This window comes from Puccinia triticina, chromosome 17A (assembly GCF_026914185.1).
Source record: "Puccinia triticina chromosome 17A, complete sequence".
Classification (NCBI taxonomy): Eukaryota; Fungi; Basidiomycota; class Pucciniomycetes; order Pucciniales; family Pucciniaceae; genus Puccinia; species Puccinia triticina.
Window position 1 is genome coordinate 2,209,843 of NC_070574.1, and position 71,362 is coordinate 2,281,204.

General features: G+C 46.9%; 7 protein-coding genes across 7 annotated transcripts; 4 read left to right on the top strand and 3 right to left on the bottom strand.

Moving 5' to 3' along the window:
- Positions 1-801: 801 nt before the first annotated feature.
- Positions 802-7,465, top strand: PtA15_17A184 (uncharacterized protein; the record flags this gene model as incomplete). Its single annotated transcript, XM_053164273.1, has 5 exons — positions 802-1,023; positions 3,648-3,704; positions 6,117-6,258; positions 6,336-6,740; positions 6,900-7,465. 5 exons carry the CDS (start codon positions 802-804, stop codon positions 7,463-7,465), a joined length of 1,392 nt encoding a protein of 463 aa, XP_053028257.1.
- Positions 7,466-16,122: 8,657 nt separating this feature from the next.
- Positions 16,123-16,539, bottom strand: PtA15_17A185 (uncharacterized protein; the record flags this gene model as incomplete). Its single annotated transcript, XM_053164274.1, has 3 exons — positions 16,123-16,164; positions 16,231-16,341; positions 16,429-16,539. The coding sequence occupies 3 exons, from the start codon at positions 16,537-16,539 to the stop codon at positions 16,123-16,125; spliced, it is 264 nt and encodes an 87-aa protein (XP_053028258.1).
- Positions 16,540-25,600: 9,061 nt separating this feature from the next.
- Positions 25,601-26,582, bottom strand: PtA15_17A186 (uncharacterized protein; the record flags this gene model as incomplete). The annotated part of the gene is made up of 4 exons (XM_053164275.1): positions 25,601-25,749; positions 25,842-25,970; positions 26,042-26,098; positions 26,171-26,582. 4 exons carry the CDS (start codon positions 26,580-26,582, stop codon positions 25,601-25,603), a joined length of 747 nt encoding a protein of 248 aa, XP_053028259.1.
- Positions 26,583-27,517: 935 nt separating this feature from the next.
- Positions 27,518-28,187, top strand: PtA15_17A187 (uncharacterized protein; the record flags this gene model as incomplete). The annotated part of the gene is made up of 3 exons (XM_053164276.1): positions 27,518-27,690; positions 27,786-27,904; positions 28,015-28,187. 3 exons carry the CDS (start codon positions 27,518-27,520, stop codon positions 28,185-28,187), a joined length of 465 nt encoding a protein of 154 aa, XP_053028260.1.
- An 830-nt stretch (positions 28,188-29,017) lies between these two features.
- On the top strand, positions 29,018-31,302 carry PtA15_17A188 (uncharacterized protein; the record flags this gene model as incomplete). The annotated part of the gene is made up of 6 exons (XM_053164277.1): positions 29,018-29,315; positions 29,390-29,472; positions 29,534-29,663; positions 29,765-29,940; positions 30,004-30,067; positions 30,155-31,302. The coding sequence occupies 6 exons, from the start codon at positions 29,018-29,020 to the stop codon at positions 31,300-31,302; spliced, it is 1,899 nt and encodes a 632-aa protein (XP_053028261.1).
- Positions 31,303-57,869: 26,567 nt separating this feature from the next.
- PtA15_17A189 (uncharacterized protein) lies at positions 57,870-59,346 on the bottom strand (the record flags this gene model as incomplete). Its single annotated transcript, XM_053164278.1, has 9 exons — positions 57,870-57,938; positions 58,022-58,064; positions 58,144-58,181; positions 58,267-58,372; positions 58,459-58,625; positions 58,713-58,770; positions 58,844-58,878; positions 58,987-59,086; positions 59,234-59,346. 9 exons carry the CDS (start codon positions 59,344-59,346, stop codon positions 57,870-57,872), a joined length of 729 nt encoding a protein of 242 aa, XP_053028262.1.
- Positions 59,347-63,311: 3,965 nt separating this feature from the next.
- On the top strand, positions 63,312-65,045 carry PtA15_17A190 (uncharacterized protein; the record flags this gene model as incomplete). Its single annotated transcript, XM_053164280.1, has 2 exons — positions 63,312-63,650; positions 63,717-65,045. 2 exons carry the CDS (start codon positions 63,312-63,314, stop codon positions 65,043-65,045), a joined length of 1,668 nt encoding a protein of 555 aa, XP_053028263.1.
- Between the last annotated feature and the right edge of the window lie 6,317 nt (positions 65,046-71,362).

The following is a 71,362-nucleotide window of genomic DNA, read 5'->3' on the forward strand; positions in this document are numbered from 1 at the left end:
CGATTGGCCATCCGCATGGGTGGGGATTAGCGAGTCCAAGGCCGTCAGAGGTTATGTGTTTAGGTGCCTATATGTTATGTGTTTGGCACCTAAACACATAAAGTTCATGCTAACAAGCATGATGCATATTCACTTTGGGATTAGTCCCAGGATTAGTGGGGTCTACATTTAGACCCCACTAGCTCCAAACGGAGCTCCGGGCTAAGTTGATCCCCGGTTGATCCAACCCGATGCGGGTGCGGGGTTGAACTAAGTGCCCTAATCCGGGCTAACTTAGCACCCGGTGCGGATGGTCTTAGATACTTACCTTCTACCCCGATCGCATTTAGTAAAACAATGGAACCACAAATCACCCCAGACCAAAAGGTAATTGATGTCTGTGAGGTACTCCGCAACCTACCCCACAAAATGACCCCGAAGCAGTTTATGCTTCACTACCTCACTTCACCAAATCCTCAATTGGCTTATCTGCGCCGATATTGGGCTCAACCAACAGGAATTGAGTCCACAATGGGATTTCTTCAGGAGCTGGGAGTGTTCATGAAAAGATCTCCTACAGGCAGGGAGGCTTGGAAGGAATTCATCCAAGGCAAGGTATGCTCATGTTTATCGCTGGTTATTAATCAAGTTTGGCTGCATTTATGAATATATCCTTGAATCCAGGCAATTGAAATTCTTTGTCATGAGGAGCCTCCCAGAGGAGCCTATCCTCAAGGGTCGTTCCAAAGCTCGACAACAGTTGAAGCAGATTTCTTCTCTTCTGAAGCCCGCAACCGTCAAGATGCAACACTCATGACCAACATGCCGTTCCTGACAAATGTTTTGATGGGGATGCATCCTGCACCGAACCGACAAAATCACCGGGGTAATGAGGAAGAAGAGGTGGCTCCGCCTGATGGCACAGGTCCCAACGCCGCCAGTGTCAACCCCGACGATTCCTCAGATGCCACTCATGTTCCTGATATTGTTGGATACGAGCCAAACCCCAACAGACATGATGCTGCCACTATGCGCTTCTGTAGGGTGAGCAATTTTGGATTTGGTCACCCTCAGCTACATCCTTCCTCAAGCTGACATCTCCCATTTAGATTGTCCTGACAGTATGCTCGATGATGGCATTTGCTGTCAACCGCCGGTGCAACTCATTGCAGCTCAACAATGCGGTGAGGCTCATGGCTTGTGGGATTTCGGAACGAGTGCAGGAGTACCTCAATCACGTGGGATTGAGTGCTTCCCGACGGTCAGCCTTGTCGGCTATGAGTTCCCTTGCAAGACAGGCCGCAGCTGACCTCAAAGTCGCCATGAGCCTCAACGAATCTGTACCGATTGCGCCGACTATATGCATCGACAACATTGACATGGAACAACGGGTCCATGAACCATTGGTCGGCCACAGGTCTCACACATTTAGAGGGACCTGGGGTTATGTGCATGTGCCACATCGCAAATTTCTCTTGTCGCTTGATCAGTCAGACTTGACCTTGCAGAGCTTCCAAGCTTCAATTGACATGGTCAAGTCCATGCCCATTGAACCTCGCATTTTCTTGCCGACACCCGTGGAGGATCAAGCCGACGCGATGGTTTGGAAATCGCAGATTGCAAAGGTTTTATTTGAGTACCTTGCAGTCCCTAAAGATCGAGCGACTGCGATCCCAATGTCCCCGCCGGTACTCGAGCAGATTGAACCCAAAAAACCAACACTCCACATGCTCAAGCTGATGAATGCATCAGACAACTCAGCCGAGGGCGTGGGGCAAGTCTTTAAGTTGATCATTGGCCAGTCCAGCCTTTCTGTTGAAGATTTCTTTAGCCGCCTTCAGCCAATGGATGGCGACCTCGGAACCGTCCAGAACTTCAACTGTCTGAAATCTCAAAGGTCACCTAGTGCGTATCCTCAGGACCAACTGAACAATGTTTACTTCCAGTTAGGGGCATCACATACCCTATGGAACATTGCCACTGGAATATTTGCGCATCACTTTGGGAATGTGAGTGACTCGAAGGACTGTGGGGCCTGGCAATATTTGCAGGCCTTGGGTTTCCCCGCCGAGAAAGCCATTCAAAAGAAAGACTTCACCTTGATGATTAATCAGATGGAAAAAGTCTTTGAGTCCATGCTGTATTATTGCTTACGGTTCGTACCACATGACTGCTCCTGATTGTTTGTCTGATGTAGTTTCTAACATTCAAAATCATATGTACTTACATTCGGACACATAGTGTGATCATGAAGACCAAACGCAAACAATTAGGTTCAGATCGACCGGTCATCCCAACCGACCAATGGAATGCAGTTGTCAATCAGTGCTACGATCAATATTGCTCAGCCCAAGCACGCAAAGATGCTGATGCCCGGGAGTGTCCCAAACTCCACAACATGCTGATCCAGCTACATGATTTCTCGTCTGTGGTGGAGGCCAAGAGATCTATGAAGGCAGGCGATGTTGGGAGGTTAATGATTGTTTGGAAGAAATGGTGTGTGATGTCTCAGTCCATCAGCAAAATAAGAAACTACTCGACGCACCTACCGCGAGCAGTAATGCTTCTCACTGGGGGCCTGAATCGGTCTCTAAGCAAGTATCTTCGCCACAACCTCCTCGTCACTCCCACCGGTCGCCCCAATCATTTTGTGCCCAAGGATTTCTGGTTAGAAATCCAGAACTACAGGCTGAAATATTTCCACAACAAGAGTGGGATTGGGACTCAGATAGAACGCCTGCAGGAAATCTTCTCGCCCAATATCCTCATTGTATGCTGGCAAACTATTTATCAAAACTATTATAATAGATAATCTAACTGATCTTGCATTTCTACCAGCTTCAAGAGATGTTGCACTCCCTGAATATTGAATGCGGCTCAAAGGTCATTTATCAGTCTCGGGAAAATCACCTCACCGAGAGATCCGTTGAGATGTTAATATTGATGGCCAACAATCGAGACATTTTGGATTGATTTCCAAAGAAAAAAGGGAAAAAAATAGACAAGAACCGTAACGCTTGCGTAGATGGAATGTCTAAATTTAAATCTATTATCCGGAGCAAAGATCCTCAGCTCAACCGCTTCAAGAAACACTTGAGCACAAGAATTGAGATGAATAATCATGATGGGGATCTTGATTCGGAAGACGACGGGGAAATATCGGATAACATGTAACTTCCTAAGGTATTGCTTGCTGCTCGCCCCTCCGCCATGATTGCCGCGATCTGAAGTTTTCTTTTCTCTTTCATATCCATCTCTAGCTTCCTTGCCGCCGTGTTTTCCGAAGAAATACGCCGCCGCTCTAGGGTTTCCGCTTGTTTTTTAGTTAGCTTCTTTGGTGCTGAAGTAGATGTTGATTCTTGTCTTGTTACCGACGGTTGGCCAAGATCTTGCTCTTGAACACTAGCTTTTACTCCTTGCAGCCTTGGCTTCTTGGCCCTGGTAGCCTGGCCCGTCTGAATTTCATCCCGAATCACTGCGTTGTAGATATTGATTCGCTCCATCAACCAATCCAACTGCCCGTCAAAGAATTCCCCGCCAATTATAATACGTAGTTCTTCTTTTGAATTGATTTGATGTAAGTAATCCCCAATTGCCTCGGCGTCAATCTTGCCAAAGCGGTCGCTTGCCTGGACCGTTGCTGAAGTGGGGAACCGCGAGTAGTAAAGTGCGGCAAATTCATCAACCAGTTCCCTCTGGAAAGCCTCCAGTGCGCCATTCTCAGCGTCAGGAACCTTCCTCTTTCTGAATATTGATTTCTTGACTGGGAGCTTTGACGTTGGATCTACTTCTCGAGAACTGTTGTACTGATTGCTCCAGAGATCATCAAAGTTGTGTATGTTTGCAAAGGGTAAGTTTCCCATGAGTCGAACTGCTGCTGGGCCATCACAGTTTGAACAGCAGTAGGGTTCAAACTGTTCTTTTTCCTCCCGTACCTTTTCAAGCAGACAATTCGGGTCATCGACTCGGAGGGGAATATATCCTAGCCTATAAACAATCAGATATGAGCCAATGAACACGGTATACTGCGGTAAGCTTTTTTGAAGATGTGTACATACAAGTTGTCAATCGAGAAAGCAATTCTCAAGCAAACAGGCGTTATTGCCAGGGCATCCATCCGGTCATCGTCCGACTGGGTGGTACCCTCTTTGAAATCGGCCACAGAGTTCTTCCCATTCCGACGGAACTTCTCAACAAACAGAATGGCCAGACCAGGCCTCCCATCACGACCACACCGTCCAACCATTTGAACTATCAAAGCTGGATCACCCCTCCCCATGTGGACCACCATCCGTACCCGCTTCCAGTTCTGCCCCAACCCCAGGGCCATTGTGCAAGAGACAATTGGGAACTTGCCAGTCGAGAAATCCTCCACACAATCAAGCTTATCTTGATCTCCGGTGCACGAGTGATATCGTCGAGCGCAACCACTTTTCGGATTTGATGATTCACTAGGAGTCTCACGGGCCATGCTAATAACATCCAACGCTGTTAAGGTCCGGTTGCGTGAGCCGCTGTAGACAAGAGAGGGCACCAGCTCTTCGTTTGTGACATCATTAGCTGAAGGGAAAACCTTGACAAGATCATGACAAGAAATCATAGAGTGTTCCATCGGAACACAGATAATTCGGATTTCTGGTCGTGTTAGCTCGCCACGTATAATATCAACGTTTGAGTCTTCCAGTTTGAGGCTCTTTTTGATGGCTTCGACAGCGATAGGGCGGCATGTAGCCGACAGCAGTAAAATCGGCTTGTCATTTCGAGACAGGAGATGGCCGCCAAGGAGCCCATACGACGGTCGAAAGATCCCAAAGTCCTCGAGGCGACTTAAAATTGTAGCTAGATGTCTTCCAGGTCGACTCTCAACAAGGCCCCATATGTATATCATGTGGGCTTCATCCACAACCACTAATCCGAGTCTGTTTTGAAATTCCGAGCTGAAGTATACTTCCTCCCACAGCTTACTATTCAGGAAGATTTCCGGGCTGAGATAGACAAATTGGTAGACACCTTTAGATATATCCTCGGCAGTTTGTTTGTTGAAGTTTAACTTGTTCAAGTTTATTGCCGTAAATCCAGCCTGCTGTTTTTTGTAGACCTGATTGTCACCTAGCGAATCCAAAGGGTTCAAGGTGAGGATGACTGATTTCTTCTTCAGAGGTATCATGCCGAAATAAATTTCGGCTATCCGTGATTTTCCGAATCCTGTGCCAGCAAGCACAAATGTGTTTCGGCCCGAGACTAAGTTGGCCACTGCATCGATCTGCAAGGGTTTTGCCGGTTGACCGTACTTTTTGAGAGCTAAATTGCCGATGTGGGCCTTCATATTTTGATCGTTCATTCCGAAAACCTTCTTATACACATTGATACCTGTTGGGGACCAAACTCGATCTGCAATGGAAGAGACTTGCTTTGGTTTTGCCTTGGGTAACATTTTCTATTCCAGTCGAGGCTCCGTTTCAGTATGGACCAGCCGGTTTTTGAGATGTGGAAGAGGCGGAGTGAAGCCTTAAATTCTCAATCTTGGCTGTTACTTCACAACATAACACCCTTACGGGTCCACAGACATTATGTGGTCTAGTTATATTGACAAATACATAAGGCCTGAAAATCCATACTGATTTCCGCCACGCATAAGCGTGGCAGAAAGCAATATGGCAAGTATGGAGTCCCCCAGGGACCAAGCTCCAGCTAAGATGCCTTGGCCACTTGAGCTCAGTCATCCAAATTAGAATGTGAGGAGAGGGGATTGTAGCCAGGATGTTCAGCTAACATGTCCCCTCAGGGCTGCAGCAGAGGTTGGATAATATCCTCTGTGTGGAGCGCTAAAGGCAATGATGGCATAAAAAGCCACAAAATCCCAGAACTCTCAGGCAAAAGGTACGACATAACTCATAAGCCTCTCCTACGGAGAGCCCTCCGGGCGGGGTCCCCCGGACCCTCCGTTCGAGAGGCTTAGTTAGGCTAGGGGAGTGGTGTGGTTCGTGTGAAGTGGATGGTTGCAGTGCAGATGACTTGAGTTGTCATGTTGTATGAGCGGCGTTCGGGGAGGTTCGGGGCTCGCTCGGGGTCAGGGCCAGAATCCTCGGCCCGCTGGCCCGGCCCAACCACCCCCCAGTTGACCACGACACTACCAGCCATACCAGCATCCATCCCAGAGCCACAAGCGGAGGCCTCGAGATCAGAACGCGTTCGGCGACGGCAGCGATAGCGAAGACGATCAGCCTCGGCACGGCGCTCCCGAAGAGGACGCTCCCCCTGAATTCAATGTCTACAAGGGTTCGTTTGCAAAGCGCCGGGTCCGATCACCGTACATCGCCCAAAGACTCGTCACAAGCTGCCTTGATATCTCGTAGATCTCAACAATACCGGGGTCAGATACACGACCCTCCTGCATGGAGCAGCAGATGAACCGAAGCTAGGTCGAGAAGAGTATGAAGAAGGCCATTCGAACCAATTTTCCAAGACCCAATCACCCATCCTCGACTCAGAAAAATCACCTCAGAACCGGGGCGCAGATTACTCGACTATCGCCGAGCCTCTTTCGGCCGCCCCGTCCCAATCAAGATTCCAGGTCGACCAGTCCGCTCTTGCTTCCCCCTCCAAACCTCAAGGGAAACTCTCACAGCTGAAAAACTCGAAGAATCGCTGGAGAATCGGGTCGATCGTTGCTTTCGTGGCCATTGCCTGGTCAGCACCATCAGGCCACATCCATGTCCCTCCCAAGCACTCAAAACAGCTCGAACTCACCCTGTACTGTGGTGCGAACGAACAAACACAGTTTGGGAGTCGTCGTCTTTTTCTTGATCCCACGACAGCCGTTCATATCTTTTGAAGCGCCACCAAGACTGAGCAAGAAGGAGGATAACCACCTGATCTTCAGCGCCTCCAAGCCGACCAATTTCTCCTTCGATGCCCAGCTCGACCTCTCCCTCCACGGCCGGCAGTCCTACCTGCCCACCCTGATCCGGGGCTTGGTGCCACGCCCGACTCGGTCCGGCTCGCCACTGGTCAACTCGATCACGAATTCACTGAGAGCACCAAGATGAAGAAACTGACGCCGTTGACACTCGATGTCTGTTTCAAATACGAGTATGTCTCCTCCTCCCACCCCTCTTCTCGACCCCTGCTCATTCTCGCCTCCTCTGACAAGATGCTCGTGTGTCTGACCACCAGAGCCAAGTTGCCGTCCGATACGCTCTGGCAAGCCTGTCGGAAAGCCTGCGGGAACATAGCCGAGTCCACCGTCAACGGCACCATCGCCCGGCCCTCAGTCCAGCTCTTCCTCCTCATCGAATTCAATGTCCTCGGAATGTTCAGCACCAGATATGATAGCACTCAGCTGACCAATGTGGGATGTCCTGCTAAACGCCCGCCTGGCGCCCCCTCCAATCTTTCCTCGCTAATCCCCCATCTCCTTTCGGTTCTCCCTTTCCTGCATCGTCCATTCCTCTCTCACGTCTACCTTTTCCTTTTGGTCCGTTGAATCATCACATCTCGTCACTTTCTCTTTGTATTATCATCTCTTAGGATCCTTTGTTTTTTCGCCAACCCCATGCGTGAATACCCCATTATTATTATTGTTATTCTTTTTTTTTGTAGATGTATATTAGTCACAAACCTTATCATTTAGGAACACTCGCCACTTTTTTTCCTTTGTTTACAGTAGAAAGAAAAACCAAAACCAATCTTGGATAAGTCATAACTGCTAATCAATGGATCTGATCATTATGTCGTCATAGAAAAATGATTGACTCTACCTATTGTTGTAGGTCGTCTTTTGCTAATTCTGATTGGTTCTCGAGTTGTATGTAATTTCCTCTTGACCCACTCATCCTCAAGTTACATATTTTCTTCAATCTGCCAACAAGCCCCACTTGTAATACCTTTTCCTCTCTTTAGGCCTTCTGAAAAAAGATAAAGTTTGTCAGGATTTTGATGTTGCCAATTTTCTACACGCATATGTACAGTGCCCAGATGAATATATGTAATGTTTTTGGAAAAAATAAGTGCATACTAGCTCAAAATATCCAAGTTTATTAAATCCACACAAATGTGGAAACTTAGATCTAAGTTTTGGCATGTTTTATTTCAAAACACCACAAAAATATCACGCACACAATAGACAAGTTGAAAGAATCCCCAGACACCTTAAATAGGCACCTTGGATTGACCCTCCAGCCGTGCCAAAGCAACAAGCAAAAAAGGGCCGGTTGTGAAGGACTCTGTGAGGAGCCGTCAAGGAGGGGCCTAATCAAGCAATTAGGGCGCCTCCAGGGAGGGGGTGGGACGAAACCAGGGGGACAGCGGACACGAACCTCACCCCCTTTAAATATCCAAACATCTGGCATCACATGCACCAGCCTTGCCTTGGTCCAGTGCCATGCCAACCGCATCCTTGCCAGTGCCATGCCCACTGAATCCGTGCCAACGCCCACCGTAGCCTCTCCAACTGAGGGTCCAAGGCCTCACCTCAAGCCCAAATGCCAGAATCTGCCTTGTGCAGGTCTTCCTCCTCACCCTCCCATCACCAATAAATACCCTCGACCAACCAACCCAGAATCCAAGAACTACCACAATGACCACCGCACAGCAACTCCTACTTCTCTTGGAGCATCAACAAACGCTACAGATCACCCACGAAGAACAACAAGCCAAACAAACAGCCTTCAGACGTACAATTAATTTTTTTTCTCAGGACGCCAATGACCAATGCGAGGAGGAAGAAACCGCCGCTTTTTTTGTGGCTCTTTCGTACCTTGGAACTCCTGCAAAATTCCGTCAATTGCGGACTTACTTAACCCAACCACATCTACCATCACTCCCCATTGTCAACAGTCCTTACTTGTGGGCTTCTCAAAATGACAGAGTTTTCATCACTACCCCATATACTTTGGGGTGAGCCACAGGGTACCCCAAAAACGGTGAAATCTGTGGTGTATACAGTGGCAACACCCCATCATACTGGGGTGCAAACCCCCAGTACTCCAATATGTCACCCTGTGAAAGGGGTGAGCCACTCAACACCCCAGATGTATCTGGGGTGCCGCACCCACTCGCCCGACTACACATGATCAGTCATCAAGGGCAGTGGCACCCCTCGATGACCATCACAGCCATCACAGACCGGTCATCAAGGGTGCTACTCCCCTCGATGACCGGCATAGATTGCTCATTGAGGGGAGTAGCACCTCCTCTCAATGACAACCAACACAGACCAATAATTGAGGGGGGTGCTACTCTCCTCGATGACTGGCACAGAATATTAGTCCTTGAGAGGAAAAGCACCTCCCATCAATGACCGGCACAGATCGGTCATTGAGGGGAGGAGCATCTCCCCTTGAAGGCCGGCACAGATTGGTCATCAAGGGGACTCGGGGAGGTGCGACTCCCCTCAATGACCGGTCTGTGCCGGTCATCAATGTGAGGTGCTATTCCTCTTGATGACCGGCACAATTGGTCATCAAGGGGAGTAGCACCCCTCGATGACCAACACAGACCGGCCATTGAGGTTGCTACTCCCCTTGATGACCGGCACAATTGTCCATCGAGGGGAGTGGCACCCTTGATGAACGATTGTGCCGGTCATCAAGGGGAGTAGCACCCTTGATGACGGTCTGTGTTGGTCATTGAGGGGAGGTGCTTGATTGTGCCAGTCATCAGGGGAGTAGCACCCTTGATGACCGGTCTCTGTTGGTCACCAAGGGGAGTAGCACCCTCAATGACCGGTCTGTGTTGGTCATCAAGGGGTGCTACTCCCCTCGATGACTGATGTGTGCAGGTCTAACAAGTCGGGCGGGTGGGTGGGGGAGTAACTCCCCTCAATGGGGTGCGCTACTGATGTACACCATTTCATTTGGTGTACATTACATTTCACCCCAAAAATTCAAGCAGTCTGGGGGTTTTAACACCTGCACCCCAATGTTTTTGGGGTAAGCAGGTCTGCACACCAATAAATTGGGGTACTCCAGAAGTGCACCCCAGTAATATTGGGGTGCATATGTGGGTACACCAAAATGTTGGTGTACATGAAGTAAATTTTTGGGGTGCATTTAGGCTGACCCTAAAAAAAAAAGAACCTGACAAAAATATGCTAAACCATGGTAAACTAATTTCAAATGAAAAAGGCCTTCTATGCATGTAGCACTTCAAGTATGATGTGCAATATCTTCAGGAAGTTCAACCAACCAAATTAGCAATGTGTGCAGGATGGTATCATGAGAGAGGTCAGGGGTCAATGTTTTTCCTTTTTTGAAAAAAAGTAGATTTGGAGACTTCTGATAACATCAATTGTTGAAGTAAAAAAAAAGAAAAAAAAATTGAGACCCCTCAGCCACCCTGGATTAATCCTAAAACTTGCAATGTCTTTTTTTCATGAAGAATTGAATGGTGTATGTAGAAATTTATGAATGTTATTGGGCAAAAAAAAAGATTCCTGTGGCTTGAAGCTAACACAGGGGGAAGGAGAGAGATTATAGAAGAGTGTTAAGGAGACATGGAACACAGACAAAGGTATCAAGAGGAATAAAAAAAATGATCAATATAAATTGATCAATATACGCTATATTGATCAATATACAACATTGCAAATTCATCCATCTTGGTTAAGGATGGCTATAGGGCGGGCCGCCCAAACCCGCGCGGGTTTGGGCCGGGCTCGGACACACATTTCAGGTAATAATTTAAAATCGGCCGGGCCTGTCCGACCTGTTTAGCAAACAGGCGGCTCGCGGGCGCCCGTGGGCCGCCCCCAGTCGGGGGACCGGTGTTCTCCAAAGCGGGACTGGCTGCCGCTGGCAGCTGAAATGCCACCTCAGCCAACTACCAACTAGCCATCAACAGTTGACCGGTGACCAACTCACCCCCACGGGCCACAATGGCAAAGAGAAAGACACGCGCACACCCTGGTTCGTCAAGGTTGTAATGCAACCTGAGTCTGACTGGTGAAATAGCGGGCGGCCCGCAGGCCGCCTGTGGGCTGCCCGCCCCCTGCCCATTTACTAAACGGGTTTGGGCCGGGCTGCGTTCTTGGCTGCACTGGCCCGGCCCGGCCTGTCCGCTAACTTCACGGGCTAGCGCGGGCTAGCGCGGGCCGGCCCTTGGACAGCCCGAGCCCGCCCAATAGCCATCCTTAATCTTGGTAGTGACTGAAGATGATGGATCTGCCAACTCAGAGTCAGAGGCAGAGGAGACACCATCAAAAGTCTCATCAGTCTTGAGCAACATCAATTTTGTAATTCACCAAATCACTTCCTCAGCCGCGAAGCAATTAGAGTTCAGCGTTTGGTCAAAGAAGCTTGATTATCTTGGCCCCTCTCTCATTGCCGGCCATGGCATTTGTTGGAATGTCAAGCGGCAGAGCAGGGACCACGCTTACCAGGGCCAAAAAATCATCAATCAATTGATCAACAATGAGAAAGACCAAATCCAGCGCCATGGCGGCAAGGATTTCTTTAACAAGGTGCAGATCAGTCGTGACAACTGGGATAATGTCAAAAGATTGAATGATATACTTGTGTGAGTTTTCATTTTCCTCAAGTCCATCCCAATGGCTGTTTTTTTCATTTATTACATCAATATTTTTTAGGAATTCTGCTTTGTAACAACAAAGATGGAGGGGGATCACTCCTTGGCCGGCCTCATGATATATGAATACAAAGGTATCAGGGATTTCCTCCGAGAACAGCTCAAATCAGTCACAGAACCCAAACTCCAACGCATGATCCGCACCATGCTATTAAAAACGGCCACCTATCTCAATGAAGCCTTGGACTGTGATGCAGTCATCCTAGCCACAATGTTGAACCCCGCCTATTGGTTATCAATCTTCCACGTTTGGTTTCCCTCTTCCGAAACCCGCGCACAAAGGATGCTCCAACATCACTACAACAAACGGAAGGTGTCAGTTGAAGCTGCATTGGGCTCAAAGACAGCCTCAAGCCCTCCGGTTGAAGCCAGTACCCAACCTGGCAAACATCGTTGACCAGGACGGAACAACGATTTTTTCCCAGAGGCTGTCAAGACACCCCCGGACAACGAGTTGGCTACTTACCTTTTGGGCAAGTTTAAGCTCCCAGCTGATCAAGGAGAGCAATTTCTCAAGTGGTGGAAGGTACGGTTTTTCTCTTTAATCTTAACATCCTGCTCCAGAACCCTTACTGATCAAACTACATCTGTTGTACCTATCAGGAACATCAACTCAAGCTCCCAGTCTTGGCCTCAATGGCCAAAGACTACCTCGCGTGCTCAGCCACCTCAGCAACAGTGGAACAATGCTTCTCGGCAGCCGCTGACGTTTGTGGACGCGACCAAGGCAGTTTAGCTGCAAGGACAATTGAGCAAGGTGTAAGTTCACACCAGTGGTTACAACAAGGACATGAAGCGGGTGGTGATTTTGCTTCAGCTCAGAGAGTACACGGCAGTTGCACATATTAAAGTTTTGGTTGGCAATTTGACGTGAGGGGCCAACTATTGGTCGGCTCGACTGGTCAGCTACCAGCCCCCGCGTCAGCCGTCAAATTGACAGCCAAATAGCCAGCCCACCCGCCGGCACTTGACTTCAGGCAACTTAATTTTAACTTCTGTTAACTTGCCTGGGTTGATTCACCAATAGCCCTAACCCAAAAGGGCAGATTAAAATTTTACCAAGTCCGCTTGTCGGAGGGACACGTCACCCTTGGCTCCCACTCATTTTTTCAAAGTCCGCTCATCGGAGTACAGCAGAGGACACGTCATCCTCCACACCTCCAGCCTCATCCCTTTGCAAAAACCAAGAACTCATCACTTCCACCACCACTACTACAACGCCAATTCCAGCCTCGACCAGCCCGCCTCGGTGAGGAGATTCATACATAAGTATCATTGTGACTGGTAGTGTTGACCAGTCTATCAAAACTTGGCCCCCTGATCTCTTCCCTTCTTCACTCCCCTCAAGTAAGCCCTCTCAACTTCTGTATGAACCTTTTTTTCTGACTTGGAGAGGAGGTTTGGGCTTAGATGGCTCGGATATTTTACTTGACAACAGGAGAATCAAAGGTTGAGCTAGGGGGCCACAAACACATCACCAAGATCGCTGTCTTCGCGCCCGCCATCCGCGAGATAGCTGGCATCACCGTCAGTCTCTTCTCTCCTTTCCCTACATCATCCTTTCTATCATCACCCTGCCCATGCTGCAATGATCCAACCAGTCACCACGTTGGTCCTTCTTGTCTGCCATATGGTGTGTTGGCAAACTCCAAGTATTTGTGATTTTTGGGCTTTTTGGCATGTGTAATCGGCCAAATCAGCTATGGTTTTGGGATCAGACCAACCACTCATCTTTTGAACAATGAATAGTGCGCGCTGGCCGCTTGGCCAGGCTTGGCTGCCACCAAGTCGGCACCATACAGAAGTTGCAAGTGCCTTGTGAGTTGACCTGAGGGTGTCCCAAAAAACAAACCAAGTTGCCGTCAGACGGTGGAAAAATGTGCCCGGGCTGGGGGTTGACGTCAATTTGCCGCTTGGGTCGGCCGGCCGGAAGTTTTGCCAGCTGTTTTCCCAACTTCTCTCTGGTGGGCGGGCTGACAATTCGGCTGTCAATTTGACGGCTGACGCAAGGGCTGTTTTTTGCCGGTCAACAATGGCTGAGGGGGGACCGTCAATTTGACGGCCGAACTTGCGGCTCTTTTGACCGTGCTATGCAACCGCCGTGTAGTCAACCTTGCTGCGGAAGAAGAGCAGGCCAAAAAACGCAGACCAGCCAAAGCGACTACTGGGAACGCCAGAAAGGGAAAAAACAAGTAGTCCCTTTTCCCTCCTCGGGGGAGCGAAGCGACCTCCGAAGGAGGGACTTATGGGCTATGTCAACCCCGCGGCAGTAGAGAATTAGCACTTTTGGCAGAGACTTTTTTAAAATCAATCTGCCGTCTTTGTTTCTGAACCTTTTTTTCTCTAATTTACATTTCTGGGATGGCTTAAGCTGTCCCCTTCTTTCTACTATTTTTTCTCATCCTCAACTCCTCTGGTTTAGCTGCAATCATAGTTGTAACATTATCAATTTCAGCTTCTGTACAGTGCAAAATGTGGAATGCATGATGAAGTGGACACTTGTCAGTCACAAAAAAGGACTTCATAGGGCACCCAACGCCCCAAAAAAATTGTAAAATATGTACAAATAAACTCCATGACGTTGTGCACATTTTGCTCCCCCAAAATTTTATTACGTGGTGACAAATGGCACGTCCAGAGAGGATTGAAAAACATCATTTTTCTAATTCTCTACTGCCACGGGGTCGACATAGCGCATAAGTCCCTCCTTCGGAGGGTCCCTGCGGGAAGGGGTCCCCCCTCCAATAGAGGGACTTAGTTAAGTTTGCGGACATATCCTCTGCCGACATTACTCTGATCCCGCCCCACCAATGTAAGCTAGCATTGAATGACTGGACCAGTCCTTATTTATAAGCTAGCGCCACCTCAATGCAGAATGCTGCCAACGCCCGTTTATTTTATTTCTTGTTCACCTGATTGCTGGCTGCCTGCACACAGAAAACCACTCGTTGCGCATCACACTTAGCAATGGCCAAAACAAATCGTGCAACAACGCCAATTGTCCCAGCGCTTTCCACTCGGATGGAAACGACGAGCGTTACCAAGTCCAAGAAGCCAATAACCCTAACTCCGGAATAAAGCTCGAATTCTGTTACTAGCTGCGCGCCTATGGTATCATGCTTATTCACCAGCTCACAGAAGACCCAATAACTTTTGATTCTTACAGTTTCAGCCTCCGCTCAAGTCTCTACTATTAGAATAAGTTCCTTCAAAGCTGAGATACTACTTATGATTCTTTCCCACTCTTCTCTGTCAAATGTTTTCCTTTCCCCCATCAGATGAAGCTTATTGATGCAATGTAACTGGCCTTCTTGCCTTGTCATGACATGAGAAATGTTAATGAATCACCAAGGAAGACCCGTCTAAGATAGTCAATTCACCTTCTCTCATCAAGAAAAGCTGGCCTTGAGGCTTTTGTATAGAACCCCTCATCTCACTGGTAAAATCTGAGATGGTCTCTTTGGTTTCAACAGCTTTAAACTAGGGGCTTTGAAAAACAACACCCAAATGCTCAGAAAATGCCTCCAAAAAAACCTGACGTTGGTAGGATCTCTTCTCGAAGTTCAGGTGACCGTCCTGGCAAGCAAAAATTGTCAGGGATATTTGTGAATTTTTCTTTGAAACCCAATACTGCCAATGAGATTTGGTGTGCAAAAAGGCAGATTCCAGACCCTAGATTTATATTTCAAGCAGGAGAAACACAAGTGAAGAGTCCTGTGGAGTGTTGCCCCAGCAGAACCAGCCGGTCTCACACTGCCATAGTGATTGAATCAAACAAGGCCAGGAACCAGCGTGATGATCAATGCACCTGTAACATAAATTCAGTGTGCTACAATACCTGCAAATAGATACCTCATGAGAATGGTCCCGGTGACAACCGGGGGCCGAAAAATGTGGGCGGGGCTCTGCTGGGCAATGTGAAATCAAACCTAAGGGGTGCAGTAGAGGCAGCAGGCCAGACTGACCCCTGCCAACTTGATTACATAGACTTATCCTCAATAATGGGTGTATAGTACAGTCACCATACCCATTATTTTTCATGGTACTGTGTAGCCCCCATATTTGAATGGGATAAAGTACTTTCTCTTACAGTCATCTGAAATAGGTGATAAAATGACGTAACAAGTTATGTTACAGGCAGTGTTACCCAGATGGGTAACATATCTTCCCACCACTGTATTTCTACACATAAACTTGAAGTATGTCTGTCTGAAAAAACAGTTCTTGTATGTACAGCTCTCAAGTGGCAGAAACTCAAGAAGGCTTTGGATGATCTGCCTTCATCAGAAACACTTTTGATATTCCTCAACCATAACTTCCAAAAGTGCCAAATGCTTGCAACAGAGAATTTGCTTAAGGGCACACTATTTTATGCAGCATATAACAGAGGGAAAAATACATGTTTTGGAATCTCATAATCTGGCAAAGGGCAGGAAGTTTTGGATTAATGGGAAAATCCTAAATGAATAACCCCCATACATCTTCACCGCAAGAAATTCCTAATATATCAAAATTCGTGTACGCGCCCCCTTCACACTATTGTCCATCCTTGTGCATTTAGATGTAGACACAGCCGCTTCTGTTTTGTCCGCAAACCATCTGCATTTTCACTTTAATTTAGCAGCAGTTCCTCTCACAATAGGGGAATAATACAGTAGGGCTTACAGTCTTGGTGCTGGCGTCTGGGCAAGTCCACAAGTCGCATCTCTCTACCTGTCCCTTGCAGCGGCAGTCAGTTTGGCCGACGATAGTACCTCCGAAGCATGCTGGGACAATCTATATCGCATTTTTTTTCAAAGGATAAAGGTATCAAAATTTAACATTTTTGTTTCGAACTTGGTGACAAAGAGGGATGCTACGAACGCTTCCGCAGTTTACTGCACGACGATCGAGATGTTGAAGAAAATCAGCCGCAGGTGTGGCAGCGGAGAAGGCGTTCAACATGGCAAAGATTGAGAGGGTGGTTATTTTCATTTTGAAAGTTCGAAGATTGGATGGTGGCTTTGCGGTCTGTATGGGTTTTTTGAAGTGTTGAGGATGTGTGGGATTGATGGTGAGCAAGAAGGGCCCCTGGAGGTCTTTATATACTTTTTCTTCCCCATCAACGTCGAGAAAACATGACTTGGAGCTCAGGCGTTCATCCAATACAAATGGATTGGATTGCTCACAGCGGGTCCAGTGGATTGCTCACAGCGAGTCCAGTGGATTGCTCCCAGCGAGTCCAGTGGATTGCTCACAGTGATCTCAGTGGTTGCTTTGCAAATTGTTGATCAGGAACAATGTTCCGGGGGATGCTTCCCTCTTGCGAGGGCTAGAATAAGGAATGCCGGCGCAGTCTTGACGCCCTTCCAACAGCGAATATGCTGTACATACGCGCGACTCATTTTGACCCAGCTAATGATGACGATAGTACAGCACACCACCCAACCGCGGTTGGTCATACCCCATCGCTTTATAACCATGGACTTGGTGGCCATCATGCTGTTCATCTGACGCTGCATGTAGAGCAATTATTGGATTTCTTGAAGCTTGAGTCTTGGACTTTGGTGAAATTTTTGCGCCATAAAGTTATGTGCTTATGCTGGTGTGCAGCAGTTCTAGCCAAGGATTTTGCCTCACAGCCGGAAACACATGGTGACACTGTTGACCGTCCTGTGGCTGTGGGGCCAATCAATCCCACCCCGAGGCTGTGCCGTTCACCAAAACTTTGTTCCCGGTTCCCTCAAGGATTACGACGCCGCCTCAGGCTCCACCAAGTCATCCCGATATGATGGTTTTACGTTTGTAATCTTACGCTCCCCGACCAAGATCGCCGTGGTCCGGATGGCACATCAAGGGAAGGGGTTGCCGGAAATTCGTAGGTTAGTCAGCCCTTTGATATCGCCAAAATCCTTGCGGAGGTGGCTACAACTCTTTGAAGAAACACAACCTGTCATAAAGGATCCGGACACGCATAAGGCCCGGGGCCGACTGGCTATGCTGACCAGCGAGGAGTGTGGTTTTATTGTGGAGCTTGTTCGATTGGACCCCGGCCCGGCTTGTTCTTGGACAAAATCCAAAAGCGTTTGTACGACGCGAACGGTGTCCTGATCAGCATCAAGGCGGTTGAGCACCTCGCGAATCGCTAATGTCAACTCTGTTCTTACCTCCAATGAGTATAGAAATGCCGTCCTCTTCTCAAGCCAATTTTTACCTCTGATCAGTAGCACTAAAAGCCTCTTTTAACATTAAATCCTTCCTACTCATGAATTGTGTAGTTTATGTACTCGGCTTCATCGGCTCTGTATATTGTGCAATTTTAAGCGAACTGAGGTGCAATCAATCTTAAAAAACCTGCCCATGCTGCTTATTCCGGATGGTTGGCTTGGATATTGCCAAGTCTATTTGAGTAGAATGAAAATCAAAATCACTCTTTGATGTTATCGCCATAGGAGAGATGGATTCACTCTAGGGATGCTCTCTCAAACAGAGTACATATATACTGAAGGTTGCTCTATGTACAAATTTATTTGGTCGTTGACCTATCCAAACCAGGTCACCTGGTGAGACATTGCACTAACTCAAAAATGAACATGTCCGTCATGTTGTTACAGCCTATACAGAGGGCCAGGAGTCAGGACAAGGTTGCAGATCCAAGGCACGTGTTGCATGATCCCAAAAAGGCTAACATTGGTCCTCTCAATGAAAAATTTGGAACAACTAAAGAGTTTTATTCCTTATTAGATTGTAGTTACAAGCTTGTCTAATAATAGGGGAAGATCTCTGAGATGGTGGAATATCTATCTACCTAAAGGCAAGTCAAGTAATGCCTTATAGGCTGAGCTGGGAGGAGTTGGCTGCCGTGGGTTTTGTGCTTACGCTGTTGGCTTTTTATTGTCTAGTGGTTAAGAGCGCTGATCTATTGGCAACAATTCCTATGTTAGCTTTAGTCTTGTTTCTCTGCTATCTTATTGTGCTTACAGGTATAGCCACTTTATCTTAAGATTTTTCTTTTGTTCTGTCAGAATGATTCTGCTGTTTCTCGAGCTGCTATACAAACATTGTTTGTCTTTATCAGCTCCTTCTTGGTTGTCTTTTTCTGTTCTTTCTTTTTCTTTGTGGAGACTGGGCTGCTCCGGGACATACGGTGTGAGAACTCCTTTTGGGACAGGTGGCAGTTCTTTGAGGGGGAAATAACAAGTAGATATTAAGTTAAGTAATACTTATTTTACAGGCGGTTTGAAGGAACTGCCCCTCTGTTGTACTACACAAGAATTCTGACAAAAAATTTCATTGATTGTTGTGGCCAAAACTTGACAGAGAACACTTTGTGAAGTAGTCCCTATCAGACCTAGATCAGTGAAATGTGAACCACAAAACCCTTATATAATTTCTACAGCGCATGGTTCCAAGGAATCAGTGAAGTTCCAGGATGTTTAGGTATTTACAAGATTGTGATGTTCCTTCTTAGTTTGGAGGATATATACTTTGTTAAGATCACAATGATTGTGAGACTACTAGTTGAGATCACAGGTGATGTATTTACATGAAACTTTAAAGTGAGATATGTGTTCTATTTAAAATTGCCTGAGTGGCATCCTGAAACTGAGGAGGGAAAACATGCTCCTTATATAGTAAAATGTGAGGGAGTTTTGCTGGTGGGGAAGTCAGCCGAGGGATTATGCTTGTTTGAATTCTCCTTTGAGGGATTTTTGCTGCATGGAAGCTTCTATTGAGGGATTTTAGCTAATGAGCCATGCGATAAATGTGTGATCCAACATGTGACTGTACAGGGGTACATGTACACGCCTGTATAAAACACCCTAAATATGTGCTTGTACTTGATTCTATACTATGTAGTACCACATATAATTCTATAGTATTTGATTATGTTCTATCAAAAACAGTTTAATCCCAAATAACTTTTGACTGAGTGGAGCTAGCTTTATGCAATTTGATACTTGAAACAGATTTGGCACACCACAATGGCGGTCTGGAGCTTCTGTGATTCTGCTGAGCAGTTTGTCTCTGGTCTTGGATCCGAGTCGCTCCTCTAGGGTTCTGCTTTAGAATAAGATTCAATCAGCCTGCAGATGGTCTATTTGAATCTTCCCTTAGAGCATCTCCAGCGGGGGCTGTAACAGCACTTTACAGCCCCGCACCCAAAACTCGCATCCCATCTGGGTGGTAAATCGGGCGCTAGATACAGTTGGGAGGTAAAAATCTTCATTGGGACTGTAGATATACCTCCCCTCTACAGCCTGTTTTGGTATACGCCAAGTTCCAACCCCCAGTACGGTCATCAAGCAAAAACACTCTTGATTACCAATCTGACCAGGTCATTGAGCAAAAACACTCTTGATGACCGGTCTGTGTTATAATTAATTCTGCTCTTATGCAGCCTGGCACCCAAAGACAACTGAGCTTGACCCTGGTAACATGACAAGCAATGTAAACACATGTAAGGCTTGATCCCAGGATATATGTCAAATGTGAAAACTTTGGTAACCGTACAGTGAATTGAAAACCAGAAGCAACAGCGCACTTAGCTTAGTTGGTTAAAGCATCACTCATGAAGTTCGAGGTCGCGGGTTCAAGTCCCGTAGTGCACAACTTACATTTTGGTTTCTGACAGTCTACCCGGTTCATCGAGAGAAAACACTCTCTCTCAATGACCGGTCCGACCGGGTCATCAAGAGAAAACAATCTCAATGACAGATCTGACCAGGTCATCAAGAAAAAACACTCTCAATGACCGGTCTGACCGGGTAATCAAGGTAAAACACTCTTGATGACCGGTCTGACTGGTTCATCAAGAGAAAACACTCTTGGTGACCGGTCTGACAGGGTCATCAAGAGAAAACACTCTCAATGACCAGTCTTACCGGGTCATTGAGAGAAAACACTATTGATGATTGGTTTGGAAAACACTCTTGATGATCAGTTTCACTGGGTCATCAAGAGAAAACATACACAATGACCAATCTGTTTGGTCATTGAAAGAATACACTCTTGATGACCAGTCTTTCCGGTTCATCAAGAGTATATTTCCTCTTGATGACCCAGTCGGACTGATCATCAAGAGTTCATTTCCTCTTGATTATCCAGTTGATCAGACCGGTGTGGTATGCTTTATGGTTACCCATCTAGCCCATTTCAAAATTTCCTTTTTTTCTCATATGTACACTCTCAAATGAACAAATACGGCAACACCACTGGATTCTACGGCAAAAACTGCACAGGAAACCATGGACAACACACCTTACACCCCTCTGGATCAGAAGATACAACTCTTTGAAGACACCATCAGTCAGTTTCACACACACAAACACCATACTCAGGTCATGTAATCTGTTACATGAACCACACTTACCCAGGACATGTAATCCGTTCCATGGACCACCCTGACAGCTTGTCTAACCTTTACATATACTTTACCTCATCAGCTGCACTCATTACATTGTGCTATGCACATGTCATGCAGTGCCATGCAGTGTTATGCACACTTGATGCAGGATTATGCAGTTTAATGCAGTCTTATGCAGGTACATGCAGACTAGTGTAACAGGGGCTGCAGTCTGACAGTTGACAGATGACATCATGCAGGTGTCAAGATAGCAAAAACCCCTCATGAAGCTTGCAGATGACATCATTTGACAGGCCAGGCCAGCTAAAACACCTCACCTCCTGTCTCTCACCAGCTAAATTCCCTCATATGACATCATGACCTCATGTGACCTGTCAACTCAGGGTGTAAATGGGTCGGGCCAACCCAAAACCGACCCAAGACCCGTCGGGTTTTGGGTTGGGTTTGGCACGTTCTTAAAGAAAATAGCATGACCCAAACCCGACCCGACCCAACTTGTAAAATCGTCGGGTTGGGTTTGGGCAGCCTATTTCCTAATCGGGCTAGCCTGCAACCCAACTATGGCGCCTCAACCAGTCAAGTTGGGGGTTTTTGGCGCCTAATAGGTCGGGTCGACCCGAGATCCAAACCGACCCGACCCAAAAAAGTATGACATTGGATTGGGTCCGGGCAGCATATTTTAAAATCTGCCCTGACCCAACCGGACCCGCGCTAAACGTTGGGTTGGGTTTGGGCGCTGTTTTTCGACCCAAACCCAACCCGTTTACACCCTGACTGTCAACCACCAGCCAAAATATCTCATTGTAGCTTTCAGGGAAGCTAAAACCCCTCATTCTCTGGTTCCCCTGGAGCTAAAATCCCTCACTCTTTTCTATTTAAGGAGGCTCTCCTCCCCCCAGTTGTAATTTTTCTCAGCAAACTACTTGCACTCAGCTTACCCCATAACAGTACAATACTTGCTCACTCTACAGAATTAGCCCCACTCTATATTGTGGTTTTACACCCTTACATACAAATTACAACCTCATAACAACACTTACACATCAGCTACATTACCATAACCCTTAAGCCACCTGCTCAAAGTAGGCTATCTTTCAATACACCTCCACTATCACTACATTAAACCTTCCAATCATAGATTGGGGGGCTTGTTTTAGTGTCTAGTGACCCAGGAAAGGCAGAGGTAACCTCATTCATCCCTTTCTGCACTCAGCAAAAGGTTCTCAGAAACACTTTTGAGCTTTACACCGGTCTGACCAGGTCATCAGGTGTGTAATCTTTTGATGAACAGTCGGACCGGCTCATCAAGAGTTTATTCTCTTGATGGCCAGCCAGACTGGTATTTGAGAGTGTATTACCTAGATGACGGGGTCTGTCCAAGCTAAAATACCACATGCTAAGAGTCAAATTTAGCAACACAGAGGGAACTCCACACCGGTTGAGCCAAATCAAACAGTAAATTCACCTGACTGTGCTGTCTGCAACACCCAACACCGTTCATGGAGGTTGGTATGTGCTCATGATGACCGGTACAATTTTTTATCTACCCCAGCTTGAGTCCACTCAATGACTAGTTTGTAATGACCAGTACAAACTGGTCATTGAGAGGAAAAAAAGCTAATCAAAAGGTTTGATCCCTATTGATGACCGGTACAAACCGGTCATTGAGAGTCTGGAGTAGCGTTGAGTCCTGTCAATGACCGGTCAGACCGTTCATCAAGAGAACATGCAACCTCTTGAAGAACGGTCTGACCGGTCATTGAGAGGTTGTATGTCCTCTCAATGAACAGTCTGTCTGGTTGTTGAGAGGTTGTATGTCCTCTCAATGAATGGTCTAACCAGTTATTAGGGGGTTTCAAAGTTGGCCAGATCCAACTTAATGAACTTGAACACCGACTTGCAAAAGTGCATGCAAGTCACATTTTACTACACCCCCAAACCTGCTTGAATGTTTTTTTGAATGTTGGTGTTGAGGAAAAGCCTAATTGACAACCAACTTGCAAAAGTACATGCAAGTCATGCATGGCCAACTTTGAATTAGAGATGGCATGTGGGTACCCGGTATCCGCCGCCGGGTACTCATTGCTCTGGCAGGTACCCGCTCCATGTGTACCAAGTACGGGTACGGGTATCTGGATTTCATGTTTTTTTGTCAGGGTACCCGGGTACCCGCCAGTGATACCCGCTCAACACACGCAATGGAGCGGGTAAGCCTCAGTCCCTCCTTCAGAGTGTTGCTTCGCGACAGCGCCCGCGCGCCTGCGAATCAATCGAGGGACTGTGATAGCTAAATTTGTGATAAGCAACCGTTCCCGGCTGGTCAGTAATCATCCCCGGCAAGCAGGATGCTCCATTGGCCTGTAGGATAGTGCTGTTGTGTATACCAGTGCTCGCCGGGAGGAATCCCTCTCGGCGAGCTGGTGGGTGTATACCAGTGCTCGCCGAGAGGAATCCCTCTCGACGAGCTGGTATATGTATACTTGCTCACCGAGAGAAATCCCCTCTCGGCGGCAGGTATAGTGATACCAGCTCGCCGAGGGCAAAGAGGGATCCCTCTTGGCGAGCAGGTACATAGTACCTACAAAACACGCGGCGGCAGGTGTACTGATACCAGCTCGCCGAGGGCAGAGAGGGATCCCTCTCGGCGAGCAGGTACATCGTACCTACAAAAACCAACTTGGCCGGTACCGCCGGTACCCGCCAAACAAACCCGGGTACCCGCCGCCGCGTGTCCGTGTCCGGGTACGGGTATCAAGTAATTGCTGAAAAAAAAGAGGGTACCCGTACCCGTCGCGGGTACCCGGGTCCACATGGCCATCTTTACTTTGAATCCCCCTAATAAAAATTTGCTTGACATCCTGTATGAAACATGATCATGTCCATCAAAAATTCATCAGGTGTCACAAGTTGAAGAATCCACATTATTACACTTGTGATATACCACTGCCAAATATGGCCCAAGTCAACTTGGGGTGACTGACTTCATAGGGACAGCCCCAAGCTGCCAATGCATTGGTTTTTTACATAGCTTGAGAAAGCCCCACAAGCACTGCTGCTACTGGGTTACCACACTCACAGGGGGCCAAAATCTTGAAAGAAATTTGGACCTATCCAAGCAAAACAGCTTTGAAATCATAGCAGATTAGTTCAAGGAGTTCCTTATGTACCCCCTTTATCCTGGCCTCTTGAATCCTGAGACACAATTAGGTGCAAGACCAAGCCAGAAATTCTGGGCAGTGTTTTTTGTGATATTCAGACAGATGTACCCCTACACAGCCCCTGCGGGTGGGTACCAGGGGGCGGGAACATCAAATTGACAACCCCAATGGAGTACAGAGAGTTTTTTTTGAAGTACATCATGAACTTCAAGTGTGTTGATTCAAGATGATTGCCCTTTTTTAATTCAATCAACTGTGCAATATTACACGCATAATTGTCACACTCCCAAACAACATAGCTGTATACCACCGGGCAACTGGGACATTGGCCCAATCAATGGTTGGGCTAACCAAACACTCTGGCTTGGTGACCAACGTGGGTTGACTGTCCACTGCAACCACGACATCCCCAAAGGGGAATGGTGGGTCAAACGTTGGCACGACGGAGTCACCCACCTTCACCCAACCATGTCCCAATTGTGGTATTGCAGCTGTGCAGCCTGCTGCCGGACAAAAGGACAAAAAGCGTGACTCGAGCACACAACCTCATCACTGTCCTAGGTTAACAAGCGGATTAACCGTTGAGCCAACCACATTGGTTCCACTGAGGTAGCTTTTGTGTATATGATACCCAAAATTCAGCCAATTGGCTGGAGTTTTGAGGTTCCGCGCTAGGGATGGCAATTGGGCGGGTTCGGGCCGCAGAATAAACAGGCGGGGTGGGCTGGGTCAATTTGTCTCAAATTGCCGCCCGCCCCGAACCCGTTTAGCTGGCGGGCAGCCCGTGGGCCGCCTGCGGGCCTATGAACCCGATTAGCCCGCGGGCAGCCCACGGGCGGCCTGCGGGTCGCAGCCAAAAAGCCAATAAACTCAAATATCTGAGGATTAATGTCAATGCCAATATCCCCGGCATTGGAATGTGGCCTGTCCACAGGCCCCCAAAGACATTGAATTCAAAATGAGGATGCCAGAGGGTGCTACAGGGTCAAAAACTCAGCCCCTCATGGCTGAACGCTGAGTGGGGGGCTGCCGGGGCCAGCCGGGGATCGGCCCAACGGGCGCCCGGCGGGCTACCCGAACCCACCCGGCTTCAGTCGCGGGTCTGTCGGGTCGGGCCGACTTCACAAATTTCCCCAAAAAGCCGACCCGAACCCGGCCTGAACCCGGCCGGGCTCGGGCGGCCCGCCGGCCAACCCGCCCGATTGGCATCCCTATTCCGTGCGAAGTTGGGGTGATCGGATGCCCCGATCATGCAGATCGTGGATTGGCTGGATAAACCAATCCCGATCATGCAATAGGTTGGTCCGACGTTCTCCGATCAGGCAAAGATGGACCAACCAACACCGATCACAGGAAGTGACCCGGTGGTGTAGTGGGGTACCCAATTCCGAAGCTACCAGACATTTCATTCATGAACATGTCGGTAAAAATAGGTTTTGCGAAGGGACATAAATGGCCCAGCATCCAAAACATCATGCTAGGGGAACACAGAATAACAGGGGCAGGGAAGTAAAGGAGGATTTGCTTCTCATCATGCACAAAAGGTGATGCTGAAAGTCGACCCCACCGGGCTGGTGGTGATGGCTTGGAAATCGTTTGGTTGGGCGAAAGCCTGGTTGGATGGACAGTTGTTTTGCCTGCAAGTCTTGGTGTTTCCGCCGTTGGTGATGGATGTGTTGACTGGGTTTCGCACAAAAAAATCAGACCAAAGAATATGTAATACAAGGGGTGGATACGATGTTTCGTGTATGTGGAAGATGAAGACACTAAACTGTTGATGGAACCATCAACACGAGAAAGGTCCCATGAGATCACATTGCCAAAGGATTGATAGCCGTACTCTCCAAGCAACACTTTCGAGGTGATCCCGCCGTCGTTGCAACGAAGCCCACCTCGACAGGCTGGATAGGATGAGAAACAACAGTCAAGCAATGATCGCTACTATCCTTACCGTAGCTGGCGGAACACTTACCGCCGGTGGCGCAGTTTGCGCCGTTCGCATCGCACCCGGTGCGGCCCCAGGAGCGGACTGGTGAAGAGACACGGTGAGCGGAACAGTTTCACAACCAAACCTGCGGGCCGAACTAGATAATCTACGTACTTCCAATCTCCCGGTCGTTCACGCTGAATTGGCTTACGCCGCCCGGGTTGAGCTTGGTTCCATACGAGACCGACGGGTCGGGTTGTCCATTGGGCGCTTTTCCAACCGCCGGCCAAACGGGAAAGTTGCAATTGTTCTTGAAGTGGAGAGTGTATCCTTGCACGGCGACCCCCAAGTAGCTGGCGAGTAAAGCGGTTATCACAACAGACTTGAACATCTTGTCAAATATTGACTTCCGGATTTTTCTTTTCCTTCTGGATTTAGCGAAGAGACAGAATTGTTGTTTTTTTGAGAAAGGGCAAGTTATATAGAGGTCGCGATAAGTGATTCTTGGAGGGATGAGAGGATAGAACTTCACCACTGCGTGGCTCTCTCGCCTTTTTAAAGGTAATGATACGAAGCTAGCGTGCATCGAAAAGTCTAGTGACACGCTCAGATAGGAGAATTATCCTCCCCCTGACTTGGCATGCCCAATGGAAAGATGACAAGCACGCTGCCCGGTATCCGGAAATCCATCATACATATATCCTGCATAACTTACATACCACATTGTCGAGGATAAGACTGGATCATGGGACATTGTTCTATTTAATTTGCGTTGCAGTGTGATCCACCCGTAAAGCCGAATATCGATCCCGCGATTGGGGAAAAGGTTGGAATGACCCGGGACAAGTGGCCTCCACCAGCGGTTGCCGACCAACCAAGTTGAAGTCGCCCTCAACGGACATGGGAAAGAAGCACACCCCAGCTTTACAGGGCAATACGAAAAACAGCATAATATATATAAATGAAAAGTCCAGAGCTTAGTTAACAGGTGGCCTGCAAATACTTGTACTGCTTGTGAGTCGAGTGCAGGCAATCAAAACAGATTCTCATCTGTGCTCCATTGGCAAACATCGCTTCGGAAATCCTTCAACTTAAACATACCCACCGATGAAACTCAAAATTTTCATCTACTGCGAATGGATATTAGGAGTCCCGGCGCTGTGCTGGGTTCCGAGGAAATGTTGTTCTTCAAAGCCGCATGGAGAACCCAGCGGCCAGCTCATGTGGTCATGCTGTTCATATGTGGTGGGTTCGAGGGAACAATCTCCTCAAGGAGTTCCTGCTGGTCAGTTGGGGGGGCAGAGAAGTGATCGAGGAGCCGGACAGCAGGATCCACTCACTACTCCAATGTGCCCGGGTCAAGACAGCTTCTGCACTAGTACCCTGCCGTGGTAGACCCTCAGTTCTTGCCGACTGATGCCTATTTATGTTCCGCTTGGTTCTCACCCCATTCATCCCGACTTTTATTTATCATTATCCTTGTTCAACTGTTTGCTCTGAAAACAAGTCCAACTTACAGACATGCTCTTTTCACCTATCCTGCTCGTTGTACTTGGTGCCAGCACCACCTGGGCTGCGCATACGGTGACCGTGATCAACAGATGTCGCGAAAAGTTCACGATGCAAGTTCCTGGCCGTGGAATCGTGACCTCTAGGGAAGGCGGGAGTTGGACGTACGAGGGGGATATCAGAGGGTATGGAATTTCGATTCTTTCTTCCTCCTATCTCCGTGTTTGCCGGCTGGGCTGAGCAGCTTCATCTTGCCATTCCCCTTGAATTGCTTGGTCAGTGTGATCGCGTCTGTTGGGAACAATTGTGACATCAATGGAGTCCCATGCACTGCGGCCGAGTTTTCGCTGGTCTCAGGCATATCCTCTGCCGACATCACTTTGATCCCACCCCACCAATGTAAGCGGGCCTTGAAATATTGGATCAGCTCTAACTTATACGCAAGCGCACTAAAAATTCGGAATGCTGACTGATGCACTTTTGTTTTATTCCTGATTGTGTTCATACAGACAACCGCTCCTTGCGCATCTCACTTACCAATGGGCAATCGAAATTGTGCAGCTCTGCCAACTGTCCAGGTGCTTTCCACACCGATGGAAACGATGGGCGGTACCAAATCCAAGAAGCTAATAACCCCAACTCCGGGATTAAGCTCGAGTTTTGTTATCAGCTGCGCAATTAGAATCATTACGCACTCTTCAGCTTCAAGAGCTTGAGGAATTTAGCTTTTGTTCAAGCCTCTCCTACCAGTCCCAGAACCTCGGTCCTCAAGGATCAACTGATACTTACGGTCCCTTCTGACTTCCCTCTGCCATTATCTTTGCTGTTCCTCGCACTCAGAATGAGCTACCTATTTATTTCTTATGCAAGACCCCTTTCCACGAGCAATTAATGACTGAGCAACACCCTTCTATGAAAATGAGTCACCTTTTCTCATCGACCCAAAAGTGACTGTGAAGCTTGTGCATAAAGCCGCACTAACATTAGAAGTGTCTAGTAGCTTCAGCTGATTTATAAGATTTCAGGTAGAGAGCTGGTGCTCTTGTGAGACCCAGACAGCTTGCCACTAGGCCATAATCATCTCTTCCTCCCACCAGCACCATGTTTTGACACGGAGAGATGTCAAATTTTGGTGGCTGTAGCTGAGGATGGGTTTGGTGGAGGATTGATGTAGAAAGAAGGAAAAACGGCGGAGTAGTGGGGTATCTTTCCCTTCGGATTAAGCATTGAGGGTGTCAAAGGGTGAACACACTGCTGAGGCCTGTAAATCGTATGGCTGCGGGGAACTCTTGTCAGCTGGGGGCAGCTGTGTGAAGGCTTTTGTTCATTTTACCACTTGATGTTAATTCTGAGATGAAAAAATGGAGAGGCCTTTCTATGCGGAGATTTTGATGTTGATGTGTGATGTTGTTGTTTCGACTTGGGTTGACTTTATGTATTTTGGGATTTCCATCTTCCGGAAGTTCCACTCCCAGCCACCCTCTCCACAAGACTCGACTCGGACAGCGCAGGATGCAGGGCAGACTGCGACCACCGAGCTGGACGAGAGCACTACGCAGGATCACATCCACCGCCCAGGGAGACGCACCAGCAACATACCAGTCCAAACGATACTCGCCCACAACCAAGCTCGACCAGAACCAACGAAACACCCCCGCGGACGCCGAAGCGGGCGAAGGACACGTGTCGGTCCTCGTACGCGCCGGCTTCATCAGGCAGAGCTCCAGCGGGATATGGAGCTTCCTGCCCAACGGACTCAGGGTGCTCAACAAGATCCAGGCTATCATCTCCCACGAAATGCAGCGAATCGGTCGGTCCTTGGCTGCCCCCCCTTCACATTCTACCACCCTTTCTACTCTTGCTTACCCGATCCTATCCCGGCAGGCGCGAGTGAGATCTCAATGCCTCTCTTACAGTCCCAAAAGCTATGGGATCGCTCCGGAAGATCGAACCAAGCCGGACCCGAGGTCAGTATCAATCTTATCCAGAAACTCATCAAGAAGCTGCCCCTGACAATTCCGACACTAGCTGTTCCGCCTCAAGGATCGAAAGGGCTCCCCACTACTGCTCTCGCCGACCCACGAAGAGGAGGTGACGAACTTGGTCAAGACAGACATCCAATCGGGGAAGCAACTGCCGATCAAATTATTCCATATTGGTTAGCCCGTTAGTCGACTCCTGTAATCAGCAAAATCCATCCTCCTCTCAATCAATATAACTGAGGCTAACTACTCAGCGGGCTGTTGAACACTGTTGCAGGGAGGAAGTTCCGCGACGAAGCCCGTCCACGAGCTGGACTGTTGAGATCGCGAGAGTTCATCATGAAAGATCTCTACACCTTCGACGCCGACGTTCCAGCTGCCATGGCGTCTTACAAACAAGTTCAGGAGGCCTACCGGAGGATTTTCGAGACGATCGGGATCCCGTTCACCGTCGTCAGTCAATCCTCTCACCCTTCCAAAATCGACCAGTTGTTGAGATTTTTGCTTCTTCCTCAGGCCGAAGCTGATAGTGGAGCTATCGGAGGTGCGACGTCCCACGAGTACCATTATAAGTCGTCGTGTGAGTACCAACTCCGCTGTTTTTTTCCACCGCACTTTCGAGGCAATGGTCCGCTTACTCACGTTCTTGGTCTGCTCATCACCCCAGCAGGAGAAGACAGTTTAATCCACTGTACCCAATGTTCATACACCGCGAATCTGGAACTAGCACGGTCGACACTATCACCGCGGGTAGACGACCCCAGCCAGCTGCAAGTCCAGTTCTTCTCATCCCCAGGCACGCGGCGGTTCCTCGCGGCCGTCCTGCCGGCGACCCACGAGCTGCATCCGCTCAAGCTGTCGAAAGCGTGTCCAGACATCTGTCCGGTCCAGTCCTCCGACGACGATACGTTGCCCGCGTTCGAATCGCAGTGGGAGCGGATGGAGGTGCTCGTGGACGAGAGCTGTCAGGCCGTGGAGATCGAGCAAATCTTCGAGCGCGTCACCTCCCAGTTCCGCCGCTGCTTTCCCCCGCCTGCACAAGACTCAGGCGGCCCACTCGAGCTGTCCCCGCTCTCGATCTGGCCCAGTCTGCCGACCTACACTGTCCACGACCTGCGCACAGTGTCCGTCGGTAAGCCGGGATCGGGACCATTAAGCGAGCCGAACGCATTCGAGGAGCACTGTCCCGACTGCGGCTCAGCGTTGGACTCCTCGGCGGCGATCGAGGTTGGCCACACGTTCTATCTGGGCACGAAGTACTCGGATGCGCTCGGTCTGCGGGTCGGCGGGGATGGAGGACCGGCCAAGCGGGCGGTGGAGATGGGCTGCTTTGGGATCGGGATCAGCCGCCTAGTGGGTGCGATCGGCCTATGCAACCGTCCCGCCCGACCCGACGGCGCTGCTGGCCTACGATGGCCGCTCTCGGTGGCTCCGTTCAAGGTCTGCATCATCATCCCGGGCGGCCCGGATGCAGCTCGGACGCTCGCTACGGCCAACCAGTTGGCCCGCTTGCTCGACCAGGCCGGGATCAGAGACGACGTCCTGATCGACGATCGCGAGCAGCGCATCGGATGGAAACTCGCTGATGCCGAGCTGGTCGGGTATCCCATCCTCATCATCCTCGGCAATCGCTGGCACACCCTCCGTCAAGTCGAGATCCGTAACCTCCTCTCCGCTTCCTCCCTCTCCATTCACACCGACCCTTGCTACTCCCTCTCCGCTCAAGCTAAGGGCGATCAATACACCACTGATCTTAGTCCTGTCGTCTCTCAAACCCTGGCAGAGATCCAGAAACTCACCCCGTCCGTCTCTTAACCTCATATCCTCCCCCTCTCGCCACTCTCGTGCACATAGCACTCTCGAAGACATGCTCCTCTTAAGGTTGTTGAATATAAGCCATGGCGATGGAGAGTAATCTCTCAAATCGAATCCATCGATCGTGCAATCTATGTCCCGACCCGAAAAAGAAACAAGATACCACACGAGATTTAGAGATACATGGACAGATGTGTGGGAGCGCCTCCGTCCCGCCTCCGCTCATTGCCACCATTCCACCCACAATTTTGCAGAGTTGATCCTCACTTGCTGCAATCCTGGTTGTCCCACATCCCTTGCCCTTCTTTGATGGGCACTCTTGGCCAATGTGTCCTTGCATCCTGCCGTGGAAACAGAGGCCCTACTTTATCATTTGGGACTTCTTGGCGGTAGAAAGTTGGGCATGGAATATGGAGATCTCTATTGCATAGGGGCCAGCTGCTCGTTTTCATGGGGCCAATGGTTCCATGTCCACTCTGCTGATCTCAACTTCTACTTGTGCGCTAGATTTGGATCCCTCTGCCACAGTGGTGAAGGCTGCGCAGAACAAGACAATCATCAGTCAGACATTTTTTGGAGTGCATGGGTGTGCACTCCAATTTTTTCGAGTGCATGGGTGTGCACTCCAATTTTATGGAGTGCACACTAATGCACACTAAAAATGGTGTGCATGTGGTATTTCTTTGGTGTGCATAAAGGCTGACCCTAACAATACTATACCAATATCTGTATAGTAAAGGCCCATTGTTGGTTCTGAGAACAGCTATCAAAGCAGGCCTGAAAGTTTCAATCAAAAAGTGTAACTTTGGCTTCAAAAAGCTCAAAGCCTTGGGAAATATAGTTTCCGGATTATCACTGGCCATAAATCAAAACAGAGTAGCTGCAGTCTTGCTTAAACCTATGCCACAGACAATAACTGAAATGCAGTCATTTCTTGGATTCTGCAGTTGCTATTGGCAACACATCCCTAGATTTGCTAATATAACCAAAAGTCCATATGAGTTATGTAGCAAAGACATCTTCTTTGAGATGACTTACGGAAGAGTAGAAAAATACAAGCAGCTAAAGAGACTCATCACTACAGCTCCCGTACTAGCTCAACCAGATTATTCCTTGCCATTTATACTGTACATAGATACTTGTTTTGAAGGAATAGCCACAGCTTTACATCAAGAGTTTATAATGGATGGAATTCCTATGGAAAAGCCTATCTTGTTTATTTCCCAACAAGTACACAAAACGGAAATGAGATATGGAGCCAGTCAAATGGAATGCCTCTGTCTAGTATGGGCTTTAGAGAAGCTACATTATTACCTAGAAGGATTTAAGGTCAATGTAGTCACAGACTGTATAGCAGTAAGAACCCTGATGAACATGAAGACACCCAATTGGCATATGCTCTGGTGGCAGATTGCCATACAAGAAAATAGTGCCCCTGAATTGATAGCCAGTTTACCAGAGCATCTGTTGACACCTTACAAAGCTGGACAGTTACCCCTATTAGAGGGCATAATATACTTCAGACATAGACATTCTAGTGTGATAGTTCTGAGTGAAGAAATTCACATTAAAAACACGTTGTATGAATGCCATTATAATGCTGGCGCGGGACACTTCTCAGAAGACAAAACAGTGGAAAGGGTTAAACAGAAAGCCTGGTGGGTTGGTTGGAAAAATCAAACCAAGGCATATGTGAAATCTTGTGAAACTTGCCAGAAAGCCAATAAGCAAACAGGAAAGAGATTTGGATTATTGCAGACCATAGCAGAACCCAAAACTTGGTGGGAAATAATTAACATGGACTTTGTAACGGGATTACCACCAGGAGGAGCTTTCTCCTATAATTCAGTCCTAGTAGTCGTAGATATATTTTCCAAAAGAGCCAGGTTTATACTGCATCATAAAGATGAAACAGCTATGGAAGTAGCTATGCTATTTTGGAATAGAATAATGGCTGACGTAGGTATCCCAAAAATTATTATAAGTGACAGTGTGAGCCTGTGTCTCTTATGTGACAGCAGGACTCAAGAAAAAATGGGGGGAATAGTTTGGATTTCTTGGGATAAAGAAATACAAACTGAGAGAGAGAGAAAAAGAGGAAGAAAGAGATAAGATCAGGCCTAGACTTTAAGTCTTTAATAATTGATCTGGGCTATTCTCAACCTGGAAAAGTTGGATGCCAGCTGTGCAAGGCCAAGAGAGTGCAACAGCCTCCACTCACAACAAGGAAACATTGGTGGTATTCAGAAGTAGGGTTACTACTCTGCTCTGGTTTTATAGGTCTTAACCAGAGATAACCTTTTGATCTTTGAGGATTTAAAGAGTTTGTAGAAACAGTTGAAGCAGCGTCTGAAGAAATAGAGTATCCTCTGAGATAAACAAGGTCAGTGAAAGAGGGTACTTACTGTCAATATCCAGTGGTGATACTGGGAGTGAAGTGGCCTCTGTTTTGGTGATCCTGGGTGTCTCTGGGGTGTGGTTCCGGTGTGCTGAAGTCTGTGTATCCTCCAGCTGCATGGAAGATCCTGAATTCAAAACTTTTCAGAGTTGGATGACATAATCACACATGTACATAGCACTCAGGCGCGCCTACACGGTGCTGCTGCGCAAATTTGTCACAAATCACAAACTCTATGAAGGAGCAGAGATATTGCAAAGTGATCAGTGGACACTATGGTCAAAATTTCATGGGAAATCAGAATCTGAAGTCCAAACAACCTTAAGTCTTAAGCTTGAAAAGATAAAAAACACATTTAGGTATAAAATGGAGATTAAAGGCAGTTTTAGGTCAACTGCATTGACTCTGAGGCTGACAGACAGAGACCCAAAATTCACCTCAGAATTTTGGATGAATCTTCATGATATTTTGGGTACCAAATTAGCCTTCTCAACTGTGTACCACCCCCAGACAGATGGTCTAGCTGAAAGAATGATCCAAACACTAGAAGATCTTCTCCAACGGCTCTGCGCCTTTGGGCTAGAATTTAAAAACAGTGGTGGGTACACACATGATTGGCTTAATTCATTACCTGCTCTAGAGATGGCATACAATAGTAGTAAGCAATCTACTACTAAAGAAGCACAATACATCCTAGAAAGGGGTTGGATCCCAAGATTACCCAAAGATACTCTGAATGACAAATTACCACTAGCCCAGCCCACTGCATTGGACTTTAAACAGATGCTAGAAGCTGCTAATAAACATGCCTCCAAATGTGTCTAAGAGGCAGCTGAGTAAAGTAAGATGCAATGGGACAAGAGTCATAAAGAACCAGAGTTCTGTATAGGAGAAAAAGTACTACTTTCTACTGTAAATTTCAACAATCTGGGAGGTTGCATTAAACCTGCCTTTTTAGGTCCATTTGTGATTAAAAACTTACATGGTAAAAATGCCGTAGAAGTAATCCTTACAGAAGAATTTAGTAGAAAACACCCTGTGTTTCCAGTTAGCCTGATAAAAAGATATATTCAGAGAAAGAATGAACCAGCACCTAAACTGTCACCAGTACCTATAGAAGAGTCTTCTTCAAAGGGACAGCTTAAAGTACATAAAATCCTCAAGGACAAAAAAAAGGGTTTCAGGAAAAGACACCAGGTTATACGTTGTAAGATATAGAAACCAATCAGCGGACAAGGATGAATGGTTACCAGAGAATAACATCCCTGATGGGGCCATTCACCTACACAATTATAGGGTCTCTAAGCGTAAATAGCTCAGCTAAGTTAAGGGTAACTTATCTTGGTGGTAGGGAATGTCAGCCGGGCTACTATATTGAGTAGAGCCCAGCTAACCTTTTTATTTAAATCAATGTAAATAAATTAAGCTGCAGTGAGGTAGCACCGCATAGGAAAAATATAACAAACAAATTAAATATCAATTAAATGTAATATTACCTATTAGCTGCGCACAAGTAAATAGTGAAAAGTGCTCTTTGGTCTCTGAGAACCTTTGAAAACAATGTAAATTTGATTTACATGAGGGGCAGAGAGGGATGACACGTTGGCCCCTAAAATCCATGAACATTGTGGGTCAAAAGACCAGGTGATCACGAAAAAGGTAGCCTGCGTGCTAAGGATGAGCGCGTAGAGTAAATAGTGTTCTAGGGTCCAAAGGCTGAGTTTATACTACGCTCTCTGAACCCAAGAAGCTATAAAAAAAAATATCCTGTGATTATCAAATCACATTACTGGTCACCCCAGATCCGGCCAAGAGACCAGAGAGGTACCTCACTACTTAGATGAGTCCATCACCGGTCAAGGTAGTGTGTATACCCTGCTATGAGAATATTAGATGAAGCACTGTGTGCTTTCCATCTAGGAATCTACTCCTATTGTATACTTAGGATGAGGATTGAGTAGTTGAGGCTACCAAGATCACCTGGAAAAGGCCTCAGGAGTACCCAAGAAGAATTTCAAGGGATGTTGATTTATAACAATCTCCAGGCAGAGAAAGATCATAGATGGTAGATAATTCTCTGCCCACGACCAACCAAAGCTCTAGAGAAGCCAAACATTGTTTTTGACCTTGTGCGCTGACCCAGGATCAGTAGACCTATAGCACGAGGTCCTTAGCTTAACCCCGGCCAAGAGGCTGAGGTACTTGGGGACTGGCGAAGAGGTTTATTGCAAACTCTTCGCCTCCTAAATGACAGAACACAGCATAAAAGGTGGGCCTTTGAGCAAGTGAAGGCCCCCCAGAATTGTCAACCATTTCATCGCACTGCCAGCCTCAACCCCGTCAACTCAAGACTTGTTTGCCTGCTAGCTCTCCGCTGAAAACCTGACAAGATTCCCTGCTTTTGCCTAAGGATTCCCTCCATCGAGCGAGTCCTTTATTTCCTTTATTCTCTATTGGAGCAATCTCCAATACTCCTGGGAACTGTAGAGTTCAAACATCCCTGCTTTGCAGGCCCCAGAAGTACAGGCACCTAAGCACCCCTGCCCAGCAGGCCCTGTAGCACTCCGGAGGGCACTTAAATACCCCACGCGCTTGTGGCCCCTCCGTTAAACATTATTTGAAAATATTATTATTATTGTATCTTGCGCTCCTCTGCGCGCTACTGAACGCCATCGCCGGTGTAGCTAGAAGAGAAGTCCTTCTCTTGGCATCAACCAAGCCTGACATTGTCAAACTTCCTATCACCCTCACCAGGAAAAAACAATCATAACTTGTCTGCAAGTGACATAGCAAAGTACAAAGGGGCCTTTTTACTTTCTCATGTCACTTGCAGGCAAGTGATCATTGTTTTTTCATGGTGCCTCAAGAGCAACAATCTAAGTGTGATTTACTTAGCAAGCAATCCCGTATTCCATGGAAGATCAAAACACATTGAGATAGAATTCCATTGGATTCGCGAGAAGGTCACTGAAGGTTTTATCAAGCTCAGACATTGCAAGACCACGGAAATGATAGCTGATATATTTACCAAGAATCTCGGCAAGAAACCTTTCAACAAACTCAAAGAGCTAATAGGACTAAAAGATAGTTGTTCTGATTGAGGGAGGCTATTGAATTTTGATGCTTTTAATTTCAAACAGAACAACTATGCATATCTGTATTCATTGCAGTAACCCCTTTTGGTCCACGTCACCCAGTCAATAAAATCAAGCGCCTCAAGCCTTGTTCCGTTTTTCTTTTCTTTAGTCAATCAATCATAAGAAGAAATAGAGAAAGGAAAACTGTTCTGTTATTTTTGACTCATTGTTGTTGTGCCATATCTCAAACCACTCTGACAATTACTGAATATCATTAGATTCTTTTATTCTAATCTCTTCATCATTGTCTGGCATCTTTAACACCGGTGACATATCTCATTCTTCAGGTTAGAATTCCTTTATTCTAATCTCTTGATCATTGTTGGGCATCTTTAACACCGGCGACATATCTCATTCTTCAGATCCTTGCAAGGATCTCTCTCTAAAATTATATATATTGCATTCCTGAGATTTGGAAAACAAAAATGCAGACCAGCTACTCTTTGTGTCTTTTTTGCAAAAATGAAAGAATGAGAAAGGAAAAAATAGGATGGGTAAAGAAAAAAAAATCAGTTTGGTTGGAATGTTGAGCATGAAAATATCACTAGACTTTACTTACAAAACCAATGGCAGCCATCCACCCATGGTACCCAGGACACCAAAGATTATACAAATGAAAAGGAGTATCCAACCACACCTATATATACCACAACAGCAAGGTTTCTCATCATAAACAACAGTTTGTTGGTGAAGCAGATTAGAGTGGTTTATTTCACAATTTGCTTGATGAACTTGTAGCGAGACATGTTCATTGGTAGGTAAGCCTCTACCTGGAGTATGAGATCCAAAATCCAGATTGAATTGTGGTTGGGCTAGATAATGAGGTTTGATGTTGGCAGCCAGTTGGTCAGCTTTTCTAAGGTAGACAATATTTCCGGTAGCTAATTCTGTTGCCACTGGATGCTTTCCACCAGCAATTGGGGATCGGCAGGATGGACAGGTAAGACCTCCAGTGCTTACTCTTGCCCATTTGCTAATACAGATGTAGTGGAACCGATGTGGGCAATCTAAGATAACTCCTTCTGACAGGGGTTTTATCAAAAACTGATTTAAACATATTGCACATTCCTCTTCTGGTTGATTGGTTTGACAAACAGCTTGGGATTTGCTACCTTCTTTTGATTTATCAAAATTTTGGCTGGATTTTGGGATTATGGCTGAACTACTTGGTGTAGAATCATCATTCACCATGAGTGGGTGAAACTTAGCTGAGATTCTTCCTTTTTCATCCACTTTAATCCTGGTCTCAGGCTTTTTTTTGATTCCCACAAAGAGTTTAACATTACAAAGTTTTCAGCTCATGATGTCCATGAAGGCCCAAGGTTCAATAAGATCAATGCAGCACACTTACACAGACATTCTGGTCAGATAGATTGATATCCAAATTCAAATTGACTTGATTGGATGGCTTTTGATGGAATATGGGGTTTGAGGAATGACTGGGGAAGTTCAAATTATTCCGTGGACCTAGCAAGTCTGAGTATTGTTGAGTATTCTCTAGTGAATGTTCGGCTCCCAAGACCCCATCATGAAGCTTCCAAAAAAACAATAGAAGCAGAATGGATTGTCAGATTTTGAATTGGTTTTAAATCCATCAAGTGAAGCCACAATGTGATAGGATGCTTAACTGTGAGCAGTGCCAGTATCAACCAAGCAACCATTAATTCAAAATGAAATTATAATTTTTTTTTGCTGTTTGGAAAGAAACAATGAAATTCAACAGGGCTTGAAAATATGTAATGCCTGTGAATAAATTTGTCAGTGGTGGCTTACTCCAGGAATATGCAATGTAAATCCACTTGATGGAATTTTACTGGGATTTACCAGTGGGTCCAAGTTGTAGATGGGTTTGAATCTAATCCAAAGTGTTTACGCCCAGGCATTGACGATTACAGAAGTTCAGGCTCAACAATCCAGACAGGGATTTGTTGATTTAAGATGGTGGAGCAAGCTTAGCTTGGTATGAGTGAAAGTTAAACAGATGTGAAACTTGGTAATGAAGAAGATTTGAAACTTGGTATGAATGCAGATGGTTTAGTAAAAACTGATACAGCTATCTAAGGGGTAGAAAGGTTTGACTTGCCAGCGGAAAAAATTGATTTTTTCTCAAATTTTTTCTTTCTTTCTTTCAAAGATAAAACAGTGGCCTGTGCTGCACCCAAAGAAGTATGGCTTTTCTTACTGCCTGCGCCAATAATTACATGATTGATACTCACCAGTAGTCTTGGAGTCTCAGCAAGAAAGGTTCAGCTTGAGTTGGTATTTTTCAAAACATTGCTGTAGATGAACATTATTTGGATACTGAGGTGGTGACAGACTTCAAGTACTGAGGATAGAGCAGATTGCTATACATGAATCCCATGCAGCATTACAAAACCTCAGAATTATCTCCCCAAAATCACCATTGGTGCCAGTACTTTATAGTTTTTATTGTTGAACTTGCTGCACTCCGGACTTGTCTCTAACTGTAAAAGCCCAGAAATTCCTATCTAGGCTTCAGAATCTGCTGTGTAAACCTAACAGTATCAAAAATTATAAACTCAAATCACCCTGCTACAAATTTCAACCTTGGTTCATCATTCAGAGAAATAATGAGGTTGATAATCTCAAAAGTGCTGTGTTGAACCTGCCATGAGCCCTGGAACAAGCCAAGATGGAACTATAGTGTTTTGTAATTCTTGAAACTTTTCTTGTTTCATTGACCAAGGGCAATGTCATATTTTTCATATCCCTCTGCATGCTGCATCTTGAAATTTCAGATAAGTCTCAAGGTCAAATCTACCCCTGGGTCAGGGAGGGTCCAACCAAGTGCTGGGTTGTTACACAAGGAAATCCACACCATTAGTAAATCTCAAAGTTTGGTTTAAAGTCAGGTGTGGAGTTCTGTGTTCATGTGTTCAAAAACACTTGAATGCAAGGTTTGCCTAAAGTTTGGCAAGAAGTTTAACTTCAATTTTATTGAATAACGGGAAGAAAAGTTGCAAAAAGTCCAAGAATTCTGCAAAACAATATAAGTTGCTGGCACACCAGCCCAAGTTGTGGTGGAGAGACAGCTCTCACCACTTAAAAGGACAGGCAAGAGCCAACAAATTAGTTCATCCTTTCTAAATTCATCTTCAATCCAATATCACATTTAGTTATGACAGTTGATCATCAAAAATAGGCGCTTTGTCATTACAATCCACTACCCTGGACCCAACTTAACACAAGTGCCCCCAGGTGGGAGGCTTGCTGTGCAGCACTGGCTGGTGTCAAAGCCACCCCTCCCTCTCATAAGGAGAGTGCTCTTCCCAGGTCCCCCAGAACTCTGTTTGAGTGGCTTTGTTAAGCTAGACCCTGGAATGGCTTTTTCATTTCTCAAATTTGTGAGAGATGAACCTTAAGAATTCCCCTTTTCTACAATCTATCTTCATTTTGCTTTGAAATATCAATCAAATCTGGTGTTTTATCTTGAGTTTTCTCTCTCTTATAATTAACTCTTGCAATTTTCACCTATCCATCTTCAGTTTTCTAAGATACATATTCAGAATGGATTGGGGTACCCAGCTGGTACCAGTTGTGAGTGCAGGTGTCCAATTTGTGCAGGTATCTGGGCTGCACCCTAACTTAACAGAAGTCCCACTAGTGGTGAGAGGCTTGCTGTGGCTGGAGGTGAAAGTGCTCCGCGTGGGGTCCCACTGACACTCCATCTGAGTGGTTATGTTAAGCCAGGGCTGCACCCCCCACGTGTACCGTGGTGCCAAGTGTGAAGACTAGTTGAGTACTCTTTGTTGGAAATTTTGTTTTTTATTACAGCCATTAGTAGTAGAAAAATAACAAATAAATAAAAAATAAGTAAAATGAAATCAAAGGAAACAACAAGCTGTACAGAGATAATATCCTAACAAGAGAGTTGAACACAAAACAACAACAATGTAGAACAATCAAGCACTAAAAGAACAAATAACTAGAAAAAAAAAATAGTGATGAAATCAAAGACTATTAACAACTAGAGGCCAAGGCAGCTTTGCCGCTGCACTTTCCGGGCCAATGCCATGAAATGTGCTGCCTGGCATGGGCCTTTTTATCAAACAGGTGGTCTGTGGCATTCAGAGGAGCCAGTCTTTTGAAAAGTATGTGCCAATTGCACTGAAAACAACACCCCAACTATTACGCTAAATTACATTAGCGGCGCTAATTCCGTAGCGTAGCAAACCATTGCTAAATAAAATGGCGGTTAGCGTTAGCGGTAGCATAGCAAACCATTGCTAAATAAAATGGCGGTTAGCGTTAGCGGTAGCGCAAAAATACATATTTTAGGGGTAGCGTAGCAAAGGTGCCGCTAATATTTTTATGCCTCCCATGTAGCGTAGCTACAATGAGGGCGCTAACACTAAGTTTACATGTAATTTAGCGGTTCAGCGGCTTTCAATCGCTAAAGTACCCGCTACACCGCTACATTGAGTAATTAGCAGTATAGGGGTACTTTAGCGGGGCTTTGACCTGGTTGGAACACACCAGCACCGCTAAAAATGATCATACTGTTGGATTTTGTGTAATCCAACAGCAAGAGTTCTGTGAGCGCTCCCAAGCGCCCCCAGCGCTTGTACAGCTACTGTTGCACAAAATCCAACAGTACAGCTCAACAGTAGCACAGTTGTACTGTTGGATTTCACGAAATCCAACAGTACAACTCAACAGTAGCACAGTCGTACTGTCAGATTACGCGTAATCCAACAGTACAAGTTCTGCAAGCACTGAGTAGGCAAATATTCCAGCGGATTGCGCACTGCAGGATTTCGTGAAATCCAACAGTAAAACTCAACAGTAGCACAGTTGTACTATGAGCTCTGCAAGCGCTGAGTAGGCAAATATTACCGCGGAGTGCGCAATAATTCACTCTTATTACTAATTAATTCAATGAAACTATATCTGAGTTGCTTACCTACTCCCGTCGCTAATTAGCGATCTAAATTAGCTAATTAATCCCTGCATTAGCAAATGGGGCGCTAAAAGAAATGTAGAGACTGTAAAATGAAGATGTGTCTGGTGAGAGTCGAACTCACAACCTCAGCTATGCTGAGACACATACTAGAGTGCTGCCTTTACCAACTAGGCTACAGAAGCTTGTGGCTGCCAGCTGGGTGGTTGGTTGGTAGTGCTCATGGGTCGATCCGACAGCCCTCCATACTGTGGTGATACATCATGGTAGCAGACTAACAGACAACTCAACAAGAAATGTAGCGTAGTTTTTTTGCGCTACAAACGCTAAACATTAGCGATTAAATTTGTCTGTTATTCTCCCAACTCAGGTTGCAATTGTAACTGTAGCTGAAAGACAACTGCGCTAAATTGCAGCGTAGCTGGCAGACCGCTACACTAAAAAATTTGCTATATGCGCTAAATGTAGCGTAATAGTTGGGGTGTTGCTGAAAAGCAGCAAGTACATGTTGATATGAGGCAGGCAAGGTGGGCGGGTGAGCTCAGTGGTGGGGCAAATGGCCAAGCTGACGGCCGCGCCCGCCTGGGTGTTGAAGTGTCAATCTAGCACTGCTTAACACATTGTTGCTTACACATCAAATCACCATTGGAGGCAACACCACACATCATCATAAGCATACATCTACTGTATTCAATTGCATCATAGCAATGTGTACTTAGCTCAATGGTTAGAGCATCACTCATGAATGCTGGGTATGTGACACAGCGGGCAATCGGATGTTGCACGCAGCCCGCAGCAACACCCAAGCCAAGGGGACCCCCTTTACTCGGGTGTTGCTGTGGGCTGCGTGCGACAGCCAATTGCCCGCTGTGTGAGTTCGACTCTCACAGTACACAAGGTTGTGGGTTCAACACCCACTTCACTTGGACCTTTCTTTTCACTTGTTCAATAGGTTATGAGCCCAGGTAGCGCTTGCTGCTTCAGAATTGAACTTGGAAAGATTGGTGCATTGCGCGCAACCCTGTATCAAGCACGGGGGAATGTTGAAGTGTCAATCTAGCACTGCTTAACACATTGTTGCTTACACATCCAATCACCATTGGAGGCAACACCACACATCATCATAAGCATACATCTACTGTTTTCAACTGCATCATAGCAATGTGTACTTAGCTCAATGGTTAGAGCATCACTCATGAATTCTGGGTATGTGAATTTGACTCTCACAGTACACAAGGTTGTGGGTTCAACACTTGGACCTTTCTTTTCACTTGTTCAATACTGGGCATGCTGAGCCCTTCCCCCAAGCGCCCGCAAACGGCTGAGGACAAGGAGGAGGACAACAAGCCTTGCGGTTCTGATCTCGCGGAGACCTGGATGTCGTGAGTTTCAGTTTCACTTTTGGCATCGGACGAGTTGAGGGGTGACGTCTTCCTCACCATTTGGTGCTGGGGTGGTGAACGGTTGATCAGTTGGCAATCGGCTGCATGAGTTGCCCGGCCTAACACTGAGATTCCGGAATTGGGTTGTTCCCACTTCTCTCTATCCCCGGGTCTCCGAACAGGGGAGCCCATGAACTGTTCATATTGCAAGTAGGGCTGCAAGGCCGGGCAAAAGCTCAGAAATCCCGAGAAAAGCGGGCCCGTGGCCAGACCCAGTCCGCCCGTGCTCGGGCTGCCTTCCTTACTGGTGGCAGCCATCAAGACCTTGATGAATATGGCATGGAACTCTTCAATGACCGGTCCCATTGAGCGAGTGCATTGCTCATTTGATGACCGGCACCGGCCATCAAGAGAGGGTGTATCACTCTTGATTGAGAGGTAGAGATATGGCTGGCCATCAATCCGCGTAGGTAGTAATCTCTCTTGATAGCCGCTACCGGTCAACAAAGAGAGCTATGCCTTGATGGTTGGTACCAGTCATCAAACTACATATGGTGTTGCAAGCCCGTCTGGGCACTCACCAAAGTTTGGCCAAAAAAAGGCCAAGCGCGTGTGGCCAACCCTAAAGCCTGCTTGGCCAATCCTCAAGCCCGCCTGGCACACTCCCAACCCCCGCTTGGCACATCGCAAAGTGGGCGTGGTTTGGCACAAAGCCCCGCTGGGCCGATTTCAAGCAAGGGTGCCACGCACGCCAAACGCTGTGCTGGCCATCAAGGAGAGAAGTTTCCCTCCTCGATGGTCGGTCTACAAACTGGTCATCGAGAAGGGAAGACTCCCTTCTTGATGATCAATACAAGTATTGACCACCGCGAAGGGAGTCTTTCCTCCCCGATGACCAGCCTACAGACCGGCCATCGAGAAGGAAAAGCTCCCTTGTTGATGTCCGATGTGCAATGTCAAGAAGGGAGAACATTTCCCCTCCTCGAGGGCACATCGTTCTTGCCTTTCAAGGCAGAGACAAGGGCCGTTGTCTGATGACCGGCGTGTTGCATGCCAAGTCACAGATCCCATCAGCCCAGAGCTTGATGTCGGCCAAGCGGGACTTGGCTGTGTGCCAAGCTCTGCCCCCCGCGCAACCTGCCCAATCAAGCCTGCTGGGCACATACCCAACCCCCGGAGGCACTCGGCCAAGCGGGAGTTGGGTATGTGCCCAGACGCGCTTGCAACACCATACTCCAAGCTCTCTTGACACCCCTTGTACCGGTCATTGAAAGTGCTCAACTCTCTCGGTCTTCCAAGGAAGAGACACATGTGACATGGCTCTCTTGGATGACCGGTACAGGCCGTTGAGAGAGTACATACATAGCTCTCTTGAATGAGCGATACCGGTTGTTGAGGGAACCCTCTCGATGGCCGCGGTATTGGTCATCGAGAGCGCTGCACACTCTTTTGACGGCCAGTCCGGTCATCGCAGAGAGCTATGCACTCTCTCGACGGCCAGTCCGGTCATCGCAGAGAGCTATGCACTCTCTTGATGGCCGTTACCAGTCATCAAAGAACAGTCATCGGGAGGATTCTTGCTCTCAGCGACGGTCCTGATTGCTCATTCAGATGAATTCCTCTCGATGACCCTTCTGACTGGTCATTGAGGGCATCACACAGGTCACTGAGGGGATTACACATCTTGATGACCCTGACTCGTCAGCCCCAGGTCATCAAGTGGAATAAAACTCTCAAGCTTGCCTGCACACAAGTGTGCACAGGCCAGTATTGTGTGTCCTGCAGGGCCCTGGCAACGGAGGTGGGATGTGATGGGATCATGGGTGTGAGCGAACTTAGCACAGTGCAAGTCCCTTGCCTGCCGGGGGGCGCGGCGCGAAGCGCCTCGCACGAAGTGCGACATCGACGGGAGGGACTTGCATGGAATCCCTGATTCCTGGCTTGAGAGCCCCGCGTACAGCTCTTAGTTTTTGCAGGTGACCAACTTTGTGCCCCCCAAAACCCCACTTTCCAAAAGAACTGAGCCCCGCCCCGGATTCCAAAGAAAGGCCTGCTTCTCCTCTTTAATTTGGCGGCAGTCACAGGCTGATAGCACTTGGTTCATGGCCTGGAGAGCAGTTTGAAAAAGGCCTCTATTTGAGACACATTCCTGCTGATGTAAGCAAGAATGCAGTATTCAACTGCATTTCAATAGATTGAAACAGCTTTTGATACAAAGCCACATGTATTTACAAAAAAAAAAAATCTCTCAATATGGTCTGCTTTTCTTGGTGTTTGAAAACTTCAAATGCAAGGATCAGGCCTGATATTGGCAGCTACAAGGCCTAAATTGCATCAGAAGAAGCGCACTCCCAAGCACTTCTTAAGTCCTGGGGGGCAGCCTCAGCGGGCTGACGGTTGATTTACAAAAAAGGAAAAAGTGAAAAAAAGCCTGATACAGGCTGATATTCCTGGGGCTCTCAGGCCAGATACAGGTTTTTGCAGGTAAGCCTCTCTGTGAGACAGAGACCCTGCGGGGCTGCCTCACTGGGAGGCTTTGTTAAGCTTGGGGTGTGAGGGCCCAGGGGGGCATGGCAAGGTCCAATACTAAGAGCATGGAGGAAGCTGTTTGTCCCCCCAGGGGATGCGGTTTCGTCCCCCTCCCTGAAGGCCCCCTACTCACTTGAGTAGGCCCCTTCTTGATTTCACAAAACAAAAATTTCAAACTTGATTAACAAAAATCAACAAGCCAAAAAAATTAAACTCAAACAAAACAAAACAAAAATTAAACTCAAACAAAACAAAAAAATCAAACTCAAACAAAACAAAAAACTTGCACTCAAACAAAACAAAAAATTCACACTCAAACACAATAAAAAAGACACTCAAGTCAACTAAAACAAACAAACAAATGGAAAAACACAAATTTTAAACTTTTTTTATTTTTCTGCCTGCAATTTCAATGAAATGCAGCATGAAACCATGAAGTCAGTTTCTGTGAAACTATGGTTTTAATAAACTTAGATAGGAAGAAAATAAAACAAACAATTTGAATCCTATACTGTTTACTTGTTTTACTCCTCCTGAAAAGACTTGTTTTTCACCTGTCTTGAATGAGCTGATATGATTAAGCAATTGTGGTAAATCAATGATTTAGTTGATATTTTGAACATATATTAAATTCTCTACCTGTATAGCTTGTTTTTGATCAAAAGGGATTTCTTGAGTCTTGATCTTCTTGCATCTAGGTCTGATTAACTCAAAAAAGCTGAAAGCAAGAAAGCCAAGAGAAGAAAAACATTTTCTGCTGAGTTCAACAGCTTTAAGTATGCAGCTTCCACAAGTACATTTCATAATGCATACTTCATCAAATTACTCTCAAAACCAAGTGCTATCCCTAAAAAGGATGGTAATGGGTATGTACCAGTTGGCCGGTACCAAGCACCCATCTGCAGTTTCAGCAATAACTGGTATCTTACCTGTCACCAAGGTGTTAGTACCTGGATGACTGGTGTCATACCTGTTATAAAGGTACCTGGGCTTAATGACTCTTACCTTCAAAATTGAGGTTTTCACTCAAAGTCTGCACCTCAACGACTGGTATGGCACCAGGTATTGAGGTTTGCACCTTGATGACTGGTATATTGGTACCAGATATCAATGTCTGCACCTCAATCACAGATGTAATCAATTTCTGCACCTCAATCACAGATGTAACATCAGTATTTGAGGTGCGCACCGTGATGACTGGTAAGATACAAGTTACTAAGGTATTTCTTTACTTTCATGACTGGTATTTTAAGATATCAGTCATAAGTCTGTGCATTGATGACTGGGACCTGTTTTCAAGGTGTGTATCACCATGACTGATGTTAATAAGGTACTTGTGATCATCAAGGTGAACACCCTGATGGCTGGAATCATGCCAGTCATCTGGGCTGTGTTTCCGGCCACCTTTCGACGCAGGCGTACTGGTCTGTGTGTATAGCCTTAGCGCCAGCGGTTCGCTGGCGGAGGGTTTCTCTCTAATGTTAATTGATGGTTCAGTGCGATGGGTATGGCGAAAGCAACAGGAAGTTGGCAAGTTTACCACTTCAGCAGCAGAGGATAGATGGGTCCAATTTTCTTTACTACCTTTCGCCAGCGCCTAGGTTCTGCTAACTTTACCTTAGGTTCAGGGTTACTTAAATAAAGATTCCGACTTACAGTCAAAGGTGAAAGAGGTCTGTAGCCTATAGGATGAACAAATGTGTCTTGGGCAAATGTGTGCCAAGATTGCAAGTAATGATTTGGGGTTTAACTGCCAGGCTTTCAAAGATCTTGGAGCAAACAATCTATAATTACGATGTTGAGAGTATGATCTTAAAAAACTGGATAGCTCATGGGATAAATGAAATGATCGAGTATTCGTATGACAAAACAAAAAATATGTGTAATTAGATTAGTTTGAACGAAATTTTCAGCTGGCATGAGCGCGAGTAGTAGCTTGAAGTAGTGATAAGATGTAATTGGAGCAAGACAGTGGCACCGTGGGCGAGCCTCTGGCAATTCATCAGCTGGGAGGAAGTTGGAACGGAAAGCGCTCGTAAGTCTCTTTACACATCATTAAGTTGGTGTGAATTAACATTGACGTTCCGGATTTACTCACAAGATGTGGTCAAAAACAACAGGGGCCTGGCTCATTCCACCGAAGAATCTGGTAAAGGCCGTGTTCAAACCTTCCGCGGGGCCGTCAGTCAAGGTGGCGATGGTTGCTCTCTCATGGGTACCAGCTATCTGATTGACAGTAGCACCGAGGCCGCTGGCGGCCGTGGTGCTTCCAAGACCGGGGATGAGGTTCAGCCCTGGGATGACGTTGATGCCCGGCAAGGTGCTGGCCGCTGGGAGTTTAGGAATACCGGGCATGTAGCCAACGAGTGGTACCTTGCTGAGCGCTGAGGACACCGCAGGGGTCACCGCGGGCAAAGTAGACTGGATATTACTATTTCGTCGGAAAAGCCCACCCAGCTTAGAGCCCACGGCGGAAGCCATCGACTTTGCTTTAGCTTCGAATCCATCGAGACTTCCCAGTTCACCAATCAGCGGCAAACTCAGTCGCTTCTTGAGTGACGAGTTACCCAACAGGCCATGTGTCTTGAGGATCGAATCGCCACCGTTATATCCGGAAAGGTTCAACAATCCACCAGATTTGGAGCCTCCAAGCAAGCTGTTGGATTTTGAGACTGCAAGGACATCGGTCACCTCCGGTTGTCCAAGTAAGCCGTTGGTTGACAGTACCTCAGTAGAGCCTTCTTTGGACACTGCCAGCAAACCGTTGGTCAATTCACCCGTGGCGGGGAGCGCATTGAGGGTGTGTGTCAGGCCACCAATGAGCGGATCGTTAGTGTTCAAAAGCCCGCCGTCCAGGCCGAGGATCGGGGCAGACTGGGATCGACCCGCTGAAAGTTTAAGAAGGTTAACATCAACCGTCTTATCATCCCTTGGAAAATGCGAACGAGATAAACCTGGCTTACCGAGTAAAATCACGGTAGAAACGAAGGAATAGGATACACGCATGACGATTCGAAGTTGTAAAATGAATAAATTATGATAAAGAGGGTATGGCAAGCTGGAAATGTTTGATTCAAGTCTTGGTGAGAAAGTTAGTTAGGCTGAAAGTTGAATCAAGCTTATGTAGCAAAAAACTCTTAATACTTACCAAACCTGTTGTGATGCGGATGTATGAGGATGAAAAGTCAAAGGCTCCTTCGGGAGTTGGTCACACGTGCTGCAATTCAGCCAACTTGTCGCTTATGTGCTAATCCCAAGGGGATGTCAGTGAGTATTGACTGACGGAATCTCATCTCTTTCAGCCAGCCAGCGGCCTTGCGCGATCGCTTGCCCAGTTTAAATACGTGGATTCACTCTCAAGGGTCCAAAATGCTCGTGCAACCACCTTGTAAGAGCCGACACATTGGTCGCGGTTTTTCGGATTAGCGGAACCGAGCTCACACCATGGCTCCGCAAGGAAAGTGTGTCGGAGACTGTCCCCGGCGTCAGATTATTGCAAGCTGAAAAAAGTGAAAGAAACATGAGGCATAATTTATGAGTCAAACAGTTCGGACTTGGTCAAAAAAAAGGAAGTTTTGGCTCAACGTGGTCCGCCGGTGGGGGCTTTAAATGCCTTCAAAAAGGTCTGACGTTGAAGAGGTGGACCGTAAACATGGTATCCACGTCACTCTGGCTTGCTTCCGCATTTTGATGGTTGTGCTTGTGGTTAGGCCACGATTATGCGTGATATCTAATCCAGCCTAATCCAGCCACTTTAACGACAAGAATGCCTGTTGGTTTGCCACTAATCTACCCTGCTTTTTTGACAATTTGTGATGGTTGACTTCTGTTGATGTGTTTTTGATAAATCCATCCTAATCCATCTGATTCCTTCTGGAGCGCAGTATGTGCTCTAGCGCAGTCTCCCCACTATTGCATTTGCCGCTATACATATTTTGGAAATAAACATGTATCCTGCAGCCTCGCTTTGGGTGACCATGTTGATCAAGGACCTTAAAAGGTCATCGGAAAGGGTGTTTGGCCATGGATCAGTCTTTAGTGACTGGGTTCTGGTACATATATAACACCGCCCGATCCGGAAAAGTGTCCGAACCTTGAATGTGGACATGTGTATGCACGCCTCTTACATAATCAGTCGCCCGACCCTGATCCGCCCCACAGCCTCCTCCCCCAGTCGGCTGGTGTCGACAAAAACGGTCAACAGGCCAACTCAGCAGAAATACCTAACACTCCAACCCAACACTTTCCATTTCAAACTCGCTCAAGATGTTGAAGGCCGTCAAGCGAACCCCGCATGTCATCACAACCAAGGTCGGCATGGCCAAGACTTCCTCAGATCCAGAGGTAGACGAACTCAAGCGCCAATTCACCACAGTCGAGGACGAGTCGGCTAAGCTGCAGAAAGATGCTAAGGCGTATCGAGAGGCTGTGCTGAGTAAGTCGCTGGAAGATCCATGAGAAGAGATATTTACTTATTGTGTACTAATTACCATTTTTGCATCCTTCGGCTTACCTAGAAATGCTCACTTCGTCTCACAACTTCGGTCAGGCGTATGTCACCCTTCTATCTCCAATGAGCAACGAGGCAGACCTACCCGAAAGGTACCCCAACGCAGTCAAAACAATCGACCAAATGTCGGCCTATCAGGAACTGGTCACCGATCTTAAAGATACCGTGCAGCCTGAACTAGACCTCATCGATACCCGCATCATCGCACCCATTAAGGAGTTCAACGAGGTCATTAAACATGCCAAGAAAGCTATCACAAAACGCGATCACAAAGTCAGTCCCTGTCCGTAAAAAAACTTCAAAACAAAAACACTGTCACACCTCTCTTTTATTATTTGTTTACGATCTCTTTGGTTTTTGTTTTGACCCAAAACAGTTGATTGATTTTGATCGTCACAACAACTCATTTACCAAATTACGAGACAAAAAAGAGAAATCGCTAAGTGAGCTGCAGCCTCCCTCATCTTTTCTTTCTTTCTTGAGGTTTTAGATCTCTAACTTGACTGCCATTCCTTGGTCAATTGACCACAGAGGACGAGCAGAACATCTTCAAGGCCGAACAAGAGTATGAAGCGGCTCTCCAGGACTACGAACATTATAACAACCTGCTCAAGACCGAAATACCTCGCTTTCTACAACTCACCACGGCCTTCATCTCACCCCTATTCCATTCATTTTTCTACATGCAGTATGTCACTAGTTCACCTGCGTGACTTCTCCCGTGACAATCTATCGATATAAAAAGCAGTAATTGACCCTTCCCAACTGTTTCTAGGCTTAACATTCTCTACACGACCTATGGGAAACTTCAGCAGTTTTCAGAAGGTCGCTTCGATCTCAACCAGACAGACATTGAAAGCATTTATCTCGAACGCTTGGGTGACACGCATTCGCGGATAGAGGAGCTCACCATCACCAAACGACCCGCGCCAACAGGTGAGTAATTTTCCACGCAGCCGGACTGTCACGGGCAGCCAGAGCTAAATGTGAGCGATGCAGCAAAAATCATCGCCGAGCGCCGTGCCGCGAACCCGCCGCCACCGCGGCCCGCCTCGAGCAGCTTGCACTCGCCACGGCCTCCGGCCTCTTTATCGACCCGGACGTCGACGAGCAGTTTTGGACCCGCGTCGGCGACAGGAAAGTCGCCGGGCTTTGGCCTCCCGCCGAAGCCCAACACGCTTGGGACTTCGAGCATTCCGCCGAAGCCGAACAGCTATGGATCGTCCAGCATCCCGCCGAAGCCGATGCTCGCCCCGAAGCCGAATCTGGCCCCGAAACCCTCGTTCTCTGTCAAGCCTGCGCCCGCCGATCCGGCCCCCGTTGTCGCCGCCCCTCCACCGTACACGCCCGCGACGGCTTCTCAGCCCGCTGGCGTCGGCTCCGTGGCCGCTGCGGCCGCCGCCATCCATGCCCGAAACGCCTCGGACGCCGCGACCCCAAACCCACCTCCACTCAAGCCAAAACTCAAGCCGCCCCCGCCTCCCGCCTCCCAACCTATTTACGTCACCGCGCTCTACGACTTCGTCGCCCAGACTGACGGCGACCTCAGCTTCTCCGCCGGAGACCGCATCCTGCTCGTCAAACGTACCGACTCTGAACAGGATTGGTGGACCGGAAAGCTCAATGGTGTCGAAGGTATCTTCCCTGGTCAGTCTACTGCTTCCCCTGCTTGTATCGCGTGACCTTCGTGCTCACTCATCAAGTTTTTTTCCCTCATCCCATTCTTTGTACATTTGTCCATTTTATCCGTAGGTAACTATGTTCAACTATAACCCACAAAAAGTAGAAAACCAAAGACTTTGCATACATCTTTCTTTTTTTTTCTTTTTGTTCTCAAGAAAATACTGTCTTCTTGCTCTGTAAGGGTGCGTGTGTATCTGCAATATCAATGTGGTGTAACAAAGAGAAAGAACAACAGAGATTGTAAATATGGAGACAAAAACCATCTCCTGCTGACTTGATAAAGCCCATTGATTGGGCCAATCCTCCTCCGGGAAGTGACAGCAACATCTGAAAAAATTGCCTGTGGCTTTATTTGGGATGATAGCGCATAATTTTATATGTACAAAAAACCAGAGTTGATTTTTTTGGAAACAATTCTGCCTTGGGGTAGAAAGGACATGGGAAGCTTTGCAAGAAGCTAGTCCATCTTCCTTCCTATTCAGTTTTTGTGCATAACCCAACTTTGAACACCATAATCATATTCAAAGTCTCAGCTCTTAACTTTCAGGATACATACCCTCACAGGTTGGAGAATGTGTTGAAGCTTTAGTTAAGGCTTGGAGGCTCCATTTGAACACAATTAAATTATCTACATATAACTAAAGAAATGGCCTCTGGGGGCCAAACAAACCAGTTCAAATACCTGTCATGCGAGTAACGCCGGCGTTGGTATGCAAGTAACGCCGGCGTTGATACTTTTTTGTATTAACCGCGTCCGTTCAATGCATAGTCCGTTCCCTCTGAATTGACTCTGCTTGAACGGACTCCTGGTGCGACTCTCTGAAAGGATTTGGTAAGAGAGTTTGCTCTCCTGCTTGAACAGACCAGCAACTGGAGGACTTCCCGTCAATCTGGGAACCCCTTCCAGACCCAGATCTGAGCCAAATTTTGCAGGGAAATTTAGGCTTTGAGACTCTGGGAGGCTCTCAGATTTCTCCCAGATTGCAACGGGAAGTCCTCCACTCCATTAAATCAGACTCCAGAGTCATGTTGTCAATTCTGTTCAAGCAGACTCATCAAGCGGACTTGGTGATCAAATTTCACCGAGTCCGCTCAACCATATTGCTTGAATGGACTCTTATCACACATCAATAATCAATCCCGTTCAAGCAGATTGCTCAAATGGACTCTTACAGACACCAGTTCCATTCAAGCAATGTTAAACTGATAATTGATCTGCATGAATTCAGCAATCATAACACCTACATAATTCCCCTCATCATATATGCTTGACAATCCCATCATCATCAACTTTCACACTCTCTTCATTCTCAAAAATCCCATTATCATCAATTATTGCCCTCCCATCATTACCAGAAATATTCACATTCCCATGTTCTTTTTCTCTGTGGCAGGAGCACCAACATTCTATTTATCAGCCTCAAGATTTTCCTCATACTGAACAATCAAATAATCCAAATCATGAGTGGTCTTCATCCCCAAATTTCCATCAACATTGACAACAGACCCCTGCATACACAGTATCATCAAAATCATGAATCTCCTAAAAATTTCAATTTTCACACACAAAACCAATCTAAACACAGTATCATCTAAATCATGAATCTTCTTACAATTTCAATCCTCAACCACGTAACCAATCTGAACACAGCTCACACAAATCTCCATCCCAGTATGGAAATAACAATCATGGCAACCACACCTCCAGGTTTTCTATTTTTAACCTGCTCAGCTCCCAGAGTGCTTCACCAAGAAATATGCAGAGTCCATTTCAAACTTATGAATATTCTTCAAATCTATCCCCTGTGCTTATACCCGCAAACTGGAATGACCCACCTGAAATTGATTTGGGCCTTATTCAGGAACAAATTGATTCAAGTTTATCTCAAGAGAAGGATTTTTAAATGATCCTCCTGCTGGAAATTTGGTTGAACATGATTTCACAGGCAACCATTCCTTCGGAAATATTCCAAGAATCATGTAAACAGACCAAATGCATGGTGTTGGACTGAGCCTCCTGGGTTCAGGCCAGAAAATTTGAGGGCAGTGAGATGTTGTGTGAAGTGTCAAGCAATAATCTTCACAGGATAAACAACCTAACTGTGAAGATTTGACCTATATTGCCTTAGATAGTAGAACCAGACTGAAAGAAACAAGATCAGAAGATGAGGATAAAAAAGAGGAGAGAATAAGGAACATGAGAAATAACAATTACCACCACAATTTTCATACAATGCCGAGAAAACCAGAGACACAAGACAGGACAGGATAAGAAGGGAACAGGACACTATAGATCATAAAGAGAAAAGGATAAGGAAGAGATTAGTCGAGGGAGAAGAGGGACCGAGGGAATCTCCTTCTTTTCTCACCAAATTGGAGAGAGGAGCCGATCTGAGGATTGACAATAAGCTCAAACCAAGTCAAGAAAGAGGATTGGAGTTTGAGCGAAGTCGAGTGATTTGAGGATCTTGAGCAAAGTCGTGATCGAGTCTTGAGCAAGGTCGAGACTGAAGGAAAGTGAGGGGAAAGGAGAATGGGAATCGAGATTGAAGGTCGTGGATCGAGATGAGACAAGAGAAGGAGGAGTGAGGTTGGGGCCGCGGGATCGAGTGAGATTTTGTGATTTGAAATTCTACTCAGCCCTTTTACGGGGCTGTCACGGCGAAAACTCAACACCCCCCGCAATTTGATGAGAAAAGAACTTCAACCATGAAGCATCTTTCCTTGAGACGGTTCAGAGAGTCGGAATTGCTTGGTTTTGTTAGTGCGTCGGCTATCATTTCTTCTGTTGGAATCAACTTTACTTGAATTTCATTGTCTTCTTTCATTTTTCTGAGATGTTTTATCTTGATGTCGAGGTGCTTGGTCTTTGAGTTCGATCCAAAGTTTTTCAGTTTTTCTAGTAGGCCTTGATTATCAATATGAAAATGAGATGGATTCATTTTTTCATTCCATAATTCTTCAATGACATATTTGATCCATTCGTTTTCTTGCACACCGTCCGAAAGAGCATTCAATTCAGCTTCTGTGGAGGACATTGTGATATTGCGCTGTTTTTTGCTGTTCCAAGCGACCGGGCAAGATTTCCAGAAGCAGATAGATCCGCTGCGAGAGAGCCGAGTTTCAAGGTCATCAGCCCATGTAGCGTCTGTGTAATGTTGCAGTGCATTTGATACGTCTTCGGAGTCGGGACGGAGAGTGAGTGCCAGGTCAACGGTGCCGGCAACATATTTCCAACAATGTATTATCTGCCTCGAATGCGAAATGCCTGGGTCATTATTGAAACTTGAGAGAATCGAGACAGCGGGAGCCAGGTCCGGTCTAGTCCTGCACAACAAATTGGTAATACTGGAACGGACCAGAATGGCCGGAACAAAATGTCCATTGAGGGGAGTAGTTTGATCCCTTCTCAATGACCGGTCGGGGTCGGCCATCGACGGCTTGGTTGGTGAGTTGTTCTTGAAGGCCGGATGGCAGGTCGCGAAGGGAGTGTCTACCTGACAATGATCAAGACAAGGTTCACACTCCCCTCAATGACCGGAATAGACGGGCCATTGATGGGAGTGTGTACCCCCTCTTGATGGCCGGCTATCGAGTAGTGTGTTGCTCTTGATGACCTGTACAAGCGCCGGCCATTGAAAGGACATTTTGCACTCCTTTCAATGGCTGGATGTACGAGAAAGTAGATTATACACACCCGGCATCAAGAGTTCTTCAGCCTTGATGACCGGTACGGACCAGCTACCCGGCCATCAAGCGTGATCGCCGATACATGCTGACACATATGTAGATGAGCGCCGAGCGGTACAACCGGCCACGGGGAGGGGTAACACACAAGTCCCCTCAATGGCCAAGTTGTTCCGGTCATTGAGCCTTGATGACTGGTCCGTTCCAGCAGTTAAATCACCCGCTTCCCGGGGAGGCTACTCGCTGCTACTCGGCATGTCGGTTGCTTTTTTTTGTTGCACTTTTTTTTTGCTGTTGTTGCAAATCCACAACCAAATTAAATTGGTGATCTTTGTTTAGGCTACATTCAGGTTCGCGTTTGAATTTGTTCCATCTGAAATAAATCCAAATCACTCAATAAGGCTTACTGATAATGCTACAAATGTGGATCAAAGAGTTTAAAAACTCCCAACAGGTGACCAAATTGCTTAATAAGAATGCTCAGGAACCTTGATTGGACAATGGGACTTTGTAATGGAACCAGGTTGGGCCCAAATGTGATTTACACAAGAGTTGTATCAGGTAACAGAGTTAATGATTCTGTGCCCATCCCTCAGAGTCACATTCCTTTCAATCTAACTCAGATAAGTCTGGAGCTGTCTGGACTGCCTTTCAAGCTCATACACAAGAAATTTACTGTCAATCTGGCCTCCTGCCTCACAATCAATAAATCTCAAGGTCAAAAAATTGGTAATTTTGGTATTGTACTTCATGAACCTGTGTTTTGCATTGTCAAGAAGCAAGTCAAGCCAAACTACTAAGGTAGTGATTCCACAGCCTGAAAGTGTCCAGCCTTCATAATAAACTTCAAAAATTGTTTAAAAGGAATTTCTCTCACATTTTCAGAGTTTTTGAGTATCTCTCATCACCATTTTTCCAAATATTTACTTTTTCAGTAACAAATTTTGTGTCTTTTCCCAAAATAAAATGTCCTTATTTCACCCAGTTTTCACTTGAAATTTTGTTTTTCAACCTATTTTTCATTTGAAATTTGGTTTCTCCTTTGACTGAATGCATAGTCATTGCATCATCAAAGGTTTGAAAATTTTATGTCATTTCCTTTGCTCTGTCCCATTCCCTTTTGGGCCTTTCACATCCTGTGCCTTTCACACCCCCTGTAACCCCAAATTTGGGGGCTATGCCCTTGCTGTAATTTACAAAAATTTGGGGGCTTCCCCTTGTATATTATAAAAATTGAAGTGTTATGAATGTGTAATATATCTATCAGCCCCTCCCATTCATTCCTTTTGTTTTTTATTGACATTTGTAGACAAGAGAAAGGAGAATTAGATGTTCTTGTGGTATAATATCACACCAAAATGTGCAGATATTTCCTCAACCAGGGATTTCAGAGGAAAAAAAAGAAACAAAGTATAACAGTGGATATCCAAGAGATTTTCTTAAGGCTTAAACGACTTGTTCAACATGCTTCTTTATTTTTGGGACTAAAACTATGAGAACTGCACTTGCATGTCTGCGAACTATCACAACTGACTGGAATGCTACCTGATATGGCAAAACTTGCATACAGTTTTGCAATTTGATGTTCAGAGATGTTCTTGAAAACCAACTTGTAAAATTACAGAGTTGCACCTGACTAACTTTAAAACACCCAACTTTATATGAAGGAGGCAATGCAACTGAAGTTCTGAAACTTGGATTTGCAGCCACCTGGGCCTCTGATTTTCCAAGTGTTGTGGTTTTGGGTCATGGCTCAGTTGATTTAAAAGGGAAAAAAAAGTATATCAGTCCCTCCTGATTTGTATCATGAAATCTAACTTGTCAAATTCAATCTCCCAGATCATCAAATGACTTAGTATGATAATGTGTTAAGGTCTGTTCTGAGGAGATGAAGATGGAGTCTGGGGTTCTGGGGATTCTGGATCCTAAGATGCTATATTGCAGGATGAGGAAGCTTTCTGGATCCCCATTCTCTCAAAGTATGATTGTGCAGCCTGTGATATGTATTTAAAAAACTGGGGGAAAGGGGAAGTCACGACCCTGCAACAGCTCATAACAGTATAATTTTTTTTTACAAAAGTAAGGGCTTTAGCCCTGCTTGATTTCAACAGAAAAAATTGAATAAGCTTTCAGGTAACACAAAGCTCAAGGAATCTAAATACAGTTTTCAATGGAATGAAAATGCCTATGACAGAACTACAGGGGTTTAAATGTTACAAAAATACAGAATTTTGAATCACAGAATGTTTATTGACTATGTATGTTTCAATTGATTGAAATGAGTGATTAAATTTACACCAATATACATCCTCAAACTCAGCTAGAAAACCTGCATGAAAAGCTTTGTGTTTGGTGCTTCCTTTGAGCCTTTAAACATAATGGTACCACCCTGGAAATAGATTCCCAATTAAATTTTGAATTTTCTGAAATGTTAATGCTAGGAAAATTTTTACTCACATTTGCTTTGCATACCTTAAACAGTGCATCAAAGGCTTTCTTCACCTGAGCTGCATCTCTGTTCCAAAAATAAATAGTAGAAAAATTAGATTTAGTGCTGTTTTAAACCATTAATCTAATCTACTCAAACAACTTACAATCTGACAAATGTACCATCTTGGGTTGAAATTGATAACTGGTAATAATAATAAACATTGACAATTAGTCCAGGGACTTTATTGAAAGTAACTATTGATATGCAAGGGCCATATTTGACTTACAGAACATCCAGCATTGAGATTTTGTGCACCCACTGCAGCAGCTGGACTTTTAGTAAAAATACTTAATAGTTGTCCTTTATTACCTGTTGGTATCGTAGACAAAGTCCTATTTATTCAAGAAAGTTGACCTCATCAGTAACAACTCAATAATAGAAGCAATCATTCCATTTTTGATGACATAATAAAACCAACTTTGGACATTCTGTTGTTGGATTTGGGATGTTTTCTCCAGCACATTTAGGGTCTCCAAAAGGACTTCCAGGTTTAACCACAGCAGAAAATGGCTCATCTTTGAACATGGTTTCGGTGACACCTTGGACAACAGTCCCCGCTTTGGTTTTGAATGATGTGAACATAGACTAATTCAATTTATATTTTTAAGTATAAATTCTGATCAGTTACTTGCCCACATAAATCATCAAAATTGAATCAAAGAAAGCACAAACCTTGCCTTTGCATTGGTTCACTGCTTTGACAAAGTTGTCATTTATCTCTTTCCTTGTGCTATGTAATTTTAAGATGATTTAAAAGTAAGTATATGTCCATCAGCTCTATAGGTATAGCAATTGTTACTCACATCACAACTTGAGCTTGAGAAACACTAATTGTCAACTATGGGAAGATGCAAATTGAGCTCAATGGGATTCACAATTTTTATAAAATGCAATCTAACTAATATTTGTTGATTTCAATCAAAATTCATGGACCATGAAGATTTACCTTGCATTCTCCGACGTTTGTGATAATCTGCTTTTGTTCGGGAGTGACAACTATTTTGCCGCTATTGCCAGGTTTGTCATATACAATCGAGTTCAGTGCACTGTTTCAAAAGTAAAAAAAAAAAGCCGGTACAAATCAAGCAAGAGCAGATAAGTTAAAATTAACCTTGGGCAGACGCTAAATCAGGTTGCACCCAGAGGAAATATAACGAGTGCTTGAAGCAGAAACTGGAAGAAACTATGCGTACTCCGTGCAGTCCTTTATTTTTATGGTACTAACTTGACAAGGCGAAGCCCCTTGGCTGAGTGTCCTGCTAACCAGTAGGCTGACCACCGTCAAGAATAATTGATAAGAAACCATAGTGTGGAGTTATATTCACACTGATAGCAGCCTATGCTAGCGAGATGGGATACAATCACCAGGAAAAATCAGTAGTCATTAGATGACAACTGACATGACGCCTGCTCCAGCTGGCTATCCAGCCTCTAGTGCAATTTTCACCAGCTGCTCCTCAGCTTTGTCCCAGGCACAGCTGCTGCTCAGCCTTGGCCCGGGCCCAGCTGCTGCTCAGCCTTGGCCCGGGCCCAGCTGCTGCTCAGCCTTGGCCCGGGCCCAGCTGCTGCTCAGCCTTGGCCCGGGCCCAGCTGCTGCTCAGCCTTGGCCCGGGCCCAGCTGCTGCTCAGCCTTGGCCCGGGCCCAGCTGCTGCTCAGCCTTGGCCCGGGCCCAGCTGCTGCTCAGTCTTGGCCCGGGCCCAGCTGCTGCTCAGCCTTGGCCCGGGCCCAGCTGCCCCTCAGTTTTGGCACAGGACAAGCCACTGCTCAGCCTTTGCCTGAGCAAGAAAGGGCGTTGATAAACACACACCCGTCCCCCGGGGGCACACCCACGCCCACACCCTTTGAAAAGGGCGTGTGGGACCGCACGCCCTTTATCAAGGACGTGCACACCCCTGTATGGGCGTGCGAGGGCGTGCACGCCCCCACATAGGCGTGCACTATGCCTGCTCGCCGGGAGCCCCTCGGCGGGCAGGTGCAAGTATACCTGCTCGCCGAGAGCCCCTCGGCGGGCAGGTCCAGATCCCACCTCGCCGAGAGCCTCTCAGAGAGCAGGTATACATGCACCTGCCCGCCAAGGGGCTCTCGGTGAGCAGGCTCGGCGGGTAGGTGTATGTATCCCTGCTCGCCGAGAGCCTTGCCTGCTCGCCGAGAGGGATAACTCTTGGCGAGCAGGTATACAAACACCTGCTTGCCAAGGGCCCCTCGGCGGGCAGGTGCATGTATACCTGCTCGCCGAGAGAAATCCTTGGCGAGCAGGCATACAGATCCCACCTCGCCGAGAGCCTCTCGGCGAGCAGGTATACATACACCTGCCCGCCGAGCTTGCTCACCGAGAGGCCCTCGGCGGGCAGGTGCATGTATACCTGCTCGCCAAGTGAAATCCTCGGCGAGCAGGCATACAGATCCCACCTCGCCGAGAGCCTCTCGGCGAGAAGGTATACATAAAACTGCCCACCGAGCCTGCTCACCGAGAGCCCCTCGGCGGGCAGGTGCATGTATACCTGCTCGCCGAGAGAAATCCTCGGCGAGCAGGCATACAGATCCCACCTCGCCAAGAGCCTCTCGGCGAGCAGGTATACTTGCACCTGCCCGCCGAGGGGCCCTTAGCGAGCAGGCTCGGCGGGCAGGTGTTTGTATACCTGCTCGCCGAGAGTTATCCTTCTCGGCGAGCAGGCAAGGCTCTCGGCGAGCGGGGATATGTATGCCTGCTCGCCGAGAGGTGTATGCCTGCTCGCCGACGATTTCTCTCGGCGAGCAGGTATACATGCACCTGCCCGCCAAGGGGCTCTCGGTGAGCAGGCTCAGTGGGCAGGTGTGTGTATACCTGCTCGCCGAGAGGCTCTCGGCGAGGTGGGATCTCTATGCCTGCTCGCCGAGGATTTCACTTGGCGAGCAGGTATACATGCACCTGCCCGCCAAGGGGCTCTGGGTGAGCAGGCTCGGCGGGCAGGTGTATGTATACCTTCTCGCCGAGAGGTTCTCGGCGAGGTGGGATCTGTATGCCTGCTCGCCGAGGATTTCTCTCGTCAAGCAGGTATACATGCACCTGCCCGCCGAGGGGCTCTCGGTGAGCAGGCTCGGCGGGCAGGTGTTTGTATACCTGCTCGCCGAGAGTCATCCTTCTCGGCGAGCAGGCAAGGCTCTCGGCGAGCAGGGATACATAAACCTACCCGCCGAGCATGCTCACCGAGAGCCCCTCGGCGAGCAGGTGCATGTATACATGCTCTCCGAGAGGTTCTTGGTGAGGTGGGATCTGTACCTGCCCGCCGAGGGGCTCTCGGCGAGCAGGTATACTTGCACCTGCCTGCCAAGGGGCTCCCGGCGAGCAGGCACGGTGTGGCGGCGTGCACGCCCTCGCACGCCCATACAGGGGCGTGCACGCCCTTTGACTCGCACGCCCTTGAAAAAGGGTGTGCGGTCCCACGCGCCCTTTTCGAAGGGCGTGGGCGTGGGCGTGCCCCCGGGGGACGGGCGTGCGTTTATCAACGCCCGTTCTTGCTCAGGCAAAGGCTGAGCAGTGGCTTGTCCTGTGCCAAGACTGAGGGGCAGCTGGGCCTGGGCCAAGGCTAAGCAGCAGCTGGGCCAAGGCTAAGCAGCAGCTGGGCCAAGGCTAAGCAGGAGCTGTGCCTGGGACAAAGCTGAGGAGCAGCCTGTGAAAATTCTAGAGGCTTCAGCTGTGCCAAAATGGGCACTGAGCTGTGTGCCAGCCAGCCCTGCACTAGCAGATGGAGTAGCTTGGTAGCTGAAACCAGAGCTGTGTTATGTCAGTTGTCATCAACTGACTACTTTTTTTTCCTGGTGAATTGTATGAGACGACTTAAAACACACAATTGCGAGATGAGTCAATAATTGGGTATGTGTACAATGACAAAATGTGCTTTATATGCTAACTCGATGACTATGGGAGTTGTGGGGGAAGGAACCGTGATGGAGAAGTAGGGATTAGTTGACCTGTTTAAATAGGGTGGCGAAACTAACTGTGAAGGGCTTTGCTCAAGACGGAGTGAAATGATTCACCATGCGCGACCGGCGGAAGCCAACCATGCGCGACCGGTAGCCTGGATGTACCGAGCACCGAGCACTATAAAAAGGCTGGGCATACCAACCGGCTTCGGTACCTTGCTTACTGGAGCCAGCCCTTGCTACAACGTGGATATTTGGTATATATGGTGCTTCGGTACGTACATCCACACATAAATTGACCAATCTTAAACGACCAGCCTCCTTGTTCATAACTTTAAGGATCCCCGCGGCGCCAAAGGATCCTGCCGCCGCGCTTGACTAATCAGCCTCTCCTTCGGAAATGAGGGTTCTCGCACCCCTGCGGAGTCGTTTCGCGTGAGGGACTTAGCTGAGTTCCTCAACGACACGGCTGTGACGTCTCATCGCACTCGACGCAAGATCATCATCTTCAAGCTCCCTGCGGTAAGGTTTCCGAGGCCTTGTCGATTTTATTTTAATTCCAAAAATATGTCCAGCCCAAACTATTCAAGCTGAGGAGTTAAAGTTACCGACCAAGCTTTTCAAGATGGCCAAGGTCAGAGGTTGAACGGCCCTGTTTAAGTGAGGGTGAGAATGGTAAAAAAGTGCTACCAGCCAACTACTGGCTCATACATCGCTTCAGTGACAAATTGACTTTATTCACAAGGCAGTCCCGGTAAGAGGGAAGGAAGGATTACTGTGCCAGTGCCGCACAGGCCACCAGCTCCTACCGGAGAGGAACTTGATAATGTGAGAAACTCAACACACATCCCGCGTTCAAAATGCAAGCAGCGCCTCTGGTTGGTTTGGGCCTCGATTGGTCGCAGGATAGAACGCTGGCCAAAGTTCTGTCTAATCTGGCACTATGAGTCGTGGCAGGTTTAAATAACACTATCATCAATAACCAGCTAGAAGAGCACCGATCAGTCTGTAAGATCGGCGACCAGGAGGGCACAGACTACAGCCGAATAGCTGGGCCGGGCATCAATAAAAAAGGAGGGCTGGACTGGCCACACATATCTCATCTCAAGTTGCGACCGAAATGACTTCTGGGGGGATGGGTTACTGCTCGAAGGGCTATAAATACGGGGGCTCTGGAGCCAAAAATTGCCTCTTCATCCCATCATCCACACTGCCATATATATAAATACTCTTTCATTTTACATTCATTGTACGCCGTGTTCAAACCACTAGACATTCGTCTATCAATCACATTTACAATCCCGCTTCGCATCCCCAACACAAATACCCAACAAGCTCTACTTATCCAGCCTCAAATATAATCCAAGATGTTGTCCAGCGCCACCCTCTCGATTGTCCTCCTATTAGCCTCCGCTACCAACGCGCTTCCGAACGGCTTCTCCCAAGGATACATCTCCCGCTCATACTCGGGCAACTACCCAATCATCGCGCAGCCAGTTCAACGCTCTTACTACGCCGAGCAGCAGCCATATTACGGCCAGCAACAGGCATACTTCAGACAGTTACAGCCCGACTACGGCTACGATTCCGACTTCCCATCTGGATACCAACCCTACCCTGCCTGGGGTCCGGATTACGGAGCCCCGTTAGCCGGCCAAGGCTACGGTTACAGAAGCCGCACCATTTACGGTGATTTGCCTTCAGCTGTTAGTTACCTTTCACTTCTTTTGACCCTCAATCTTCCATATATTGATACCCGTTTCCTCTTGTAGGGTTATCCCGGTTCGGCCTTTGGAGACTTCGGAGGCCCTCAATTTGGTCCGGGCACTGTCGCACGGGTAGGACAACACCAGAGCGGAAGGTTCCACGCCGGAGGAGCGGCTGATCTTGACGCAGACGGTGAACTCGGCGCAATTTCACGGGCACACATTGGTGGAGGTGGGCATGTTGCAGGAGGAGGCCAATTCAACGGAGCTGGTCAACTCAATGGAGCAGGTCAGATCGGTGGAGGAGCCTTGCTCAATGGAAATGGTCAATTCGACGGCGGAGCTCGTGCTAACGGTGGGGGTCAATTCGGACTAGGAGGCCAAGCCATCGGCCGTGGCCAAGCTGGGGGTGCCGGCCAATTCAATGCCGGCGCCCATGCGATCGGTGGTGGCCAAGTAGGACTTGGAGGCCAAGCCATCGGCCGTGGTCAAATCGGCGCCGGAGCCAATGCTATTGGGAACGGACAAGTCGGACTTGGAGGCGCAGCAATCGGCCGTGATCAACTTGGTGGATCCGGCCAACTTGATGCCGGAGCCAATGCTATCGGAAACGGACAAGTCGGACTAGGAGGCGCAGCAATCGGCCGTGGTCAACTCGGTGGATCCGGCCAATTCGATGCCGGAGCCAATGCTATCGGGAACGGACAAGTCGGACTAGGAGGCGCAGCAATCGGCCGTGGTCAACTCGGTGGATCTGCCCAACTTGATGCCGGAGCCAATGCTATCGGAAACGGACAGGTCGGACTAGGAGGCGCAGCAATCGGCCGTGGTCAACTCGGTGGATCTGCCCAGCTCGAAGCCGGAGCCCATGCTATTGGGAACGGACAGGTCGGACTAGGAGGCGCAGCAATCGGCCGTGGTCAACTCGGTGGATCCGGCCAATTCGATGCCGGAGCCAATGCTATCGGGAACGGACAAGTCGGACTAGGAGGCGCAGCAATCGGCCGTGGTCAACTCGGTGGATCTGGCCAACTCGATGCCGGAGCCCATGTCATTGGAAACGGACAGGTCGGACTAGGAGGCGCAGCCATCGGCCGTGGTCAGCTCGGCGGATCCGGCCAACTCGATGCCGGAGCCCATGCTATCGGGAACGGACAAGTCGGACTAGGAGGCGCAGCAATCGGCCGTGGTCAGCTCGGCGGATCCGGCCAACTCGATGCCGGAGCCCATGCTATTGGCGGTGGACAGCTCGGTGGACAGATTAACGGCGCTGGACAAATAGGCGGTGCAGCTCAACTCAATGGAGCCGGTCAGATCGGTGCAGGGGCCAACACTCATCTCGCCGGCGCCGGTCAAATCGCAGGAGCTGGTCGAATCGGCGCTGGGCTTCAATAAAATCTATCCTTTCTTCTCTGTCCTATACATGTTGTTCACATAAACAAGACAAAAAATGATTGTATTGTTTTGTTGTAAATAATTCGTATTTCTTCATCTCTTACTATCTTAGGGTTTCACATGGACAGTTGGTTTTGTAAATAAATTATACCTTATAAACAAATGTACCAGAACGTGCCCTGAGAAGCAACCAGAGCGCTACACTTAATATCGAATCGGTCTTAAAAACTGCATACACGTGTTGACTCCAAAAAACCAATTTTTGTCCGCGTGTTTGCTGCCTATTACCGTTCTCCATTTTTTTCTGTTGAGATGATCAATGGTTCAAAAATCTTGGTTAAAGAGGTTGTTTTGAAATCTGCGTCATCAAGAATTCCACCACCACACGCTGGAACTATGGAGGCGCTGGACCAACAAAAACGGCCAAATTTATGTTTTTTTTTGTGAAATGCCAGCACAACAAAATGGACAAATGAACCAACAAAGCGGCCATTGTTATGCTGTCAGAGCAACAATCCGGCCATTTTGGTGTTGGTCTGATGGTACCTCTGGCCCAACAAAACAGCCACCATGGCTCTGAGCTAGCTCAGCACAATCCCCTTGTTTCAGGGGCCGGGGGACCCGGCGCGCCAAAGGCGCCTCGCGAAGCGAGCCTCTGAAAGCTTGTGAGTCAAGTACCAGCCGTGGCCTGAGAGCTGTGGCTTTTTTTGCCTTTTTGCAACTCAGACACTTGTAACTGCCAAACCATCAAGCCAATTAACATGCCATGAACTTTGGCAAGTAGTCTAGCGTCTTGGCTTTATGGACATATTGTGTTTTGGATAATGCTTGGATTTTTTCTCAAATTTTCTGGTTTCATTATGTACTTAACTTTAATTTAAAATTCACACCAAACTTTAGAAACCACACCCAACTTTAAACCAAACCTTGAGATAGACTTCCGCCCGGGATATCTTTGTGTAACAACCCAGCGCTTGATTGGCCCCTCCCTGCCCGTCCCATGGTAGCAGAGGGCAACGGCCAATGGTCATGGGCAGTGGATGATGGGGTCAAGAATGTGCTCTGGTTCCAAATATGAGCTTGGATTTTCTCTAACCCAACTTCTAGACCCCCTACTGGAGGGTATTGGCTTTGGGGGTGGATTTGGCCTTGGGCCTCATCTGACATCTGTCAAGATGCACCTCATGGAAGGGATACATATGAAAAGTATGGAGTTGACCTTGGTCAACAAAACCAGAAAAATTGAGACAATATCCAACCTCTCTTCAAAACACAATATTTCTTTTTGTCATATTTTGGGCTATTAATGGCAATGGTGGGCCAGCTACGCTAACCGTAGTGTTAGCGTGGCGTAGCGTAGCGGAATTCCACTAAATTTTAGCATAGCGTTAGCGGAATTGCGCCTTCTCTGCGCTAACGCTACGCGCAAAGGGTGCGCAGCTAATTTAGCTGTTAGCGTAGCATGAGCGCAGATGCGCGCAATTGCGCTAACGCTACACAAGCAGGGCGCAAAAGAGCGCGTGCTACAGTGCGCCACAGTGCTTTTAGCTGAAAAAAGGCCTTTTTTTCCGCTAAAAGCGCTGTAGCGCAGCGTAGTGACTGTAGCGGCGCGCTAACACTAACAAACAATTGGCGCGCTGTTAGTGCCGCTGAAACGTAGCGCAGCATAGCGGCGCTAACAGCACGCTGACGCTACTCAAAATGGGCGGGCACTTTTTGCTGCTACGCTAACGCTAAGTGGCCCTGTAGCGTAGTGTAGCCTAGCGGCACACCGTTGCTAATGGTATCCATTCCATGGCATGTGAGTGAGGCCCAATGCCAACATATAAGCATTGGATATGTGCATCCCTGTTAATCCTAACTTAGCTAATTCCCTCCTCAGGGGAGCAAAGCAACCTCTGAAGGAGGGACTTGCGGGCTATGTCAACCCCGCGGCAGTAGAGAATTAGCACTTTTGGCAGAGACTTTTTTAAAATCAATATGCTGTCTTTGCTTCTGAACCTTTTTTTCTCCAATTTACATTTCTGGGATGGCTCAAGCTGTCCCCTTCTTTCTACTATTTTTTCTCATCCTCAACTCGTCTGGTTGAGCTGCAATCATCCAAGTTTATCAAAATCACAGAAACACAGAAGGCAAGATCAAAGTTTTTGCCTCTGCTCATTAGCAAAAATCCCATAAAAGTTTAAATTAATCCCCAAACACCCCGGAGGGCACCTCGGATTGACCCTCCAGCCCGTGCCAGAGCAACAGGCAAAAAAAGGTTGGTCAAAAATGTAATCAAGGAGGCCCTAATCAAGTGATTAGTGGGCTCCAGGGAGGGGGTGGGACGAAAACAGATCCCCTGGGGGGACAAACAGCTTCCCTCACACCCTTTCAGTATCCGACCCAGCTGCACAAGACCTGGGTCCTCATGGTTTGCACCCTGAGCACCTCAACTTTTGTCAGGGTTAGTCTCTTCTGTGACTACCACTGAATACAAAACTCGAGCAAACAAGGACTTCAGAAGATAGTTAAGAGAAATAGAATGGAGCTCGAGGTAGACATATATGAAGTACAAAAGTGAAATTGAGTAGAAGGATTTAGGAAAAGGAGTACAATGATGAAGAAGAGAGAGGAAAAGGAGGGGAAGACAGAAAGAGGAAAGGAATATAAAGCCCCAATCACGACCTAGTGTCGTAATAGCTTGGGCTTGGTAGGGATGAGACTAATTAATCCTAATCTTTTCTCTCGGTAAATCTAATCTAAGGATCTCTTTGCTTTGAGGTCCTTTGGCTTTTAAGTGGTTTATGCGCGCTTCTGAGCGCTTAGACCTTTTCATTTATCCCTAGGAGATAAGAAAGGTTTTGTAAGGGGAATGACCATTCTCTATTGAGAGCTGCTAGTCTCAATAGAGTTAGAATCCAAGTTGCGCTTCAATGCGCGCTCTTCCTGGCTCGGAGAGGTCTTTCCTTGCTGCGCTAGGCGCTCTATGGTCGCCTTATGGCGCATGAGTGCTGTAGTCTCATGCGCTCGAGGCTGACATTCGCCCCCACTAAAAAGGATGGCTCTAATACCCGAGCCGTTTGAAGATCTTTTGCTTGCTCTGTATTTTCTAAGTAGAACGTCTGCACCTTGGATTTTATCTTGAGGCAGCCATTTGTCTGTGTCGGCCGTCTGGTTTTTAAACCTAGTTAGGTAAAGTCGGCAGTCTACGCCTAGAATTCTAGTCAGCTTTTCGTCAAGAATTTTGCTAGGTGTTCCTTCTGGTTCGTTGTTGACAAAGGGCGGGGTCGATGCCTGATGCTCTGCAGGTGAAGAAGTTACCGGCTTCTTGTATTTTTTAACGAGACTGATAGGAAAGGTGGGATGTTTCAAGTCAAACCCTTCCGTCAGTAGCACTTCGACTGCATTATGCCCATGAAAGCCTTTTACTATAAAAGGTCCTACAAACGCGTCTCTAAGTTTCCTCGGCCCACCTAAATTGTTAAAGTTAACAGTGGAGACTAGTACAAGGTCCCCTATTTTTAGGTCATGATCTCTATGAGTTTTATCCCAACGTTCTTTATTGTATTCCACCGCGTCGGCTACCGACTGACTGGCTTTTGCTTCCGCCTTAATCATCATTTCTTGGAAGCAAGCTGCCGACGGGTGGACTTGCACCGTGTGACTCAGCAGCATGTCCTTGGGCATTCTAGGGGTCCAACCTCTTTCCAGCTCGAAAGGGCTGATACCCGTTGTAGAATGCTTACTAGAATTGTACGCGTATTCTAGAGCGGGTAATAATGACACCCAATTGTGAGTATACCCTTCTGCGTCCTTAAATTGAAGTCCATACGCACAATAGCGCCGAATCATGTCTTTGAGCGTTTGTATCATCCTCTCCGCCAGTCCGTCGGTCTGGGGATGATATGCTGTGGAAAATGCTAGCTTAGTCCCCAGAATATTGAAAAGGTTCTTCCAGAACTCGGAAGTGAACTTTGGATTGCGGTCACTAATAATGACTTGCGGGCACCCAACGTCGCTAACAATAGAGTTCCAGAATATTAATGCTACCTCCATAGCCGTGTTATCTTTATGACATGGAATAAACTTAGCACGTCTGGAAAAGCGGTCTACCACTACTAAAACTGCGTTGAAGCTTTCTTTACCTGCTGCCGGGAGGGCGGTAACAAAATCCATATTAATCACCTCCCAACGGTCTTTAGGTTCCTCTATTCTTTGCAGGAGACCAAATTTCTTCCCCGTGGATCTATTTGCCTTTTGACACCTGTCACAAGTGTCGCATTATTGTTCAACATCTTTTTTCCAAGTTGGCCACCAAGCTAGAGCTCTTATTCGTTCTATTGTCCTTTCTTTCAAGAAGTGGCCTGCTCCTATATTGTCATGACACTCGTGCAATATCATTTCTATATGTTCTGCAGCGCAGAGGACCAGCGCGCAGTGGTTCTCAGATCTATGATAAAGGAGTCCATCGAGTAGCACAAAACGTCCTGATATAAAGCGTGATTTCCACGGTTCGTCAAGCTGCGCGCTAAGGTCAGGTCTCGGTGTTTTAGATTGAAGTAAGCCAATAAGGCATAAGGTGTTCTTTTCAGACTGATAGCTTTTTTCTACTGAATCCCAAAACTTGCTTGCTAAGCCGCTAACGGAGATGGCCATGATACGTACTTCTCTTTTGGTTTCTTCCAGATCCGATGCCGGATTAGATTCATCGTTAGGCAGTGCCCATCTGGATAGTCCGTCGGCGTTTTTGTGGATTATTCCGTCCCGGTGCGTAATTGTCATTGATCCCCTCCACATTTGGATGGATATCTGCCAGCGTAACATGTGTCGGCTAGGCATTGTCATGTTTAGCAGAGATTTAAGAGCAATACAATCTGTAATAACCTCAAAAACGCAGCCATCTAGATAGTAATAGAGCTTTTCCAAAGCCCACACTAGGCATAGACACTCTAGCTGTGACGCTCCGTAGCGTTTTTCTGAATTTTTAAGTTGCCTTGATATGAAGCAGATGGGTCCTTTGACAGGTTTATCATTGATAATCTGTATTTGATGCAGTGCGGCTCCTAGGCCCTCCATACACGCGTCAACATACAGCTTAAAAGGTTTATTAGGATCCGGGTGGAAAAGTAACGGTGCAGTGGTCAAAGCTTCTTTTAGGTCTTCATAAGCTTCAACTTGTTCTTTTGTCATTTCAAACCCTACTGCCGGGCTGCATAACTTGTACAAGCATCCGGCAATAAGGCTAAATTTTTTCACATGCAACCTGTAATAACCGGCGAACCCTAAGAAGGATTGGAGCTCTTTTGTGTTGGATGGTATTGGTTTTAACAAGACTGCCGCTACGCAGTGTTGATCAATTCCCAATGAAAGGCCATTGACTACATGGCCCAACGCTTTTAGCTCCTGGAATCCAAATGAGCATTTAGACAAGGAAATCTTCATATTCATTTTATTTTCGTAGTACAATTTCGAGTTTGTCTAGGTGATCTTCCCATGTTTCAGTAAAAATGATTTATGGTGTTCAAAGTTGGTTTGCATAATTTTATGCATGCATAAATCATAAAATCATAAAATCTTTTTTGCAGGGGATATGACTGTCTGATTATGTAATACAAAATTTCCTCACCAAAATATTTTTATGATTTCATGATTTATGCATGCATAAAATTATGCAAACCAACTTTGAACACCATAATTATATCATCAATGTATATTTATGGTGTTCAAAGTTGGTTTGCATAATTTTATGCATGCGTAAATCATAAAATCATAAAATCATCTTTGCAGGGGATATGACTGTCTGATTTTGTAATACAAAATTTCCTCAGCAAAATATTTTTATGTTTTTATGAATTATGCATGCATAAAATTATGCAAGCCAACTTTGAACACCAAAAAAGGGGCAGGCTAAATCCACACCAAAAAATTACTTCATCCACTCCAAAAATGGAGTGAACAGTAGTCCACTCCAATTTTCATTGGAGTGAACCATAGTCTACTCCAAATTTTGTTGGAGTGAACAAAATTACACTCCAAAAAAGCCTGTTTTTTGGAGTGTACCCATGATGCACTCCAAAAATTTTGGAGTGAACCCAATTCCACTCCAAAAATATTTTTTCAAGGGAGATTTTTTTTTTTGGAGTGCACAGATGTTTACTCCAAATTTATTGGAGTGGATTAAGGCTTCTCAAATTTAAAAAAAAAGGGGCAGGCTAAATCCACACCAAAAAATTACTACATCCACTCCAAAAATGGAGTGAACAGTAGTCCACTCCAACTTTCATTGGAGTGAACCATAGTGTACTCCAAATTTTGTTGGAGTGAACAAATTTCCA